We start from the raw sequence: 70,054 nt of genomic DNA, 5'->3' as shown, positions 1-70,054 counted from the left end.
TGCTGCATGTCACGTTCGCTTAAGGAGGAGGACCAAGGCGCAGCGTTGCGAGTGAACATATTCTATTTATTTAAATGATCACACGAACCAAAACAAATAAACAACGAATGCGTGACGTCTATGGTACAACACGAACACACACACGAACCAAAAGGAACAAGAAACCACAACACAAAGTGAAAAGACCGATAGTTAAATATGGCTCCCAATCAGAGACAACCAGCTGACACTCGTTGCCTCTGATTGGGAGTCACTCAGGCCAACATAGATATACAAAACATAGACTTACACACCCTGGCTCAACATAACATAGTCCCCAGAGCCAGGGCGTACAGTACCCCCAAGGCGCGGACTCCGGCCGCGCATAAACAACCACAACAGGGGAGGGACCGGGTGGGCACTCCCGCTCGGCGGCGGATCCGGCTCGGACATGACCAGGCACGGTTGTGCTGGACTGACGACGCACACCCCTGGCTTGATGCGTGGAGGAGGAACGGGCCGGACCGGGCTGACGGAAGCGCACCCTGACTGGTGCGGGGAGCAGGAATGAGCCGGACCGGGCTGACGACGCGCACCACTGACCTGGTGCGGGGAGCTTGGATGGGCCGGACTGGGCTGGCGACGCGCACCACAGACTTGGTGCGGAGAGCAGGAACGGGCCGGACAGGGCTGACGAAACGCACCATAGACTTGGTGCGGAGAGCAGGCACGGGCCGTGCCGACTGGCGACGCACACCACTGGCTTGGTGCGGGAAGCTTGGATGGGCCGGACTGGGCTGGCGACGCGCACCACAGACTTGGTGCGGAGAGCAGGAACGGGCCGTGCCGGACAGACTTGGTGCGGAGAGCAGGAACGGGCCGTGCCGGACTGACGACGCACACCACTGGCTTGGTGCGGGAAGCTTGGATGGGCCGGACTGTGCTGGCGACGCGCACCACAGACTTGGTGCAGAGAGCAGGAATGGGCCGGACAGGGCTGACGACGCGCACCACAGGCTCGGTGCGAGAGGCAGGAACAGGCCGAACCGTACTGGGGACACACGCCACTGGCCCTATGCAGGGATCAGGAACGGGCCGGACCGGACTGGTAATACACCCCAGTACCTCTGCCGTGCCTCCACACTTTCCCTCTCCTCTGTGACCAGTGGCCCCCTTTAACCTGGCGGCCTCCCTCTGCACACCCGCTGGACCGCCTCCACCGCGGCCTCCGGCTGCCCCGTCGTCCACGTCGTGAGTCCCCCCTAAAAATTTTCTGGGGTTCTCTCCTCCCCGTGGACCAGGCCTCCCTAGTTCTCGCCAGACTCTCACTCCACTGCTTCAAAGTCCAACCTTTCTGCTCTTCGCTTGGCTGGGCCCAGTTGAGACTCCTACTCCACTGATCCCAGGTCCATCCACTCTCCTCTTCACGCTGCTTGGTCCTGTCTTGGTGGTTTCTTCTGTCACGATCGTCTAATGGAGGAGGACCAAGGCGCAGCGTTGCGAGTGAACATATTCTATTTATTTAAATGATCACACGAACCAAAACAAATAAACAACGAATGCGTGACGTCTATGGTACAACACGAACACACACGAACCAAAAGGAACAAGAAACCACAACACAAAGTGAAAAGACCGATAGTTAAATATGGCTCCCAATCAGAGACAACCAGCTGACACTCGTTGCCTCTGATTGGGAGTCACTCAGGCCAACATAGATATACAAAACATAGACTTACACACCCTGGCTCAACATAACATAGTCCCCAGAGCCAGGGCGTGACACTGCAATACAGCCTGTTCAAAACTTTTGTGAAGGTTTAAACCAGTTGGCACGTGTATTGTTACGTTCCGTTGAGCCATTTTCTTTGGCCATATTAAGTTCCAACTGTAGGCCACAGGAGGATGCTGAGGAGAGAACGGCTCATAATAATGGCCAGAAGGGAACTAATGGAATCACAAAAACACACGGAAATCATGTGTTTGATGTATTTGATACCATTCCTCTAATTCTGCTCCAGCCATTACCCGCGAGGCCCGTCCTCCCCAATTAAGGTGTCACCAACCTCCTGTGCTGCAGGCCTAATGCTGTGTTTACCACAATATGATAGCCTGCTCATATTTTCCCTGTAAACAATGGCTTGACTTACTTTGATATTTCCCTAATAAAAGTTTATACATTTTTTGTGAAGGTTTGGTGTGGCAATTATTAACCTTTAGCTACTGCAGGCCTATGGTATGAAGGCAGTGATCCCCGGCGCTCCAACTGACTCCAACTGTTGAACTTGAGGTTTCAAGCCTACCATAGTTACTCCTATAATCTAACAATACGATGCTTATCTTTCTACAAAATATTCTGATTGACAATTTATGAATTTGCCTCCTTCTGTCCGTCTATATCTGTAAAGCAGACACAGTAGCCATCTGACATAAAGAAATGAATATTCATATCATAGCATCTCTATTTTTATATTTTTTTATAGTAATATCATACAGTATCATACATGCAATGCCCTGATATATTTAGTGGTCAAATCTCCGACAGCTGACAATTATTGTAAAAAACAAAAACAAAAATAGGCTATAAGTTTTGCTACACATCAAAACTCAAGGAATAGTGTTGTTGTGATTTGTTATAGGCTGTTTTTAAGGACACGTAAATGTCACGGTTTCGAGCCGAGGCTGCTCCTCCTCCTTGTTCGGGCAGGCTTCGGCGGTCGTCGTCCCCGAGTACTAGCTGCCACCGTTCGATGTTTCATGTTTGTTTGGTTTTGTCTGTTTGTACACCTGTCCCTTGTTAGTGTTTGATTTTGTTTCCTATTTAGTTATCGTGTGTTGGGGCAGGTGTTATGTGTGATTGTTATGTCAGCTGTTGCTGTTGATGGGTTTTCTCTCTCGTGTTGTTTGTGTCGAGAGTCCGCACTGCGTGCGCCTTTTTCTTGTTTTACGCACTGTTGTGTGTGTGTGCGTAATTTTGTTCATGCCTCCCGGTTGGGTTGGCTATCCACCTGTTTGGAGTTCTATTTTTTGATTACTAAAGTCTGTTGGACGAACACCCTTGTTCCTGCGCTTGATTCCCTGCACCACATCCACACTCAGCGTTCTGACAGTAAATGTGGCTCATTTGGCCAATATGCTTCCTTTATTCAATAGCGCTGGCTGTGCCAGGTCGGATCTGAATGCATATGGATGTCCGGTAAATTTCTCAAATGTCTGGTAAATGAAAATCTTCATGGTCTAGTTGTCCAGCACCAAATTTTACTGAAGGAAACTCTGAAATGCACATATTGTTTTTTATGCAGATTTTAGAATATTTGCATGAAAATCTGTTGCCAATTGAATTGAAACCTAGCAATGGGGATGAGGTCAGGGCTCTGTGCAGGCCAGTCAAGTGGACCTCGCTTTGTGCACGGGGGCATTGTCATGCTGAAACAAGAAAGGGCCTTTCCCAAACTGTTACCACAAAGTTGGCAGCACAGAATCGTCTAGAAATATTATTGTATGCTGTAGCTTTAAGATTTCCCTTCACTGGAACTAAGGGGCCTAGGGCTGAACCATGAAAAACAGCCCCAGACCATTATTCCATATCCACCAAACTTACAGTTGGCACTATGCATTTGGGCAGGTTCTTCTGTCAGACTGCCAGATGATGAAGCATTATTCATCACTCCAGAGAACACCTTTCCACTGCCCCAGAGTAAAATGGCGGCGCCGCTTTCGACCACTCCAGCCGACGCTTGGCATTGCGCATGGTGATCTTAGGCTTGTGTGCGGCTGCTCGGCCATGGAAACCCATTTCATGAAGCTCAGTTATTGTGCTGACTTTGTTTCCAGAGGCAGTTTGTAACTTGGTAGAGAGTGTTGCAACCAAGGACAGACGTTTTCTACGTGCTTCAGTACTCGGCGGTCCCGTTCTGTGAGCTTGTGTGGCCTACCACTTCGCGGCTGAGTCGTTGTTGCTCCTAGACGTTTCCACTTCACAATAACAGCACTTACAGTTGTCAGGGCAGCTCTAGCAGGGCAGAAATGTAATAAACTGACTTGATGGAAAGGTGTCATCCTATGACGGTGCCACGTTGAAAGTCACTGAGCTCTTCAGTAAGGCCATTCTACAGTCAATGGAGATTGCATGGCTGTGATTTTATACACCTGTCAGCAATGGGTGTGGCTAAAATAGCTGAATCCACTCATTTGAAGGGGTGTCCACATACTTTTGTATATATAGTGTAGGTAAGGAGAAAAGTGACTATGCAACAGGATAGATAATAAACAGCAACAGCAGCGTATGTGATGAGTCAAAAATATTTAGTAAAAAAATGATCAATGTAGATAGTCTGGGTAGCTATTGGTTAACTATTTATCAGTCTTATGGCTTGGGGGTAGAAGCTTTTCAGGGTCCTGTTGGTTCCAGACTTGGTGCATCGGTACCGTTTGCCAGACTGTAGCAGAGTGAACCGTCTAATGCTTGGGTGGCTTTGACAATTTTTAGGGCCTTCCTATGTCACCGCCTGGTATAGAGGTCCTAGATGGCAGGGAGATCAGCCTCAGTGAAGTACTGGGCCGTACGCACTACCCTCTGTAGCGCCTTGCGGTCGGATGCCAAGCAGTTGCCATACCAAGCGGTGATGCAGCCAGTCAAAATGCTCTCAATGGTGCAGCTGTAGGACTTTTGGAGAATCTGAAGCAAAGAAACACCTCCCAATATCCGTCTGTAGCTGAGAGTAAACATCATTGATCATGATTAAGAACAAAAGAAGACCAATCACGCTCCCCTGCGGTGTACCGTTATCCACCAAGTAGCTTCCTGATAAAGACTTCTCCACCCTCACCTGGATAGACCTTCCAAACAGGAAGTCCTTTATCCAGTTGTACGTTCTTCCTCCAACCCCCATAAGACCAAGCTTGATTAGCAACCCCTCATTCCACATCATATTGTACGCTTTCTCCACATAGACACAGACAGCCACAACCGTCTGCTAGTTCACCTGGGCCTTCCTGACCTCTGATTCTAAGCACAGTCTTGTGACACGCAGGAGACCTGGTTCGAACCCAGTCAGTCACAAGATGAAATAGATTAGAAAGGCAATCCTTAGAAGGGCTATGACAGGGATAATTGTGACACTCCCTTCTAACGCAGCCTGTGATCACCATAGAGGGGATCAGAAGGCACATCCATATTCCAGAGAGTCTTAGCTTTCAGGAATTGGGTTATCATAGCTTATAGCCAAAACGGTTCAAATGCTAGAGCCAAATTCATAGAAAGAAAATAAATTCAACATGCCACATTGGCTTCAGAAACTGCCAGAAGCTTCTGTCGACCACAGTGAGCATTTAATTCTACCTGCTCTCCTTTACCTTTCCTGGCTGGCAAAGTACCAGGGTGTTGTCTCTGGTTTTGAATGTAATTTAGAGAACTGAATTTGAAAACTGAAATCTGAATGCATCTGAGAAGTTGAATATATGAAACTTTGATAAACTTGAAATTATAGTTTGCAAACTTGATACACAGACAATGAATGCAATATCTACCATATTGAAAAAGAATATACAAATATTTAATTTGAATATTCAATTAAATTGAAATTGAATTTGAAAACGGAATGCAATATTCACTCAATTCAGTTTCAAATCATGAAATACAAGTTAAGGTTATGAATTCAATTTGTGTGTTACAAATTCAAAAATATTACATTCAAATTCAATATCCTAATATACATTCATAATTGGCCTCCTGAGTGGCGCAGCGGTCTAAGGCACTGCATCACAGTGCTATAGGCGTCACTACAGACCCAGGTTTGATCCCAGGCTGTGTCGCAGCTGGCCGCGACTGGGAGACCCATGAGGTGGCGCACAATTGGCCCAGCGTCGTCTAGGTTAGGGGAGGGTTTGGCTGGCCGGGATGTGCACACAGAATTTTCTAGTTTATTTAAAACTTTGCTAAATTATGGAATTCTAATACAATTTCTGTTGGCACTGAAACTGCTCCATACGCCTACCTTAATCACCCTTGATCCTGTATCTCCCTGGTCCTGGACCATTCTAACTGTCTTCTCTACCTTGATCCTGTATCTCCCTGGTCCTGGACCATTCTAACTGTCTTCTCTACCTTGATCCTGTATCTCCCTGGTCCTGGACCATTCTAACTGTCTTCTCTACCTAGATCCTGTATCTCCCTGGTCCTGGACCATTCTAACTGTCTTCTCTACCTTGATCCTGTATCTCCCTGGTCCTGGACCATTCTAACTGTCTTCTCTACCTTGATCCTGTATCTCCCTGGTCCTGGACCATTCTAACTGTCTTCTCTACCTAGATCCTGTATCTCCCTGGTCCTGGACCACCCTCACTGCCTCAGCATGACACCCTTCTCTCTACTGCCTGTTTCATTGCCTCATACCCACCATAGCCCCACTGTGAGCACCCACACACCTCCACCACACCTTATACTACCCTGCTTGGTCAGGCACGCCTCTCAACACCTTATACCTCCCTATTTTCTTGGCTTTATCCCTCTGCTCCATGTCCTTACAGAACACCAACAAGCTCCCATTTCTCTGCTCCATGTCCTTACAGAACACCTACAAGCTCCCGTTTCTCTGCTCCATGTCCTTACAGAACACCAACAAGCTCCCATCTCTCTGCTCCATGTCCTTACAGAACACCAACAAGCTCCCATCTCTCTGCTCCATGTCCTTACAGAACACCAACAAGCTCCCATCTCTCTGCTCCATGTCCTTACAGAACACCAACAAGCTTCCATCTCTCTGCTCCATGTCCTTACAGAACACCAACAAGCTCCCATCTCTCTGCTCCATGTACTTACAGAACACCAACAAGCTCCCATCTCTCTGCTCCATGTACTTACAGAACACCAACACGCTCCCATCTCTCTACTCCATGTCCTTACAGAACACCAACAAGCTCCCATCTCTCTGCTCCATGTCCTTACAGAACACCAACAAGCTCCCATCTCTCTGCTCCATGTCCTTACAGAACACCAACAAGCTCCCATCTCTCTGCTCCATGTCCTTACAGAACACCAACAAGCTCCCCATCTCTCTGCTCCATGTCCTTACAGAACACCAACAAGCTCCCATCTCTGCTCCATGTCCTTACAGAACACCAACACGCTCCCATCTCTCTGCTCCATGTCCTTACAGAACACCAACAAGCTCGCATCTCTCTGCTCCATGTCCTTACAGAACACCAACAAGCTCCCATCTCTCTGCTCCATGTACTTACAGAACACCAACAAGCTCCCATCTCTCTGCTCCATGTACTTACAGAACACCAACACACTCCCATCTCTCTGCTCCATGTCCTTACAGAACACCAACAAGCTCCCATCTCTCTGCTCCATGTCCTTACAGAACACCAACAAGCTCCCATCTCTCTGCTCCATGTACTTACAGAACACCAACAAGCTCCCATCTCTCTGCTCCATGTCCTTACAGAACACCAACAAGCTCCCATCTCTCTGCTCCATGTCCTTACAGAACACCAACAAGCTCCCATCTCTCTGCTCCATGTCCTTACAGAACACCAACAAGCTCCCATCTCTCTGCTCCATGTCCTTACAGAACACCAACAAGCTCCCATCTCTCTGCTCCATGTCCTTACAGAACACCAACAAGCTCCCATCTGTTAACACTTTAGCATCAACAACTTCCCAATCATATTTTTTATCAGACGTCAACCTAATTGGATTCATAGTTCCAACTCCCCTACCTCCACAAACTTCAGAGTCAGTCAATCGAAACAGGACCATCAGCTCAGCTCTCCGCTCTTAAATCAAATGTTCAACTGGCTGTAAACTTTCTCTCCGGCTAAAAATGCAATCTAAATGTCAATAAAGAAACAAATATTTAGGTGATTATTAGCTACATTTTGAAATGACAGACACATTCATTGAGATAGAATTGGCTAAACAAAAGGTAGATTGATGTTATTACTGTCAGTGAGTGGATCTCTGGAAATGACAGGTAGGTCGCCAGTTTGTTACATTCAATAACATCCGTATAGAAACACCTCATGGTAAGTCGCCAGTGAGTGACTGCATAAATATTGTGTACCCTAATTTTGTTTCTAATAATATACTGCCCACTGGGCACACATTGGTTAAATCAACGTAGTTTCCACGTCATTTCAATGAAATGACCCTGAACTAATGTTGAATACAGTGAGGAAAAAAGTATTTGATCCCCTGCTGATTTTGTACGTTTGCCCACTGACAAAGAAATGATCAGTCTATAATTTTAATGGTAGGTTTATTTGAGCAGTGCGAGACAGCAACAAAAAAATCCAGAAAGACGCATGTCAAAAATGTTATAAATTGATTTGCATTTTAATGAGGGAAATAAGTATTTGACCCCCTCTCAATCAGAAAGATTTCTGGCTCCCAGGTGTCTTTTATACAGGTAACGAGCTGAGATTAGGAGCACACTCTTAAAGGGAGTGCTCCTAATATCAGTTTGTTACCTGTATAAAAGACACCTGTCCACAGAATCAATCAATCAATCAGATTCCAAACTCTCCACCATGGCCAAGACCAAAGAGCTCTCCAAGGATGTCAGGGACAAGATTGTAGACCTACATAAGGCTGGAATGGGCTACAAGACCATCGCCAAGCAGCTTGGTGAGAAGGTGACAACAGTTGGTGCGATTATTCGCAAATGGAAGAAACACAAAAAGAACTGTCAATCTCCCCCTCGGCCTGGGGCTCCATGCAAGATCTCACCTCGTGGAGTTGCAATGATCATGAGAACGGTGAGGAATCAGCCCAGAACTACACGGGAGGATCTTGTCAATGATCTCAAGGCAGCTGGGACCATAATCACCAAGAAAACAATTGGTAACACACTACGCCGTGAAGGACTGAAATCCTGCAGCACCCGCAAGGTCCCCCTGCTCAAGAAAGCACATATACAGGCCCGTCTGAAGTTTGCCAATGAACATCTGAATGATTCAGAGGAGAATTGGGTGAAAGTGTTGTGGTCAGATGAGACCAAAATCGAGCTCTTTGGCATCAACTCAACTCGCCGTGTTTGGAGGAGGAGGAATGCTGCCTATGACCCCAAGAACACCATACCCATCGTCAAACATGGAGGTGGCAACATTATGCTTTGGGGGTGTTTTTCTGCTAAGGGGACAGGACAACTTCCCTGCATCAAAGGGACGATGGACGGGGCCATGTACCGTCAAATCTTGGGTGAGAACCTACTTCTAGGGCATTGAAAATGGGTCGTGGATGGGTATTCCAGCATGACAATGACCCAAAACACACGGCCAAGGCAACAAAGGAGTGGCTCAAGAAGAAGCACATTAAGGTCCTGGAGTGGCCTAGCCAGTCTCCAGACCTTAATCCCATAGAAAATCTGTGGAGGGAGCTGAAGGTTCGAGTTGCCAAACGTCAGCCTAGAAACCTTAATGACTTGGAGAAGATCTGCAAAGAGGAGTGGGACAACATCCCTCCTGAGATGTGTGCAAACCTGGTGGCCAACTACAAGAAATGTCTGACCTCTGTGATTGCCAACAAGGGTTTTGCCACCAATTACTAAGTCATGTTTTGCAGAGGGGTCAAATACTTATTTCCCTCATTAAAATGCAAATCAATTTATAACATTTTTGACATGCGTTTCTCTGTATTTTTTTTTGTTATTCTGTCTCTCACTGTTCAAATAAACCTACCATTAAAATTATAGACTGATCATGTCTTTGTCAGTGGGCAAACGTACAAAATCATCAGGGGATCAAATACTTTTTTCCCTCACTGTAGATGTTGAATAGATGTTGAACCAATGTTGAATTGACGTCTGTGCCCAGTGGGTATGGTTCTTGTGACATTTTGACATCAATGTATTGGAATAGGTAATCAATGTTGCAGATTTCAGTGACTCATCTGTGATTGCTACATACATTTTTGGTCTTTTAAATTGATAAAACCCATTGATTCTTGAAAAATATAACTTATAAATGCCCAATGAGCTTAGTTCAACAGTAGCAGCCCATTAGAACCCCAAATATAACATTGCTTTATTCCTTTGTTCGTAAACAACATCATTGTTAACTAACACTATATATCCTCAAAACATGGTTAAAACTATAATGTTGATATCATGGATGGTCAGTCCTTGCATCCATGGCTCTGTCTATGAATTTGAGACTGGTTACATTCCTCCAGCCCCATCCTTCATCTTTTTGCCAAAACAGTGGCGGGGCGCCTACTTTGTTATTGTTTGAGCCGCAGATTGCCCCGTTAATAGTAGCAATTATATAATGAATGTGTTCTTTATTAAATCATATCTGTACTTTTTACCTAGTCGCACATTGATGCACTAAACAATATGAAATAAAATGAGAAAGATAATGACTGCATGCTTCTTAATCAGTTTAATACATTTGAGAAAAAGTTAGACAACATGAATCATTTATATGATAGTGTAGAGAGAAAGGACATACAGTTCATGAAAGTAGCCTATATGATAATGAGTCAGACCCTATTGGTTCCCTATAGATAAAGGTATTTAATATTCCATGCAGTTCATGTAAATAGGAAAATTGATACGGCCATTTTAAAAGACTTCTAGGCCTAATCTTTGTGGTTCTTCTTGTCACACTCAGTTTCATGGCAGCCGCACTTATCAATGTAAATGTAGGAATGCATGAACTTCTTCCCGTTAGAGCAGACCATCTCCACCTCCCTCTCCCTGGTAGACATCTCTTGACAGCAGGAGCAGGAGTGCATCAAGGTGTTTTTCTCTGCAGAGTACCTAGCAAACAGGACATACAAACAACACTGTTAGAAACAGTCCCAATTCATTCTGCAATAGGTCGACTCCCATTGAATTCTCACCCTTCAATCCAATTCCACCCGTACACATTTCTGCAAGACCCAAATGCATGTTGCGTTTGTTTCTGTGTGTGTGTGTGTGCTTATTTTGAGTTTCTACTCACATAGAAGACGTTCCACAGGATCCCCCGCAGGCTGCGATCTCCACGGGCACAGTAGATCTGCAGTTTTTCACCTCTAGGTAGGTGGTGGTGTTCTTCACATCACAGTGACTGATTGGAGTGCCTGGGCAGGAGACAGAGTTAGGGGAGGACATTTTAAAGAGGTGAGTTTCCCCCCTTACTATGTAAAGTGCTTGGACTTTGAGCTACTTGAAAAAGTTGCCTGGTTTTAGCTATAACTGAACTCCTTGCCACGCCTTGTCATGCGTATTTGGCAATGAAACTGAGCACAAGGACTGGAATGTCCTCACAAAACAGGGTCTGGTTTTCTGGCTATGGAAATGGAACTACATCCAGTAGATTATTATATATTCCAGAACCGTCAGACTCTCATCATATCTGCATTCAGTTTCATCTACAGTAACTCAACATTGATTTATTGTGTCATAAGAGGTTATGTTCACAAGAGGTTATGAACATAAAAGGTTATGTTCACAAGAGGTTATGTTCACAAGAGGTTATGTTCACAAGATGTTATGTTCACAAGAGGTTATGAACATAAGAGGTTATGTTCACAAGAGGTTATGTTCACAAGAGGTTATGTTCACAAGAGGTTATGTTCACAAGAGGTTATGTTCACAAGAGGTTATGTTTACAAGAGGTTATGTTTACAAGAGGTTATGTTCACAAGAGGTTATGTTCACAAGAGGTTATGTTCACAAGAGGTTATGTTCACAAGAGGTTATGTTTACAAGAGGTTATGTTCACAAGAGGTTATGTTTACAAGAGGTTATGTTTACAAGAGGTTATGTTCACAAGAGGTTATGTTTCCAAGAGGTTATGTTTACAAGAGGTTATGTTCACAAGAGGTTATGTTCACAAGAGGTTATGTTCACAAGAGGTTATGTTCACAAGAGGTCATGTTCACAAGAGGTTATGTTTACAAGAGGTTATGTTTACAAGAGGTTATGTTCACAAGAGGTTATGTTCACAAGAGGTTATGTTCACAAGAGGTTATGTTCACAAGAGGTTATGTTTACAAGAGGTTATGTTCACAAGAGGTTATGTTTACAAGAGGTTATGTTTACAAGAGGTTATGTTCACAAGAGGTTATGTTTACAAGAGGTTATGTTTACAAGAGGTTATGTTCACAAGAGGTTATGTTTACAAGAGGTTATGTTTACAAGAGGTTATGTTCACAAGAGGTTATGTTCACAAGAGGTTATGTTCACAAGAGGTTATGTTCACAAGAGGTTATGTTCACAAGAGGTTATGTTCATAAGAGGTTATGTTCACAAGAGGTTATGTTCACAAGAGGTTATAAGAGGTTATGTTCATAAGAGGTTATGTTCACAAGAGGTTATGAACATGAATATTTATAAATAAATCCGTTGTTTTGTTACTTACAGGATGTGCAACAGCCATTTGCATCAGTTTTCTCAGTTCCCTGTGATGTCAAAAAGAATAGTGTACAGTTAAATTTGGATATGACTAGTTACGGTCTATTGAGTTGGAGAACACAGTATAGATGTTATAATGGAAAACTATGATCAGATATGAAATGTTACTAGGGTGTAAATTCAATATAACCTACAAGTTACTATCCTATGAAGCAAACAGCATATTTAGATATAGTTACTTTACTTTAAAGAAACAAATTCAACCAGTTTTCTCATCTACTTACAGGGACACAGTCTTCTGGTCTGAACACTGGGCATTCCAATTTGGTTTTCACAACGATGAACTGGTCGTTTCTCTTTGTGCAGTCATACTTCACACAGCGGTCACTAGGGGCGACCAAAACTTCCCAAGCTGTCAGGTAGCAGGAAAGAAATGTTGGTAAGTTAATGCTGCACGTTATAAAAACTTAAATAAATAAGCGTTGCTAAATAATTTATAAGCTTTTCAGAAATAAGTACTTCATGGTTTGAAAATGTAAACAAGCATTACAATTCTTAAGCATTTAGACCTATAACATTTATGATGCATTTATAAACATTTGTAAGCACTTATAATAAGTTCTCATTAGTGACGTCATTCGTCCATTTGTGATATCACAAAGATACCTGATATTAATAATAATCTAATTTGGGTGAATTATCTCATCAGTGTCACCTGAATGATGTGAGATGTGGCGTTTGGTAGAGCTACAACACAGTCCTTCTGGACACATGTTCCACAGCATTCCCCAGGTACGACTCCATACTCATAACCCTGGACGGGAATCAACAAGGTGGCATCATTAGCGGATGTCCTTCATATCAAACTGTATAGCCTACCATGTAAAATGTTAAACCGAGTTGGCCATTATCCCGAGGACAGTACCGTTTGGCAGGTGGTGGAACAGTTGATTTGGACACACTCAACAACATATAGCTTGGAGACTGGATCCTTTTTAGGGCCACACTTGCACTCCTCACAGATGCCGCTGGGAACAATTTCACCAAGCTGGAGAGTGCAAGCAAGAGTTAGTATCATGTGCTGTAGCAAAACATTAAGCTTGGGTCCTCAGTGGCTCTCAAGACGACTTAAAGGGGCAATCTGTGATTGGTACATCAATATTTAGGTTTATTTTATAAAAAATGTACAAATGATTTATTGTAATACTGCTCTGATATCAAAATAAGTGTTACTGCTCACCGTGAATTCAGTATTATTGTGGACACAGACAGGTTTGGGCACTGAAAGAACACACAATAAAAGGGTCAGACAGTTGTTGATACCTGCACCATGTTACCACTATACACAGATTTTACATTACAGCGCGTGACATGGTCCAATGACGTGGTCCAATGATATAGTTCAATGACATGGTCCAATGAGATGGTCCAATGAGATGGTCCAATGAGATGGTTCAATGAGATGGTCCAATGAGATGGTCCAATGATATGGTCCAATGAGATGGTCCAATGAGATGGTCCAATGAGATGGTCCAATGACATGGTTCAATGAGATGGTTCAATGAGATGGTCCAATGATATGGTTCAATGACGTGGTCCAATGACATGGTCCAATGAGATGGTCCAAAGATATGGTCCAATGACATGGTTCAATGAGATGGTCCAATGACATGGTTCAATGAGATGGTCCAATGACATGGTTCAATGAGATGGTCCAATGACATGGTCCAATGACATGGTCCAATGACATGGTCCAATGAGATGGTCCAATGACATGGTCCAATGAGATGGTCCAATGAGATGGTCCAATGACATGGTCCAATGAGATGGTCCAATGAGATGGTCCAATGTGCCAGTAAATCAGCACAATCTACTTTTTGGGTTTTTTAAATTGCCGCCATCTTGGAGCTAGAATTGTGATCATGTGTACTGTGCTAATGCTGATACAAAAACAGAGTAACGGAGAGCACTGTACAATACGACGAACTTAGCAAACAAGGCATTTGTGGTAAGTACATGGAGGCAGCGTTTTTATGCACGTCAGCTATTAACCTTTCGGTCCCTCTTCAAATGACGTGCAGCTTACAGTATAAAGGCTTTATAAACACTACATCAATGTGTTACAAATCATCTATAACCGTATGTCATGCTTTATAAAGGGTTCATAAACGTGGCATAACTGTATGACATAACCACCAATGTCAAATGTGACAAAGATGTGCTTTATATAGGGTGGCATTAGCACTGCTTAATAGAGGCTTTAGAAATAATTAAATTGAGGCTTCACTAAGTATTTATTACCCTGTCATCCATCTTAGTAGAGTATTGCAACACCAGGATAATGGGTTCGATTCCCGGGACCACCCATACGTAAAAATGTACTCATGCTTTGGATAAAAGCATATGCAAAATGATATATATTATATTTCACTAAAACATTTCTAGGATAGCCCAACCTCTTTCCCTCTTGGGGTGCACAGTCAATGTTGGACCTGACCTCAACTTCTCCCAGAATGCTGTGCTGCAGGATGAGACACTCTAAAGTGTGGTCATGACAGCAGAACACATTGGTGAGGCCTTTCAAAATCTACTGTATTGTAATTGTAATATTGTAATGTTTACATTTTTTGCTTATTTCTGGGGGGTTTTCTCAAAATTTCAGTTTTCTTGGTTTTCTTTTCCAATTTTTTGGGATTTCCCCCAGTTTTCTCTGGTTTACCCCAGTTTTTTTCACACTTTTAATGCTTAAACCACAACAGAGGATGACTTTTGAGGTGTGGTGTAGTTGGCCTTTAATTCAGTGACCCTGCCCTGCCCTGTCTGGTTAGAGGGGTTTCTGTGGTGTAGTTGGCCTTTAATTCAGTGACCCTGCCCTGCCCTGTCTGGTTAGAGGGGTTTCTGTGGTGTAGTTGGCCTTTAATTCAGTGACCCTGCCCTGCCCTGTCTGGTTAGAGGGGTTTCTGTGGTGTATTTGGCCTTTAATTCAGTGACCCTGCCCTGCCCTGTCTGGTTAGAGGGGTTTCTGTGGTGTAGTTGGCCTTTAATTCAGTGACCCTGCCCTGCCCTGTTTGGTTAGAGGGGTTTCTGTGGTGTATTTGGCCTTTAATTCAGTGACCCTGCCCTGCACTGTCTGGTTAGAGGGGTTTCTGTGGTGTAGTTGGCCTTTAATTCAGTGACCCTGCCCTGCCCTGTCTGGTTAGAGGGGTTTCTGTGGTGTAGTTGGCCTTTAATTCAGTGACCCTGCCCTGCCCTGTCTGGTTAGAGGGGTTTCTGTGGTGTAGTAAGCCACATGTGATGTGATTCAGCCGCCAATGGAATGGGGTGGAGTAAAAGGCCACCATATGTCATATGCCAAACATTTAGCACCAACAGACCTGTACCCAGGTTACCTGGTAGTACGTTAAGGTGGCTCTACCTAGTCTAAACTGAAATACTGTCTCTACTCACCACATGTATTTATTTGACAGCAGTCCACTGTCTTGTTGACCAACACCTCACCGTACTTCTTACAGGTAGCAACTTCTTGGTGCGGACATTTCACTGGTTCACACCGGACACTCAGTGTGTCAGCATTACACTCGCACTTCTGGCAGTTACTGTTCCAAGTCTCACCAAACTGTGTTGGGACAAAACAAAACATTGTTAGAAGAGACTTCAAAGTTATTAAGACGAGGACTGGCCACCCCTCAGAGCCTGGCTCCTCTCTTGGTTTTTTCCCCAGGTTCCTGCCTTCTAGGGAGTTTTGCCTCGTCACTGTGCTCCTGTCTCTGCATTGCTTACTGCTTGGGTATCTGTAAAGCCACTGTGCTCCTGTCTCTGCATTGCTTACTGCTTGGGTATCTGTAAAGCCACTGTGCTCCTGTCTCTGCATTGCTTACTGCTTGGGTATCTGTAAAGCCACTGTGCTCCTGTCTCTGCATTGCTTACTGCTTGGGTATCTGTAAAGCCACTGTGCTCCTGTCTCTGCATTGCTTACTGCTTGGGTATCTGTAAAGCCACTGTGCTCCTGTCTCTGCATTGCTTACTGCTTGGGTATCTGTAAAGCCACTGTGCTCCTGTCTCTGCATTGCTTACTGCTTGGGTATCTGTAAAGCCACTGTGCTCCTGTCTCTGCATTGCTTACTGCTTGGGTATCTGTAAAGCCACTGTGCTCCTGTCTCTGCATTGCTTACTGCTTGGGTATCTGTAAAGCACTCTGTGACTACTGCTGATGATAAAAATGCTTTATCAAATACATTTGATTGATTGATAATAACAATAGGGCTTCCAGCCCCTTCAGGGCTTGGACCACTAACAAGCCCCAATGAAACTAGTAAACTGAAGAAAATAAGAAATGGGGTTCTATACAGAACCTTTTTGAGGGCCGTAATGTGAAGCGAGCCGTTGAACCATTTTCGGTTGTATATACTGTCGCACCATTTCTTCTGATGTACACCACAATGAATCGATCTACATTCTTACCTGTTTGGGATTCCCATCAGGTCCAGTGCATCCTTGAAGGGAAAAGAAGATTTCAAGTCATACATGGTGGTACTTTGAGACACAATTAAACAATGTATTCCTCAAACGGTGACACATCCTTACCACAGTCACGAACACAGGTGTCAGATAACGTGTTGAACAAGATGGTACCCTCGGGGCAGAAGCAGCCCTCCATGAATTTGTCACATACAATGTCACGGCTGTTTTGTTCTCCCTCACATGAATGCACATATTTGTCATTGTATCTATAATAAGGAAAACAATGCGTTACAGACTAGGAGAGAAAAACGGAATGGAAACCTTTAAGAATGCATGTACATTAGGTAGTGGTGTAAAATAATGAGATGGGAATGAGATGGATACCTTGAATTGCATGTTGGCTGGATAGTATGGCCACATGCCTTATACACTTTGGTTTTAGGGCAGATCAGTTCTGTAATATGGTCAAGATGGAATGAAAGACAAAACAGTACGTAAACAGTTTGTAAATGCAGGTTGTCAAAATACAATTCGTTATGATAAATCATACAATTATTATAATTATTTAAAATCTTATTAACATCTTGTCTGCATCCCAAATGGGATCCTATTCCCTACATAGATCGCTACTTTTGGCAAGAGCCTGGTCTAAAGTAGTGCACTATGTAGGGAATACAATGCCATTTGGGACGCAGTCCTTATTTTATATGAAATTCCCTCCCTACCACATTTTCCATTAGTTGAGTTCCTCCAGTTGATACAGACTCCAGCTCCTGCACACATCACAGCGTAGGTTTCCAGGCTGGAGCAGCCGATTGTGATATTTGGCATGTGGCAGACATCGAACTTACAGGCCTTGAAGAAGTGTTGTGGTGGGATAACATCATGGCATTGTTCAAAGACCCTTCCAGAATAAAGAACCCATTTAAGTTATTATATAGGCCTAACCCAAATGGGGCATATAACATGTCACGACAGATCACTTGGAAATATTGATTACTGTATGCCTTACAGGCTAAATTATTAGTGAAGCATCTATGTAGTGTTTATGAAGACTTCATGAATGCTCTATAAAACTTTGATATGGCATAAAAAGTCTGTAAGGTAAGTTTCATTATGAGTTTGGTTATACTTTATGGAACAACAACCCATTACTGGAAAGTGTACAGACTTTTATGTATAGTGTCAAAACTAGCAACCTCAATCAGATTCACGTGTCTTTGTAATATCGCTGGCTCAGTGTGTTATTAGAAGGTCACATGTCTTACGGGCTAAGTATGATGTCACAGATTGCTGTCTTTCCTGACGGGCAGGTTGGAGGCGTAGGGGTGGGTGTGCTAGGTGGGATCGGTCTGGTAGGTAAGGTTTTGGTAGGTAAGGTATGTTTGGTTGATTGGGTAGTTGGGGTAGTTGGGGTAGGGGATTTCGGTTTACAGTAGGTTTTGTTATCATCAGGAATCTGCCATTGATGAGCCATCCCAGGACATGATGGATCAATCTGTCCATTCGGTAATCTGCAATCGTTCTTCCTGATATTGTCACAGGTGCCTTTAAAAAGGTCAAATAAATATGGGAATGAGAAAGAAACAAAGGTTCTTTGATGTTAGAAACAGCCGCTCATAACTTTAAGCATACCTACTGTGACACTCTGGCTCCACGGACCTTGATATTTGAGCCAGGGTTGTTTAGTTTCATTGTTTGGGTGTATTTCTATGTTGGGGATTTCGGGTTGTGCATTTTCTATGTTTGGTTAATTGTTCTTGATTAGTCGTATGACTCCCAATCGGAGGTAACGAGTGTCAGCTGTCGGCTCGTTATCTCTGATTGGGAGCCATATTTATACTGTGTGAGTTCACTTTGTGTTGTGGGTTATTGTTTCCTTGTTGCTGTTAGTGTATATCAGTATTTGGACTTCACTTTCGTCCTATTTGGTTTGTTGTTTTTGATCGTGGTTTCTTTAATTAAATAAAGTCTACGATGTTCGCTCAACACGCTGCGCTTTGGTCTCCTCCTTTCGACGATCGTGACAGAATAACCCACCAAAAAAGGACCAAGCAGCGCGTCCAGGAGCAAGGGGTCTGGACACAGGAGTTATGGATGCCTCCTAAGGACTTTTGGACATGGGAGGAGATTCGGGCTGGAAAGGGTCCTTGGGCACAACCGGAGGAACATCATCGCCCTCGTGAAGAGCTGGAGGCAGCTGCAGCCGAGAGGAGGTGGTCTGAGGAGGAATATCACCGCCCTCGTGAAGAGCTGGAGGCAGCTGCAGCCGAGAGGAGGTGGTATGAAGAGGAAGCGCGGAGTCGAGGCTGGAAGCCCGTGGTTACTCCCCAAAACATTTTGGGGGGCACATGGCAGGCGCCTGGGCAGCAGGAGGCTGCCACAGGGAGAAAAGGAGAGAAGGCTATCGGATTACGGGAGCCATTGGCGAGTAGAGGGAGGGAAGTTGTTGTGGCACGGCATGAGAGACTGAAGTGTGTTCCCAGTCTGGTCCGGTCCGTTCTTGATCCCCAGTTAAGGCCAGTGGTGGGTGTTCCCGGTACGGTCCGGCCTGTTCCTACTCCACGCACCAGGTCCACGATGTGCGTCGCCAGCCGGCCTGAACTGGCCGTCTGCCCAACGCCGTCTGAACTGCCCGTCTGCCCAACGCCGTCTGAACTGGCCGTCTGCCCAACGCCGTCTGAACTGGCCGTCTGCCCAACGCCGTCTGAACTGCCCGTCTGCCCAACGCCGTCTGAACTGCCCGTCTGCCCAACGCCGTCTGAACTGTCCGTCTGCCCAACGCCGTCTGAACTGCCCGTCTGTACTGAGCCTGCAAAGCCGCCCGTCTGCCATGAGCCTTCAGAGCCGTCCGCCAGACCGGAGCCGCTAGAGCTCTCCGCCAGACAGGATCAGTCAGAGCCTTCCGCCAGACAGGATCAGCCAGAGCCTTCCGCCAGACAGGAGCAGCCAGAGCCTTCCGTCAGACCGGATCAGCCAGAGCCTTCCGCCAGACAGGATCAGCCAGAGCCTTCCGCCAGACAGGATCAGCCAGAGCCTTCCGCCAGACAGGATCAGCCAGAGCCTTCCCGCCAGACAGGAGCAGCCAGAGCCTTCCGTCAGACCGGATCAGCCAGAGCCTTCCGCCAGCCATGAGCAGCCAGATCCATCAGCCAGCCATGAGCAGCCAGATCCGTCAGCCAGCCATGAGCAGCCAGATCCGTCAGCCAGCCGCGAGCAGCCAGATCCGGTCAGCCAGCCATGAGCAGCCAGATCCGTCCAGCCAGCCATGAGCAGCCAGATCCGTCAGCCAGCCATGAGCAGCCAGATCCGTCAGCCAGCGGGCCATGAGCAGCCAGATCCGTCAGCCCGCCAGGATCCGCCATCTAGTCAGGTACTGCCCCTGAGTCCGGTGCTGCCCCTTAGCCCGGTACTGCCCCTTAGTCCTGTACTGCCCTTTAGTCCGGTACTGCCCCGTAGGCCGGTGCTGCCCCTTAAACCAGTGGGGGTCATTTGGAGGAACCTACGTAAGCGGGTAGTGACGATGGTGGGGTGGTGGTCTAGGCCGGAGCCAGAACCGCCACCGAGGACAGACGCCCACCCAGACCCTCCCCGAGACTGTATGCTGGTGCGCCCGGAGGTCGCACCTTTAGGGGGGGGTAATGTGACACTCTGGCTCCACGGACCTTGATATTTGAGCCAGGGTTGTTTAGTTTCATTGTTTGGGTGTATTTCTATGTTGGGGATTTCGGGTTGTGCATTTTCTATGTTTGGTTAATTGTTCTTGATTAGTCGTATGACTCCCAATCGGAGGTAACGAGTGTCAGCTGTCGGCTCGTTATCTCTGATTGGGAGCCATATTTATACTGTGTGAGTTCACTTTGTGTTGTGGGTTATTGTTTCCTTGTTGCTGTTAGTGTATATCAGTATTTGGACTTCACTTTCGTCCTATTTGGTTTGTTGTTTTTGATCGTGGTTTCTTTAATTAAATAAAGTCTACGATGTTCGCTCAACACGCTGCGCTTTGGTCTCCTCCTTTCGACGATCGTGACACCTACAGTATCTTCTAATTGGTTACGCTATCATTGCAACTGTACAGTGAACTTTTTTAATGCCATGGAAATACAATAACATGCAACAAAATAACATCAAATCATATAATATAATAATATAATATGCCATTTAGCAGACGCTTTTATCCAAAGCGACTTACAGTCGTGCGTGCATACATTTTTTGTGTACAAATCATCGCCAATAAGGTTCCGTTTACTCACAGAGTACTACAAGCTGTTCTTCTGATTTATACTTAAAGTGTATATTGTCTACATCATGTCTGCATCCCAAATGGGACCCTATCCCCTGGTTGAAAGGAGTGCATTGGGGAACAGTGGGCCATTTGGGATACAGACAAAGCCTACATACTTACCACACTGTCCCTCTGTGTTGTTGAAGAATAGGGAGTTTGGCAGGGTTACACTGAACATAAGGGACTTAAACATCACTTGTGCTTTAATGGCAGGGATAGTCAACAGTAACTCTATCCCAGTGCTGGTGATCATGAGGTCTTCATTAGAAAAGGTCGGGAAGATCTGATTTCCATTGATGTACACCTTGTGAATGAGAAGGAAAAACATAACATAATTAATGACAATAGAGAACAGAATAACGTTACAACACAGTAGATAAGATATGAACGGTTTCCAGAACTAAATGAACTCACAATAAGAGGTGGTATTCTGTCAATTCATTTCATCTTTTGTCAATAAAATGAAATTCTTTGAAATGTCCTGGGAATGTTTCAGTTGCCTTGATGATGGTTTTATAGTTAACGTGATGGCATCATCAAAGTGCTTAACCATTATGTAATGTTACTAAATAACTATTACCAACTACTCTAGTGTAGTACTGCAAATTATATTTGTGGTAGTCGGCAGGATCAGATATGCCTATTAATCAATACCTCCACGTTACAAAAAGTAAATAATACATTTCAAAATATGAAGCTAGATTATTTTCATTCTTAAAGTGGTATGAGAATATCTATCTCAAAGAATATCTATATCATAGAATATCTGTATCAACGAATGTCTATATCAAAGTGCACTTTTAAAAAGTGTACAAGTGTTTTATAATTACCACATTTTTTGTCGTAGTTGATCTCTTCGGAGTAAGAACGATTGTATAGGACTTGTAATGGACAATCAGAGACTGAGGGCAGGTCACGTGTCTAGACGGATCGCAGTTGTAGTTGTCGATGTTGACACTGAAGTTATATCGAGGAACTATTTCTTTAATCAAAACGTAGGTGCAGTTTTCCTGGAAACTGTAATATTGCCCATCAAATGTGACGTAATGAGGGTCTCCCCATCCATAGCATATACCTGAGAGATGAAACAGAGAAACGGTACCAAATAGATAGATCACTCATCAATACAAGAGTTAAAAATCCTACTCCAGTCTCCTTTTCACCTCATTTAACACCTGATTTACTGAACACAGCAGGTGGTCTAGGTATCCTCATGACATGGCACAAGCAAGAGGGGAGGCTGAAAACATCACAATGTCACCATCAGATCAGACCAGAGGTGCAACTTTCACTGGGGACGGGGGGGACATGTCCCCCCCACATTCTGAAATTGCATTTTTGTCCCCCTTCATTGGAATGTGATACAAAACGAGGCAACAGTGTGTTTTAGGACCATGCGGACGCCTCCGAGCGGTCGGGCAGGATGTTTGGAGAGTTTATCCGACTAAATAAAAAAATTATTAACGTCACTATTATCACTATTATTATTATTATTATTATTATTATTATCATTATTTATGTATTATTATTATTATTATTATTATTATCATTATTTATTATTATTATTATTATTATTATTATTATCATTATTATTATTATTATTATTATTATTTTTATTATTATTTTTATTATTTTTATTATTATTATTATTATTTTTATTATTATTTTTATTATTATTATTATTATTATTATTATTATTTTTATTATTATTTTTATTATTATTATTATTATTATTATTATTATTATTATTATTATTATTATTATTATTATTATGTCCCCCCCCACTTAAAAAACCAACGTTGCGTCCCTGGATCAGACCAACTCCTTGAAGTTTGCAGTTGTGTCTAAAAAACACTATTTTGTTGAAAACACATTGTTGACCCTTTAGTGTGGGTACTTTACTGTATTAATACTTGGGATATCGCTTTTCAACAGGAAAGTTCAAAAATCACTGCCGGACGTCTTTAAAACAAGTAAACTTGGAGTATGAAGTGTTTGTAGAAGGTGATAAGATAATAAAAATCATTATGTTTTGAACTTACATTGACATTCGTAGCGATAGCAGCAACCTGATTCATCATAGACTTTCACTGGTGGAAATCCATTTTCACACACAGGCTGTTGTACAGACTCACAGACCACAAACGTTGTGGTAATTACACCCATGTTGCACGTTTGAGTTGTGCAGTTGCCTGTATTCCAAGTTTCACCATCCTAAAGTCGAAAAGGTATGTTTTAGTCCTGAAAGGAAACACACTACGTACTACACAACACTATGAACTGAGAAACACACTACGTACTACACAACACTATGAACTGAGAAACACACTACGTATTACACAACACTATGAACTGAGAAACACACTACGTATTACACAACACTATGAACTGAGAAACACACTACGTACTACACAACACTATGAACTGAGAAACACACTACGTACTACACAACACTATGAACTGAGAAACACACTACGTACTACACAACACTATGAACTGAGAAACACACTACGTACTACACAACACTATGAACTGAGAAACACACTACGTATTACACAACACTATGAACTGAGAAACACACTACGTACTACACAACACTATGAACTGAGAAACACACTACGTACTACACAACACTATGAACTGAGAAACACACTACGTACTACACAACACTATGAACTGAAAAACACACTACGTACTACACAACACTATGAACTGAGAAACACAATTATTCTGTCGAAACTTTATTTCATTACCTTTCTTGGTGGATTGACATATTCACAGCCTCTGGAAGGTGTAGTCGGGGACAATCTAGATGTTGTAGAACGTGTAGCTTCTGTTGTAGTTGAGACAGTGCTGACTGTAGTTGAGACAGTGCTGACTGTAGTTGAGACAGTGCTGACTGTATTTGGGGTCGGAGATGGACATGGTCTGGCTTGTTTCTCAACAATACAACTTGAGTTACAGTAAGAGGTGAAACACCAGCCTGCCCCGTCCGTCTCATTGTATATCAAGGAACCTAAACAAAAACATATTATTAGTAACAAATAGATATTAAATGAAGTGTATGAATGCATTATGTAGTCAGATTTGATCATTTTAATGAAGGAAGCTATCACTTACCAGCAGGGAAATATTGTTTTTTATATGTGCAAAAACATAATGTGGTAGGAGTTGGGGTTGGGGTAGTGGTAGGAGTTGGGGTTGGGGTAGTGGTAGGAGTTGTGGTTTGGATAGTGGTAGGAGTTGTGGTTTGGATAGTGGTAGGAGTTGGGGTTGGGGTAGTGGTAGGAGTTGTTGTTGGGGTAGGAGTTGTTGTTGGGGTAGTGGTAGGAGTTGTTGTTGGGGTAGGAGTTGTTGTTGGGGTAGTGGTAGGGGTTGTTGTTGGGGTAGTGGTAGGGGTTGTTGTTGGGGTAGTGGTAGGGGTTGTTGTTGGGGTTGTTGTGGTAGGAGTTGTTGTTGGGGTTGATGTAGTAGTTCCTTCTGTCTGTGTTGAGTTTTGATTTTGAGGTGCGGTTGCGAATGATGTGAATGTTTGTGCTGATTTTGTGATGACAGTGAATCCTGTTGTTGTGGTAGGGGCTTTGGTGGTGGCTGTTGTCGTTTCCTCAGAGGTAGTCGTAGATGGGGTTGTTGTTGTGGTAGTTGTTGGGGTAGTGGGTGTTGTTGTTGTTGGTTGTGTAGTGGTAGGGGTTGTTGTTGGGGAAGTGGGTGTTGTTGTTGTTGGTGGTGTAATGGTTGTTGTGGGTGTAGGGGTTGTTATTGTGGTTGTTGTTGGGGTCGTTGTTGTGGTTTCCTCAGAGGTAGTCGTAGATGGGGTTGTTGTTGTGATAGTAGTTGGGGTAGTGGTAGGGGTTGTTGTGGGTGTTGTTGATTCTGGACCAGTTGTAATTTCTTCTGTTGTTTCACTTGTTGTGGAATACGCTGTTGTCTTAGTAGTTGTTGTGGTTGTAGTAGTAGTAGTTGTTGTTGTTGGTGTAGTGGTTGTTGTGGGTGTTGTTGGTGTAGTGGTTGTTGTGGGTGTTGTTGGTGTAGTGGGTGTTGTGGGTGTTGTTGGTGTAATGGTTGTTGTTGTTGTGGGTGTTGTTGATTCTGGACCAGTTGTAAATTCCTCTGTTACTGTTGTTGTTGTGGATGGGGTTGTTGTCTTGAGTTGTGGTTGTTGGACTTTCTGTGGTGCTTGTTGTTGGGGTAGTTGTTGTTGTTGTTGGGGGTAGTTGTTGTTGTGGTTGGGGTAGTGGGTGTTGTTGTTGGTGGTGGTGTAATGGTTGTTGTGGGGGTAGGGGTTGTTATTGTGGTTGTTGTTGGGGTAGTTGTTGGCCTAGTGGTTGTTATTTCAGTGGTAGTAGGTGTTGTGGTCCATTCTGAGGTGGTAGTTGTCTCATTCCCACAAACAACACAACATTTGACTCTGATTTCATAGTTGTAGCATATTGGTGGGATGCCTTGATCCTTGTTGTGGCATATCAGTCCAACCGAGGATTGCATTCAACCTTTTGACCTAGGTCGCCAAAGGAACATCAATGAATTCTTTGGCTCTGCATTGTACTTCCTTGGGTTCACTGCAAATATCTATGGTTTCAAATCTCCTCCTTCTGGTCCATTTGAACGGTAATGTTTGTCAATCCAGTCTGACCATTCACAGATCAGGCAGTGTGGAGTAGAAGTGGGTGGAGTGGTTGGTGTTGAAATAGGGGTTGTTGTGGGGGTAGGGGTTGTTATTGTGGTTGTTGTTGGGGTAGTTGTTGGCCTAGTGGTTGTTATTTCAGTGGTAGTAGGTGTTGTGGGCCTTTCTGAGGTGGTAGTTGTCTCATTCCCACAAACAACACAACATTTGACTCTGATTTCATAGTTGTAGCATATTGGTGGGATGCCTTGATCCTTGTTGTGGCATATCAGTCCAACCGAGGGATTGCATTCAACCTTTTGACCTAGGTCGGCCAAAGGAACATCAATTAATTCTTTGGCTCTGCATTGTACTTCCTTGGGTTTACTGCAAATATCTATGGTTTCAAAATCTCCTCCTTCTGGTCCAATTGAAGGATAATGATTGTCAATCCAGTCTGACCATTCACAGATCAGGCAGTGTGGAGTAGTAGTGGGTGGAGTGGTTGTTGTTGTGGGTGTTGTTGATTCTGGACCAGTTGTAATTTCTTGTGTTGTTTCACTTGTTGTGGAATACGCTGTTGTCTTAGTAGTTGTTGGACTTTCTGTGGTGGTTGTTGTTGTTGTGTTGCAGTAGTAGTAGTTGTTGTTGTTGGTGTAGTGGTTGTTGTGGGTGTTGTTGATTCTGGACCAGTTGTAAATTCCTCTGTTACTGTTGTTGTTGTGGATGGGGTTGTTGTCTTAGTTGTGGTTGTTGGACTTTCTGTGGTGCTTGTTGTTGGGGTAGTTGTTGTTGTTGTTGTTGGGGTAGTGGGTGTTGTTGTTGTTGGTTGTGTAGTGGTAGGGGTTGTTGTTGGGGAAGTGGGTGTTGTTGTTGTTGGTGGTGTAATGGTTGTTGTGGGTGTAGGGGTTGTTATTGTGGTTGTTGTTGGGGTCGTTGTTGTCGTTTCCTCAGAGGTAGTCGTAGATGGGGTTGTTGTTGTGGTTGTTGTTGGGGTAGTGGTAGGGTTTGTTGTGGTTGTTGTTGATTCTGGACCAGTTGTAATTTCTTCTGTTGTTTCACTTGTTGTGGAATACGCTGTTGTCTTAGTAGTTGTTGTGGTTGTAGTAGTAGTAGTTGTTGTTGTTGGTGTAGTGGTTGTTGTGGGTGTTGTTGGTGTAGTGGTTGTTGTGGGTGTTGTTGGTGTAGTGGGTGTTGTGGTGTTGTTGGTGTAATGGTTGTTGTTGTTGTGGGTGTTGTTGATTCTGGACCAGTTGTAAATTCCTCTGTTACTGTTGTTGTTGTGGATGGGGTTGTTGTCTTAGTTGTGGTTGTTGGACTTTCTGTGGTGCTTGTTGTTGGGGTAGTTGTTGTTGTTGTTGGGGTAGTTGTTGTTGTGGTTGGGGTAGTGGGTGTTGTTGTTGGTGGTGGTGTAATGGTTGTTGTGGGGGTAGGGGTTGTTATTGTGGTTGTTGTTGGGGTAGTTGTTGGCCTAGTGGTTGTTATTTCAGTGGTAGTAGGTGTTGTGGGCCTTTCTGAGGTGGTAGTTGTCTCATTCCCACAAACAACACAACATTTGACTCTGATTTCATAGTTGTAGCATATTGGTGGGATGCCTTGATCCTTGTTGTGGCATATCAGTCCAACCGAGGGATTGCATTCAACCTTTTGACCTAGGTCGCCAAAGGAACATCAATTAATTCTTTGGCTCTGCATTGTACTTCCTTGGGTTTACTGCAAATATCTATGGTTTCAAAATCTCCTCCTTCTGGTCCAATTGAAGGATAATGATTGTCAATCCAGTCTGACCATTCACAGATCAGGCAGTGTGGAGTAGTAGTGGGTGGAGTGGTTGTTGTTGTGGGTGTTGTTGATTCTGGACCAGTTGTAATTTCTTGTGTTGTTTCACTTGTTGTGGAATACGCTGTTGTCTTAGTAGTTGTTGGACTTTCTGTGGTGGTTGTTGTTGTTGTGGTTGCAGTAGTAGTAGTTGTTGTTGTTGGTGTAGTGGTTGTTGTGGGTGTTGTTGATTGTGGACCAGTTGTAAATTCCTCTGTTACTGTTGTTGTTGTGGATGGGGTTGTTGTCTTAGTTGTGGTTGTTGGACTTTCTGTGGTGCTTGTTGTTGGGGTAGTTGTTGTTGTTGTTGTTGGGGTAGTGGGTGTTGTTGTTGTTGGTTGTGTAGTGGTAGGGGTTGTTGTTGGGGAAGTGGGTGTTGTTGTTGTTGGTGGTGTAATGGTTGTTGTGGGTGTAGGGGGTTGTTATTGTGGTTGTTGTTGGGGTCGTTGTTGTCGTTTCCTCAGAGGTAGTCGTAGATGGGGTTGTTGTTGTGGTTGTTGTTGGGGTAGTGGTAGGGTTTGTTGTGGTTGTTGTTGATTCTGGACCAGTTGTAATTTCTTCTGTTGTTTCACTTGTTGTGGAATACGCTGTTGTCTTAGTAGTTGTTGTGGTTGTAGTAGTAGTAGTTGTTGTTGTTGGTGTATTGTTGTTGTGGGTGTTGTTGGTGTAGTGGTTGTTGTGGTGTTGTTGGTGTAGTGGGTGTTGTGGGTGTTGTTGGTGTAATGGTTGTTGTTGTTGTGGGTGTTGTTGATTCTGGACCAGTTGTAAATTCCTCTGTTACTGTTGTTGTTGTGGATGGGGTTGTTGTCTTAGTTGTGGTTGTTGGACTTTCTGTGGTGCTTGTTGTTGGGGTAGTTGTTGTTGTTGTTGGGGTAGTTGTTGTTGTGGTTGGGGTAGTGGGTGTTGTTGTTGGTGGTGGTGTAATGGTTGTTTGTGGGGGTAGGGTTGTTATTGTGGGTTGTTGTTGGGGTAGTTGTTGGCCTAGTGGTTGTTATTTCAGTGGTAGTAGGTGTTGTGGGCCTTTCTGAGGTGGTAGTTGTCTCATTCCCACAAACAACACAACATTTGACTCTGATTTCATAGTTGTAGCATATTGGTGGGATGCCTTGATCCTTGTTGTGGCATATCAGTCCAACCGAGGGATTGCATTCAACCTTTTGACCTAGGTCGGCCAAAGGAACATCAATGAATTCTTTGGCTCTGCATTGTACTTCCTTGGGTTCACTGCAAATATCTATGGTTTCGAAATCTCCTCCTTCTGGTCCATTTGAACGGTAATGTTTGTCAATCCAGTCTGACCATTCACAGATCAGGCAGTGTGGAGTAGAAGTGGGTGGAGTGGTTGGTGTTGAAATAGGGGTTGTTGTGGGGGTAGGGGTTGTTATTGTGGTTGTTGTTGGGGTAGTTGTTGGCCTAGTGGTTGTTATTTCAGTGGTAGTAGGTGTTGTGGGCCTTTCTGAGGTGGTAGTTGTCTCATTCCCACAAACAACACAACATTTGACTCCTGATTTCATAGTTGTAGCATATTGGTGGGATGCCTTGATCCTTGTTGTGGCATATCAGTCCAACCGAGGGATTGCATTCAACCTTTTGACCTAGGTCACCAAAGGAACATCAATTAATTCTTTGGCTCTGCATTGTACTTCCTTGGGTTTACTGCAAATATCTATGGTTTCAAAATCTCCTCCTTCTGGTCCAATTGAAGGATAATGATTGTCAATCCAGTCTGACCATTCACAGATCAGGCAGTGTGGAGTAGTAGTGGGTGGAGTGGTTGTTGTTGTGGGTGTTGTTGATTCTGGACCAGTTGTAATTTCTTGTGTTGTTTCACTTGTTGTGGAATACGCTGTTGTCTTAGTTGTTGTTGGACTTTCTGTGGTGGTTGTTGTTGTTGGGGTTGTAGTAATAGTAGTTGTTGTTGTTGGTGTAGTGGTTGTTGTGGGTGTTGTTGGATTCTGGACCAGTTGTAAATTCCTCTGTTACTGTTGTTGTTGTGGATGGGGTTGTTGTCTTAGTTGTGGTTGTTGGACTTTCTGTGGTGCTTGTTGTTGGGGTAGTTGTTGTTGTTGTTGTTGGGGTAGTGGGTGTTGTTGTTGTTGGTTGTGTAGTGGTAGGGGTTGTTGTTGGGGAAGTGGGTGTTGTTGTTGTTGGTGGTGTAATGGTTGTTGTGGGTGTAGGGGTTGTTATTGTGGTTGTTGTTGGGGTCGTTGTTGTCGTTTCCTCAGAGGTAGTCGTAGATGGGGTTGTTGTTGTGGTTGTTGTTGGGGTAGTGGTAGGGTTTGTTGTGGTTGTTGTTGATTCTGGACCAGTTGTAATTTCTTCTGTTGTTTCACTTGTTGTGGAATACGCTGTTGTCTTAGTAGTTGTTGGGGTTGTAGTAATAGTAGTTGTTGTTGTTGGTGTAGTGGTTGTTGTGGGTGTTGTTGGTGTAGTGGGTGTTGTGGGTGTTGTTGGTGTAGTGGGTGTTGTGGGTGTTGTTGGTGTAGTGGGTGTTGTTGTTGTGGGGTGTTGTTGATTCTGGACCAGTTGTAAATTCCTCTGTTACTGTTGTTGTTGTGGATGGGGTTGTTGTCTTAGTTGTGGTTGTTGGACTTTCTGTGGTGCTTGTTGTTGGGGTAGTTGTTGTTGTTGTTGGGGTAGTTGTTGTTGTGGTTGGGGTAGTGGGTGTTGTTGTTGGTGGTGTAATGGTTGTTGTGGGGGTAGGGCGTTGTTATTGTGGTTGTTGTTGGGGTAGTTGTTGGCCTAGTGGTTGTTATTTCAGTGGTAGTAGGTGTTGTGGGCCTTTCTGAGGTGGTAGTTGTCTCATTCCCACAAACAACACAACATTTGACTCTGATTTCATAGTTGTAGCATATTGGTGGGATGCCTTGATCCTTGTTGTGGCATATCAGTCCAACCGAGGGATTGCATTCAACCTTTTGACCTAGGTCGGCCAAAGGAACATCAATTAATTCTTTGGCTCTGCATTGTACTTCCTTGGGTTTACTGCAAATATCTATGGTTTCAAAATCTCCTCCTTCTGGTCCAATTGAAGGATAATGATTGTCAATCCAGTCTGACCATTCACAGATCAGGCAGTGTGGAGTAGTAGTGGGTGGAGTGGTTGTTGTTGTGGGTGTTGTTGATTCTGGACCAGTTGTAATTTCTTGTGTTGTTTCACTTGTTGTGGAATACGCTGTTGTCTTAGTAGTTGTTGGACTTTCTGTGGTGGTTGTTGTTGTTGTGGTTGCAGTAGTAGTAGTTGTTGTTGTTGGTGTAGTGGTTGTTGTGGGTGTTGTTGATTCTGGACCAGTTGTAAATTCCTCTGTTACTGTTGTTGTTGTGGATGGGGTTGTTGTCTTAGTTGTGGTTGTTGGACTTTCTGTGGTGCTTGTTGTTGGGGTAGTTGTTGTTGTTGTTGTTGGGGTAGTGGGTGTTGTTGTTGTTGGTTGTGTAGTGGTAGGGGTTGTTGTTGGGGAAGTGGGTGTTGTTGTTGTTGGTGGTGTAATGGTTGTTGTGGGTGTAGGGGTTGTTATTGTGGTTGTTGTTGGGGTCGTTGTTGTCGTTTCCTCAGAGGTAGTCGTAGATGGGGTTGTTGTTGTGGTTGTTGTTGGGGTAGTGGTAGGGTTTGTTGTGGTTGTTGTTGATTCTGGACCAGTTGTAATTTCTTCTGTTGTTTCACTTGTTGTGGAATACGCTGTTGTCTTAGTAGTTGTTGTGGTTGTAGTAGTAGTAGTTGTTGTTGTTGGTGTAGTGGTTGTTGTGGGTGTTGTTGGTGTAGTGGTTGTTGTGGGTGTTGTTGGTGTAGTGGGTGTTGTGGGTGTTGTTGGTGTAATGGTTGTTGTTGTTGTGGGTGTTGTTGATTCTGGACCAGTTGTAAATTCCTCTGTTACTGTTGTTGTTGTGGATGGGGTTGTTGTCTTAGTTGTGGTTGTTGGACTTTCTGTGGTGCTTGTTGTTGGGGTAGTTGTTGTTGTTGTTGGGGTAGTTGTTGTTGTGGTTGGGGTAGTGGGTGTTGTTGTTGGTGGTGCTGTAATGGTTGTTGTGGGGGTAGGGGTTGTTATTGTGGTTGTTGTTGGGGTAGTTGTTGGCCTAGTGGTTGTTATTTCAGTGGTAGTAGGTGTTGTGGGCCTTTCTGAGGTGGTAGTTGTCTCATTCCCACAAACAACACAACATTTGACTCTGATTTCATAGTTGTAGCATATTGGTGGGATGCCTTGATCCTTGTTGTGGCATATCAGTCCAACCGAGGGATTGCATTCAACCTTTTGACCTAGGTCGGCCAAAGGAACATCAATTAATTCTTTGGCTCTGCATTGTACTTCCTTGGGTTCACTGCAAATATCTATGGTTTCGAAATCTCCTCCTTCTGGTCCATTTGAACGGTAATGTTTGTCAATCCAGTCTGACCATTCACAGATCAGGCAGTGTGGAGTAGAAGTGGGTGGAGTGGTTGGTGTTGAAATAGGGGTTGTTGTGGGGGGTAGGGGTTGTTATTGTGGTTGTTGTTGGGGTAGTTGTTGGCCTAGTGGTTGTTATTTCAGTGGTAGTAGGTGTTGTGGGCCTTTCTGAGGTGGTAGTTGTCTCATTCCCACAAACAACACAACATTTGACTCTGATTTCATAGTTGTAGCATATTGGTGGGATGCCTTGATCCTTGTTGTGGCATATCAGTCCAACCGAGGGATTGCATTCAACCTTTTGACCTAGGTCGGCCAAAGGAACATCAATTAATTCTTTGGCTCTGCATTGTACTTCCTTGGGTTTACTGCAAATATCTATGGTTTCAAAATCTCCTCCTTCTGGTCCAATTGAAGGATAATGATTGTCAATCCAGTCTGACCATTCACAGATCAGGCAGTGTGGAGTAGTAGTGGGTGGAGTGGTTGTTGTTGTGGGGGTAGTGGTAGGAGTTGTTGTTGAGGTAGTCGTAGTAGTTGTTGGGTTAGTGGTAGGAGTTGTTGTTTGGGCAGTGGTAGGAGTTGAGAAAACAAATACTGTTGTGGTCGGTGCTTGGGTGGATATCTGTGTTGTTGTAACACTAGGTGGAGTTGTGGTGCCATTATTATCTGGTATATGGGGGCAGGGTTTCATATTCCGGACAATGGTTCCGTTGGTTTTGCAGATGGCAGTAATACAGGTCCCATCACCGTCAGTTGTGTTATATACGATAGCTTCATACTGGTATGTGCTGCCGTTGTATATACAATGGCAGGCTGCAATATGATTTTCACAGTGAACAAGTTATTATCATGTAATCTTCTTGTCATGTTACCTTCTTGGTAATGTAGGCTAATGTTTCAGTTTGTAACAGTTTTCCTTACCTTCGATATCATAGCTGCAATTGGCCTTAGTTGATGAGCAAAAACTTGAAAAAGAAAGCAGGGGGTTTTAGTACCTTTAAAAGTCGAATAAGATGTTATTTGTTATGATTTGAAAGCACTGTTATATGTTCACAATAAGGTATTAACAGGTCAGATCCCAATAAGGTATTAACAGGTCAGATCCCAATAAGGTATTAACAGGTCAAATCCCAATAAGGTATTAACAGGTCAAATCCCAATAAGGTATTAACAGGTCAAATCCCAATAAGGTATTAACAGGTCAAATCCCAATAAGGTATTAACAGGTCAGATCCCAATAAGGTATTAACAGGTCAAATCCCAATAAGGTATTAACAGGTCAGATCCCAATAAGGTATTAACAGGTCAGATCCCAATAAGGTATTAACAGGTCAAATCCAAATAAGGTATTAACATGTCAAATCCCAATAAGGTATTAACAGGTCAAATCCAAATAAGATATTAACAGGTCAAATCCCAATCTTTGAAAAGCTAAATCAGTTGAATGGTAGGAAAACGTCTTTGTAGGGGGACCATTGACATCGCCTTATCTCACCAGAAACATAGGTATATAGAAATATACCAACCATGTTAAATACTATGTAATGTAAATACAGTATCTATGTATATGTCAAAATGCTGATATAAAAACATACCATTTCTGACAGTTCTCCTTGGAAGGCATAACGTCATCCTCGTTGTAACGTGTTCCATTTCCATCGTAGCAACCACACTGCGTGATAGGGACACACTTCATGGTACTTTCTTCTAAATAAGGCTGGTCCGGAGGACATTTTGGATAGCAACCTTTAAGATAAACAGTCAATTTAATCCAGGACACCTGCACAGATTAGATCATGCTCATGGTATCTAGTTCTAACACCAAAGCTGGATACGATATTTAAATATTTTGTATTTAGTTTTTCAGTATAGATAGACAAGGGAGGGAGAGTCATTACATATTTTATACTGTACATTTGTTTTACAACTTGGCATGTAGATGGTGTAAATCAAAGGCCCAAGCTGTTATGAAGGGCTGTTAGTTACCTTCCAGTGCAGGGATCTGACTGGAGCATGTTCCTGAGGGATTCCTGCAGGTCTTCATACAGGGGTCTCCACACGGCTGATAATGCCACTCACACTCACCAATAGGGTTGTAGAAATCACAGAACAGAGCTGGAGAAATTAAAACATGTCACCAATAGGGTTGTAGAAATCACAGAACACAGCTGGGGAAATTAAAACATGTCACCAATAGGGTTGTAGAAATCACAGAACACAGCTGGGGAAATTAAAACATGTCACCAATAGGGTTGTAGAAATCACAGAACACAGCTGGGGAAATTAAAACATGTCACCAATAGGGTTGTAGAAATCACAGAACACAGCTGGGGAAATTAAAACATGTCACCAATAGGGTTGTAGAAATCACAGAACACAGCTGGGGGAAATTAAAACATGTTACATTTTAACCAGGGTCCCAAACGAGGAATGATTAAACAGTTACACATACAAATCAGTATTTCGCCCCAATAGCAAAAACAATCCCACCTATCCATCAATCAATTGTCCCACTCAAAGCAAATGACTCACGGCAGATATCTGGTGTTCTCCACCTGATACAAGCCCCTGCCTCGTTGCAGGCCTGGGCGTAGGCTGCTACAGCGGTACAGAAACATTCACAGTCTCCCCCAGTGTCACAGGCACACGAGTCCCTCACACAGGCATCGTGGAATGGGGTGGGGTCCACCTTTTAGGAAGATGCATTTAGCCATCATTTATTTATTCAATGCATTGCCTTGCTTGTTGAACAGACTATAGATGAACTCCTGATGATGATGATGATGCATTAACCATATTGACCCTGTGAAGTCTATGAACTCTTGTTGAAGCATTAACCATATTGACCCTGTGAAGTCTATGAACTCTTGTTGAAGCATTAACCATATTGACCCTGTGAAGTCTATGAACTCTTGTTGAAGCATTAACCATATTGACCCTGACCCTGTGAAGTCTATGAACTCTTGTTGAAGCATTAACCATATTGACCCTGAGCCTGTGAAGTCTATGAACTCTTGTTGAAGCATTAACCATATTATTGTACTTATGCACTGTCACTATGGCTGCGTTTACACAGGCAGTCTAATTCAGATATTTTACCAATGATTTGTATATCTGATACCTATCTGATCTTGTCCTTAATGTGTAAACAGCAACAACAACAAAAAAAAACATGGAATCTGATCTTTTGAGCTCTGATTTATACCACTTCCATATGTGGATCTCAACCCTGATTCAAACCCGATTCTCCATGCGACCTGCTCAGATCTGATGTTTTTTTCTCTAAAGTGGGGGTTTTGCACATGACCTGCCATTACCATGACAACCACCCCAAAATGTAAAAGACAGGAAATAAGCATTGCATCTTTGTGCTAAAGATATCTTCAGAGGCTACAACCTGATGTTTCTTATATCTCCTAAATATACGACAGACACTTCAAAACTTCATTCCTTATGATTAATTTTTTGACTGTATTTTTTTTGCCATTTATGAAAGTGTTATTCAATGTGTTTCTATGGGCTACAGTAGTAAAGGCCAAATTCAATATTTTATCAAATATTATTTATATATATATTTTTGAAACCTAAAGGGGTCCTACATTTCTAAATCAAATAGCTAAATGATCAATGGTTTGACCATCTTAAAACAATTCCATATGTAACCCCCCCAGAATGTATCTGCTGTACTCTCTATTGTATGTATAGGTTATGCAAATGAACGTCTCTATATCTGTGTCTTTTTGTCTTTGTTTATTTGAGCTGCACTACGTCAACTTCCTAACAACTTTGGTTGGTATGGCAATAAAGTGTTGAATCTATCTTGACTAGTATCTGCTGTTTACTGTACCTCTGAGTGGCAGGCTGCGAACACTTTACTGGTGATGATGCTGCAACGTTTCAGAGACCAGGACTCCCTGTATGATCTTAAAGCGCATGGGTTCTTTATGACATCAGCGTTGGGGCAATTAGTTGACACTTTCCAGCTGTTCCCAAACTCCAGAGCGTCAACAACCACTTCCTGGTTTCTGGACGTGAAGTCGTTCTTTCCATTACCGTCGTAGTTTCCACACAGACCACACACTTGGCCCTGGAAGGAGAGAACATGGTTAATAAAACATCACATGTTTAATGATGAGTACGCTCCCCTATTCCCTTTGATCAATTGCTAAACAAATACACAGTGCAGTCACTGGTTGAATATGTCCTATTCTAGTCACTCACCTGGAAAGTAGAGCTGAGTTTGATAAACAGGCTATTCTTCTTATCCCACATGAGGATCAGGCCATTTTCAGCCTCAACAACAACATACAGACCAATAGAGTGGACCTGGTATGGCACGTCTACCCCATTCTCTTGTTTGATCACTTTTACAGATTTATCTGCCAGTATGATCTCATTGTTCTGAAAGAAAGAAACAGAATGTGTTCATTTTATTGCTAATGTAAGACTAGTAGACAGGGTTACACTATCCAGGGTTACACTATCCAGGGTTACACTGTCCAGGGTTACACTGTCCAGGGTTACACTGTCCAGGGTTACACTATTCAGGGTTACACTGTCCAGGGTTACACTGTCCAGGGTTACACTGTCCAGGGTTACACTGTCCAGGGTTACACTATCCAGGGTTACACTGTCCAGGGTTACACTGTCCAGGGTTACACTATCCAGGGTTACACTATCCAGGGTTACACTGTCCAGGGTTACACTATCCAGGGTTACACTATCCAGGGTTACACTGTCCAGGGTTACACTGTCCAGGGTTACACTGTCCAGGGTTACACTATCCAGGGTTACACTGTCCAGGGTTACACTATCCAGGGTTACACTGTCCAGGGTTACACTATCCAGGATTACACTATCCAGGGTTACACTGTCCAGGGTTACACTATCCAGGGTTACACTATCCAGGGTTACACTGTCCAGGGTAACACTATCCATGGTTACACTATCCAGGGTTACACTATCCAGGGTTACACTATCCAGGGTTACACTATCCAGGGTTACACTGTCCAGGGTTACACTGTCCAGGGTTACACTGTGGTGGTGCTGGGTTTTACACTACCCAGTTTGTACACAGATACAACATGTCGATTTTAAATTCTAATGTAACAAATACATATGGGGGTTTTGTGCTGCTATCAATTCTGCTCGAAGACAATTCTAAGCAGGCACTCTGTCAGTCAATCTAGCCTGCTAGCAAAACGCATAGACTTCAGCATGCAATTACTCTCGCTGACACCACCGTCGACATTGTGCCAAATGTCCGGACTTGTCTATTGCACCTTCAATGGATTTATGAAGCCGTTTATGAACAGTGGTTCCTACCCCCAAGAAGAGCTTGATGGCCTTGGAACAGGTGGTGCCAGTGGTTCCACAGGGAATGTTCTCCGTGATCACTCTAAAGGTACCGTTTGGATTGTTGCTGCAGTAATCCTGCAGGATGTATTAAAACACAGAATCAGAAAACCTTTACCGCTTAGTTATTATCATTACTTTATATTGATCAATAATTAGAAAATATGTGGACCGTACATAAAGTAGGGTTTTTATTAAAATACAAAATAAAATCAAAGTATTGTTCCTTAATCATAAATGCAAATGAGTATTGCCCTACCTGAGTAAGAGTGTATTCACAATCTCCATTGAAAGTGAACCTTTCCTCATCAAAAGTGATGAAATGCCCATCCCCATATATGGCACACATCCCATCACACTGGTTATTGGTACAATGCCATTTCCTCCCTTTGCAAGTGCTACAGTGATGCAAACATGATCACATGTCAAGATTTTAGAGGGAAACATTTGACACTTGTATTTGAAAATATCCAAAAGAGGAAGAGGAGGGGCAGAAGCCGATGTTACCAGGTATTGCAGTCTACTTTGAGTGTCTGTCCAGGTTGGTAGTAGACTCCATTGTGAGAACAGGGACATAGGTCCTCCTCGATGCATCCTCCATTTCCATCAGACAGCAGACCAGCAGGACAAACACAGCCGGATACACAGTCTGCACTGATCTGGAACACACAATGAAATGACATGAAATAGGGAAGGACTGATATTTAAGTTGACAGTGTGCCTGTATGTCCCTGGGAATGACATGAAATAGGGAAGGACTGATATTTAAGTTGACAGTGTGCCTGTATGTCCCTGGGAATGACATGAAATAGGGAAGGACTGATATTTAAGTTGACAGTGTGCCTGTATGTCCCTGGGAATGACATGAAATAGGGAAGGACTGATATTTAAGTTGACAGTGTGCCTGTATGTCCCTGGGAATGACATGAAATAGGGAAGGACTGATATTTAAGTTGACAGTGTGCCTGTATGTCCCTGGGAATGACATGAAATAGGGAAGGACTGATATTTAAGTTGACAGTGTGCCTGTATGTCCCTGGGAATGACATGAAATAGGGAAGGACTGATATTTAAGTTGACAGTGTGCCTGTATGTCCCTGGGAATGACATGAAATAGGGAAGGACTGATATTTAAGTTGACAGTGTGCCTGTATGTCCCTGGGAATGACATGAAATAGGGAAGGACTGATATTTAAGTTGACAGTGTGCCTGTATGTCCCTGGGAATGACATGTGGGCATTATTTGTCAAATGGATCAATTGATCAAGTGTTTTTAAAGGACTTTTAAAGATGATCTCCTTGATGTTCATGGAGATCAGGTTCTCTGTAAATGTTACAGATGTCTGCTCAAACAGAAACCTTCTAAAAAGTCAATCTCAGTGCACCATCGGAGGATGTTGTTTGGATCCTGGGCCTAGCTATGTCTAAGGTTATAAATAATTTGATCAATCTGAGACTGTGGTAACATAACATTGTCCTTGTATGTTTTTATTAAAATGTGTTGTAAGGCATGTTTTTATTAAACGTGTTGTAAGGCGTGTTTTTATTAAAACGTGTTGTAAGGCATGTTTTTATTAAACGTGTTGTAAGGCATGTTTTTATTAAACGTGTTGTAAGGCATGTTTTTATTAAACGTGTTGTAAGGCGTGTTTTTATTAAACGTGTTGTAAGTCATGTTTTTATTAAACGTGTTGTAAGGCATGTTTTTATTAAACGTGTTGTAAGGCATGTTTTTATTAAACGTGTTGTAAGTCATGTTTTTATTAAACGTGTTGTAAGGCATGTTTTTATTAAACGTGTTGTAAGGCATGTTTTTATTAAACGTGTTGTAAGGCATGTTTTTATTAAACGTGTTGTAAGGCATGTTTTTATTAAACGTGATGTAAGGCATGTTTTTATTAAACGTGTTGTAAGGCATGTTTTTATTAAACGTGTTGTAAGGCATGTTTTTATTAAACGTGTTGTAAGGCATGTTTTTATTAAACGTGTTGTAAGGCATGTTTTTATTAAACGTGTTGTAAGGCATGTTTTTATTAAACGTGTTGTAAGGCATGTTTTTATTAAACGTGTTGTAAGGCATGTTTTTATTAAACGTGTTGTAAGGCATGTTTTTATTAACCATATTGTAAGGCATGTCCCATTGTAGACTTACACATTGACTGTCTAGTGTTTGACAGCTCTTCTGGCACTCTGAGCCCTTGGCTCCGGGCCCTGCACTGGAGCAGTTGAAGAAACCCATTGGTTCTTCACAGGCTGTAGGGAACAAAAGTAGGCTTTATACGTTAGTAGGGACTCAACTTCCTTGTTCATGACTCAATTATAGAGTCTTGGTTGTGAAGTGATTTGCTGTATTTGGCAAATAAAGATGTGTTTCCGAATTTCGTCGTACTCACATGAATGTTTTTGTTCTCCAACACAGCTTAATTTCCCATGTCTGCATGAGCTGGGTGGTTAAGAGGGGTACAAGAGGAGGGGGTTAAGCATGGTTTAGCATGCCTCTTGCAGTAAACCAAGACTTGAGAAGAAGACAGTCGATTTCTAAATATTTGAATAGAGCCACGACAAAGAAGACCATCTGATTTTCTGAGATTTTCTTTCACATGCCAAGCAAGTCCTCACCAAGTAGCCCCATAGATCCTGGTGACCTCTCCAGGGGGTACTACCGTGCCTCCATAGTAGCAGGAGCAGAGTGAGGCAGGGACACAGTCTCCCTGGTCATTCAGGTAGGTTCCCTCTGCACAGCCACAGCCATCCACAGGCACATGGTCTAACTGTTCAATTCAATTAAAACATTTATTTTATCCCTGAGGGGAAATTACTTTGGGCATGTCTGCAACAACAACAACAACATACACAACAACAACAAGACAACAACAGCAAAACCACAACAAAGACAACAACAACAACAACATACACAACAACAAGACAACAACAACATACACAACAACAACAACAACAACAACAACAACAAAAAGACAACAACAACAACAACAACAAGACCATACACAACAACAACAACAACAACAAGACAACAACAATCTTAGGCACCAAGACATTAATAAAATGAATAATAATAATAATATTAAATAAATAAAAGTCATAGAAATGAGATGTCCATGTGAATGTACCTGGCAGGTAAAGTCTGGCTGGCTCAGTGAACGACAGGTGCGGTCACAGCTGGTCATGGTGTAGTCATAGACCATTGTGTCGGGGCAGAGAGAGGTGTACTTCCCTGTGGAAACAGTATGGTGATTCAACATTTCATTATATGTTTTGGGGTATTTCTTTTATTTTGTTTTAAAATAAGAGGGTAAACCCTGAACACTGTGGGTAAATAGGAGGGGAAACCCTGAACACAGTGGGTTAATATAAAGGGGAAACCCTGAACACAGTGGGTTAATATAAAGGGAAACCCTGAACACAGTGGGTTAATATAAGGGGAAACCCTGAACACAGTGGGTTAATATAAGGGGAAACCCTGAACACAGTGGGTTAATATAAAGGGGAAACCCTGAACACAGTGGGTTAATATAAGGGGAAACCCTGAACACAGTGGGTTAATATAAAGGGAAACCCTGAACACAGTGGGTTAATATAAGGGGAAACCCTGAACACAGTGGGTTAATATAAGGGGAAACCCTGAACACAGTGGGTTAATATAAGGGGAAACCCTGAACACAGTGGGTTAATATAAAGGGGAAACCCTGAACACAGTGGGTTAATATAAGGGGAAACCCTGAACACAGTGGGTTAATAGGAGGGGAAACCCTGAACACAGTGGGTTAATATAAAGGGAAACCCTGAACACAGTGGGTTAATATAAAGGGGAAACCCTGAACACAGTGGGTTAATATAAGGGGAAACCCTGAACACAGTGGGTTAATAGGAGGGGAAACCCTGAACACAGTGGGTTAATATAAGGGGAAACCCTGAACACAGTGGGTTAATATAAGGGGAAACCCTGAACACAGTGGGTTAATATAAGGGGAAACCCTGAACACAGTGGGTTAATATAAAGGGGAAACCCTGAACACAGTGGGTTAATATAAAGGAGAAACCCTGAACACAGTGGGTTAATATGAGGGGAAACCCTGAACACAGTGGGTTAATATAAGGGGAAACCCTGAACACAGTGGGTTAATATAAGGGGAAACCCTTCATTAATTCATTTTTGGTGGGGGGGTATCTCTGATGTTTATCTTACCACAGGTGGTGTTTCTCCATCCACTGAGCAGGACACCTGCAGCAGCACATGCATGGACATAGGAGGAGACCGCAGCACACATACACTCCTCACTCCTCTCACAGTTACAGCTGTCATATAGGCAGATCTATAGGGAGAGAAGAAGAAGAAGAAGAAGAAGAAGAAGAAGAAGAAGAAGAAGAAGAAGAAGAAGAAGAAGAAGAAGAAGAAGAAGAAGAAGAAGAAGAAGAAGAAGAAGAAGAAGAAGAAGAAGAAGAAGAAGAAGAAGAAGAAGAAGAAGAAGGAGGAGAAGGAGAAGGAGAAGGAGAAGGAGAAGGAGAAGGAGAAGGAGAAGGAGAAGGAGAAGGAGAAGGAGAAGGAGAAGGAGAAGGAGAAGGAGAAGGAGAAATAGAAGATAGTTCAGTTATGTGATGTGTTAATGAAGAAAACTACTGTTTTCTGAAATCACACACAAGCACAGGACAATACTATTTGAAAACATCTTGAAAAATCTGATGACATGTTTTGAGATCTACATTAGGTTACATTTAGTAATACATTAAAATGATACATTTTAATATAGAACTTCTTGAATGATAGAGCTTTGGCATAACTCTGTAATGGAAGAGCATTTGACAAATTAAAATCATCATACTTACTTCCTTGTAGTACTTTGGGTTGATCTCAGTGTGGCATTGGGAAAATATTCCTGCAGGATCTGACAGCATCGAGCACCAGTGCTTGGCATATCTCTCTGTAAAACATATGAGATATGAGCAACATTTAACATTTAAGCACAAAGTACAAAGAGTTTTTATCTAGGCTTTACTGTGCATCTCAGTAGACATACGTAAGTGTCCTCCCCAAAAAGTGTCCCAAGGCCTTGATAAAGGCTCTCTACGCCGAAACATAAGCAAACAATAAAAATGTTTAGTTTGAAAATAAATCATTTTTCTACCACTGAGGTAGAGTGGCCTTTTTTGGACCCCAGATGGATGGATTATCTTGGCAAAGGAGAAATGCTCACTGACAGGGATTTAAACAAATTTGTGCACCAAATTTAAGAGAAATACGTTTTTGTGTTTATGGAACATTTCTGGGATCTTTTATTTCAGCTCATGAAACATGGGACCAACACTTGTCATGTTTTGCGTTTATATTTTGTTCAGTGTATATACTTTGGGGTATTTTGGAAATTCTCCCGCGACCCTTTTTTCATATCAGGCGACCCCACATGGGTTCACGACCCCTAGTTTGAGAACCGCTGCATTAGACATACGTTAGTGTTTTTAAAGAGGTCGAAGGAGTACCGTTCTCTACACTCAGACTGCATGGGATCTCAAAGTTCTGTGTCACATCAGGGCAGCTTGCTTTGGTCTTCCACGTGTTGGCGAACGTCACAGCGGTTCCTTCCACCAGTCCATTGATGGTCCTGAAGTCGTCAGCTTGGACGCTGTTAAAGTCTCCGCAAAGACCTGGATAAGAGGTGCAAAACAATATAACAGATTCATTAAAGTGGTTAAAACTAACATTGACTAAAGATGCAATGCATCAAGTATTGTTAGTTTATTAATAATTGTTTCAGATGAGGTTTGACTGAACTCCCCCAAGTGGTATATTACAATAACAATAGTTTGACAACCAATCAGCTTTTACAATAACAATGCATGGGATTTATATAGCGCTTTTCAAAGACCCAAAGACGCTTATCTTTCACGAAGACGTTGAATGAACTGAGAGAAACATACCCTGGGTTTGTTCCTTGTGGGAGCTGCTAGCTATGATGAAGACCTGCATTATAGGTGTTAGCTGGACCTCTAGACGCAGCCCATAAGAGGTATGCACAACGATGTAGAACGTAGAGGGCTGAAAGATTGTTACATTCGCTGTGGAAAATATACACAAGTTCTAGTCACAATCTGGTGGACCATTAACTTTTAGCTCCCCCGTTGTGTTGTGGGATGCTATTGGTGTTACATGATGCTAAGAAAAAAGAGACAACTCAATGGGTGACATGTCTGGTGGGTTTCAAACAGAAGTTTATACTGATTCATGACAAAAAGAAAATAGACAGATATCACATTTCTGTATCCCTTTTCTCAAGTTGCCATCAAGCAGTAACTCACCCATGAAAAGCGGCAACTGAGAAAACATCTTGTTGACAAAGACCCTTCCACTGGCCTCGATGACGATCGAGAGACTCCCCTGGTGATAAGGAGTGTGGAGTCAATTCCATTCAATACAGAAAGTAAACATTTACATTTACATTTTAGTCATTTAGCAGACACTCTTATCCAGAGCCTAATTCCAATACCAATTCCAAATGTTCCTCACTGAAAAACAATGAAGAGAATTGGAATTGGGATTTCAGTTTACTGCCTGAATTGACTGGAATTGAAATAGAATTGACCCTGAAGTGGTGATAAGAGTTACTGGCAGCAGGAGAAGTCTCAACATTGAGCTTTTTTTCTCTAAACATATACAACATGGTTTGATGTTGATATATTTTAATATGACACTATCAGGTGGGTGTGTCACTGCAGAGAGGCTAACTTACCTTGGACTCTTGAATCACCAGGGTCACAGCCTTTAGGCAGGTCTCAGTGTCCGTATTTCCACATTTCACTATGTCACCCAGGACTGTGAAAGCAGTGTTGTTGGTTTGCTGGGGACAATTAGCACAAGGTATGACAGTAAAGTTAAGGAAACTATTTTTTTTTTAACACACTACTTACTACTTGCATACTTTCAGTTCTAGGGAATTACAGTTCCTTCAGAATGTATTCAAACCCCTTGACTTATTCTGCATTTTGTTGTCTTACAACCTGAATAAAATAATAATAATAATAATAATAATAATAATAAAATAAAATAAAATAAAAAAGGGATATTCAATGTCTGCTTTTTAAATTTGTACCCATCTACCAATAGGTGCCCTTCTTTGCGAGGCATTGGATAACCTCCCTGGTCTTTGTGGTTGAACCTGTGTTTGAAATTGACTGCACGACTGAGGGACCTTACAGATAATTGTATGTGTGGGGTACAGAGATGAAGTAGTCATTCAAAAATAATGTTAAAAACTATTTTTGGACACAGAGTGAGTCCATGCAATATATTATGTGACTTGTTAAGCACATTTTTACTCCTGAACTTAAGGTTTGCCATAATAAAGGGGTTGAATAATTATTGACTCGACATTTCAGCTTTTTCTTTTAAATTAATTTTTGAAAAACATAATTCCACTTTGACATTATGGGATATTGTGTGTAGGCCAGTGACAAAAAAACAAACACTATTTAATCAATTTTTAATTCAGGCTGTTACACAACAAAATGTGGAAAAGGTCAAGGGGTGTGAATGGAGGCAGGGTATATTATGGTGCAACTTGATAGAAAAGTTAGATTTTATTTATGAGATGAATATGGATAGTGATAGCAATGGATGTACAAGCACCGCCAATGCAAGTGGATGCCACCTGTCGGCCGCAATCTATGCCGGATGTGGCCCGCTCGTGGGCCAGTGCATGTTCGCTAGCAAGTTAGGAGTTAAATCTACTAAACATACAGTATGCATTAGTATGGAGACATATCAGTGCCAACTGAAATAGAATCTGAATTGAATAATGTCTATTAAGAAATCAAATTTGTATTCAATATTTCTGTTGGCACTAATATCACTCCATACATTAGTTTAGATCCCTAGCTTGGACATACAGCGGGAGCAGTCTCCATACGTTAGTTTAGATCCATACCTTGGACATACAGCGGGAGCAGTCTCCATACGTTAGTTTAGATCCCTACCTTGGACAGGACATATGAGCAGTCTCCATGGAAGGTGTAGTCTTTCCCATCATAGGTGGTGATGTGGGAACCTCCCACTATGGAGCAGGTAGCTGGACAATCTAGATCTGTACAACTCCACTGGCCTTGGTTACAGGTACTAATGGAGAGAGACAGTCAGTTTAGCCTACAGCACACACACATAGACACACACGCACACATCCGGCTCAACACATCCAGCTCAACACATCCAGCTCAACACATCCAGCTCAACACATCCAGCTCAACACATCCAGCTCAACACATCCAGCTCAACACATCAGGCTCAACACATCCAGCTCGACACATCCAGCTCAACACATCCAGCTCAACACATCTGGCTCAACACATCCGGCTCAACACATCCAGCTCAACACATCCAGCTCAACACATCCGGCTCAACACATCCAGCTCGACACATCCAGCTCAACACATCCAGCTCAACACATCTGGCTCAACACATCCGTCTCAACACATCCGGCTCAACACATCCGGCTCAACACATCCGGCTCAACACATTCGGCTCAACACATTCGGCTCAACACATCCAGCTCAACACATCCGGCTCAACACATCCGGCTCGACACATCCGGCTCGACACATCCGGCTCGACACATCCGGCACACACACACACACACACACACACACACACACACACACACACACACACACACACACACACACACACACACACACACACACACACACACACACACACACACACACACACAAATTCAGTGTATATAAATACAGTGCAGCTCTTACCATGTATGGCATGTTCTTGAGAATGATTGTCCAGGCTGGTAAGACTGTCCGTTGTGGAGACAAGAGCACTGGTTCACAGCTACACAGCCAGTCTGTGTGAGGTCATCAAACACGGTTCCTATGAGAAAGGCATTCAATACATTTAGTCACCTGGTTCCATAAATTACATTCAATACATTTAGTCACCTGGTTCCATAAATTACATTCAATACATTTAGTCACCTGGATGCATAAATGACATTCAATACATTTAGTCACCTGGTTCCATAAATTACATTCAATACATTTAGTCACCTGGATGCATAAATTACATTGAATACATTTAGTCACCTGGTTCCATAAATGACATTACATACATTTAGTCACCTGGATGCATAAATGACATTCAATACATTTAGTCACCTGGTTCCATAAATTACAGTCAATACATTTAGTCACCTGGATGCATAAATTACATTCAATACATTTAGTCACCTGGTTCCATAAATGACATTACATACATTTAGTCACCTTGTTCCATAAATTACATTAAATACATTTAGTCACCTTGTTCCATAAATTAAATTAAATACATTTAGTCACCTTGTTCCATAAATTAAATTAAATAAATTTAGTCACCTTGTTCCATAAATGTTTGTAAAACATGTGGGACAAAATCACTGATGCATTGCAATTGCAATGAAATTGTCATTAAACACTTAACCTTTGACTTGAGACTTGCAAAATTGTGACTTGATCCCATCTCTGTTAAAATCAGTGAGTGTGCAGTACCGGCAGGGCAGAAGCATCCGTCGGTGAGATCGCATTTGTATATTTTTTATTGCTACTTTAAAATAGTTACATTGCTGACGTATGAAAATGTATGCACTCCCAATCTGTAAGTCGCTCATTTAAAATGTTAAATGTAAATGATGTTGTATTCAGCTACTTTAAAATGGTTACATTGCTGACGTAAGATGTTGTATTCAGTATATTAGTGCATGTACCGGCAGGGCAGAAGCATCCGTCGGTGCAGTGTTCCTCACAATGCTGGTTCCTCTCTGGGTTGGAGCAGGTATCAGTGCAGGGACTACCACACTCCTGGTACTCCATGTTGAAAGGACACGTCTCCACTGCTCAACACAGACAAATAACCCTAATCAGAAATCTGTTTCCAAGTCTTCATTACTTCAGATTTTCACTTAGTCTTTTATTGACATCAACTAAGTGGAAATTGGGATTTGCTCCTCAGTTTTCCGTCACGTAAATGTAAATACCAGCATCTGGAAGAAGAAGAAGACACTACAGATGACCTAAGGCAAAGCATTATTGCATGACCAACGTGTTTACTTTGAGTTCCAACAGAACTGTTCCAATACAAAGACAAAACCGATTTCCCTTACAGCAGAACTCCTCGGTCTTCCACTGTTGGGGTTTCCCCCCTGCGTGAGCACACTGGCGGGAGTACTCGGACATGGTGGGGCAAGCGCAGGTGGCACTGCTGCTACTGTTGCCACAGTGACACATGTCTGCTGCACAGGCCTTGATGAAAGAGTCTGTGGCAATCAGCTCCTTACAGCTACTGAAGGCAAGGCTGGTGAGAAGCTGCTCACAAAGTTCGGTCTGAAAAGGATGAAGAAGAAGAAGAAGAAGAAGAAGAAGAAGAAGAAGAAGAAGAAGAAGAAGAAGAAGAAGAAGAAGAAGAAGAAGAAGAAGAAGAAGAAGAAGAAGAAGAAGAAGAAGAAGAAGAAGATAGTTCAGTTATGTGATGTGTTAATGAAGAAAACTACTGTTTCCTGAAATCACACACAACCACAGGACAATAGTATTTGAAAACATCTTGATTACATTTAGTAAGGAGAAGAAGGAGAAGAAGAATAATTACTAGAGGCAACATAGAGGGATTTTGTACTGATCAAATGTCAGCCATGAGGATGTTGATATTGATATTTCAACTGACATTCCAAGATCTTACAATCATGTTTAAATGTAATGAATACGAAATCTTAAATGTTCAGCTCAGCTCTAGACGTGTAAATACCTGGTCTTCACACTGCTCCTTGGGACCAGGGATTTCTGTACAGGTCTCTGTTGGGCCATTCATCTTCCAAAGATCACCATAGTCGATTATGTTGAGATGAGCATCTGTGGGAAAAGAAACAGAGTTTTATCTATCTCTGTCATCATGTGTTTTGTGTTTTTTGTAACGCTTTCTTAATATGGTAAAATACTTTAGAACCTGTTCCTAAGCCATAGATTGAACCCACTCATTCGTAAGCAGAACAGGAGCATAATCCGCCCCCCCCCTAAGACATTTGGTGATTTTGTTTACCATTCTTAATGAACTCGTCATAAATCTGGACTCCGTTGAAGTCTCCACACAGCCCACACGTCTGATTCTGGAACTTTGAGTTCAGCTCCACCTATAAAACCAATGGAAGATGACTGAGGTTTAACGCATCGCAAATATGTACATTTCACAAACAGCTAGCTGTACATGCACCTACAGCAGTTCATATGTATTGACATTTCACACACTTCATCATGAGTTGAGGCTGTTCTAGCCTAGGTACCAGGCTGTTTATGCTAACATTCCACTCCTTGTACCTGTGCTACAAGCATTTCGCTACTCCCTCTCTAACTATCATGTTGTTAAAACCTTTTAAACTCTTATCATGTTGTTAAAACCTTTTAAACTCTCATCATGTTGTTAAAACCTTTTAAACTCTTATCATGTTGTTAAAACCTTTTAAACTCTCATCATGTTGTTAAAACCTTTTAAACTCTTATCATGTTGTTAAAACCTTTTAAACTCTTATCATGTTGTTAAAACCTTTTAAACTCTTATCATGTTAACGCGGTTAACGCCGTCTTCACACCATTCTCTGTTCCCACTCTTATCCCAACAGTTCCACTAACACTGATATGTTCCCACTCTTATCCCAACAGTTCCACTAACACTGATATGTTCCCACTCTTATCCCAACAGTTCCACTAACACTGATATGTTCCCACTCTTATCCCAACAGTTCCACTAACACTGATAAGTTCCCACTCTTATCCCAACAGTTCCACTAACACTGATAAGTTCCCATTCTTATCCCAACAGTTCCACTAACACTGATAAGTTCCCATTCTTATCCCAACAGTTCCACTACCAGTGATATGTTCCCACTCTTATCCAAACAGTTCCACTAACACTGATATGTTCCCACTCTTATCCCAACAGTTCCACAAACACTGATATGTTCCCACTCTTATCCCAACAGTTCCACTAACACTGATATGTTCCCACTCTTATCCCAACAGTTCCACTAACACTGATAAGTTCCCATTCTTATCCCAACAGTTCCACTAACACTGATAAGTTCCCATTCTTATCCCAACAGTTCCACTACCAGTGATATGTTCCCACTCTTATCCAAACAGTTCCACTAACACTGATATGTTCCCACTCTTATCCCAACAGTTCCACTAACACTGATATGTTCCCACTCTTATCCCAACAGTTCCACTAACACTGATATGTTCCCACTCTTATCCCAACAGTTCCACAAACACTGATATGTTCCCACTCTTATCCCAACAGTTCCACTAACACTGATATGTTCCCACTCTTATCCCAACACTTCCACTAACACTGATGTTCCCACTCTTATCCCAACAGTTCCACTAACACTGATATGTTCCCACTCTTATCCCAACAGTTCCACTAACACTGATATGTTCCCACTCTTATCCCAACAGTTCCACTAACACTGATATGTTCCCACTCTTATCCCAACAGTTCCACTAACACTGATATGTTCCCACTCTTATCCCAACAGTTCCACTAACACTGATAAGTTCCCACTCTTATCCCAACAGTTCCACTAACACTGATATGTTCCCACTCTTATCCCAACAGTTCCACTACCAGTGATATGTTCCCACTCTTATCCAAACAGTTCCACTAACACTGATATGTTCCCACTCTTATCCCAACAGTTCCACTAACACTGATATGTTCCACTCTTATCCCAACAGTTCCACTAACACTGATATGTTCCCACTCTTATCCCAACACTTCCACTAACACTGATGTTCCCACTCTTATCCCAACAGTTCCACTAACACTGATATGTTCCCACTCTTATCCCAACAGTTCCACTAACACTGATATGTTCCCACTCTTATCCCAACAGTTCCACTAACACTGATATGTTCCCACTCTTATCCCAACAGTTCCACTAACACTGATATGTTCCCACTCTTATCCCAACAGTTCCACTAACACTGATATGTTCCCACTCTTATCCCAACAGTTCCACTAACACTGATAAGTTCCCACTCTTATCCCAACAGTTCCACTAACACTGATATGTTCCCACTCTTATCCCAACAGTTCCACTAACACTGATATGTTCCCACTCTTATCCCAACAGTTCCACTAACACTGATATGTTCCCACTCTTATCCCAACAGTTCCACTAACACTGATATGTTCCCACTCTTATCCCAACAGTTCCACTAACACTGATATGTTCCCACTCTTATCCCAACAGTTCCACTAACACTGATATGTTCCCACTCTTATCCCAACAGTTCCACTAACACTGATATGTTCCCATTCTTATCCCAACAGTTCCACTAACACTGATGTTCCCACTCTTATCCCAACAGTTCCACTAACACTGATATGTTCCCACTCTTATCCCAACAGTTCCACTAACACTGATATGTTCCCACTCTTATCCCAACAGTTCCACTAACACTGATATGTTCCCACTCTTATCCCAACAGTTCCACTAACACTGATATGTTCCCACTCTTATCCCAACAGTTCCACTAACACTGATATGTTCCCACTCTTATCCCAACAGTTCCACTAACACTGATATGTTCCCACTCTTATCCAAACAGTTCCACTAACACTGATGTTGCTCTACATTCACTAGCTAACTATAGACCGTGTTCATCAGGACCAGTATATTGCAGCAAAGCATCACATACATTTGACATTTAGCAGACACTCTAATCCAGAGCAACTTACAATCAGTGCATTGAACCAAAGCAGGTAAAACAACCGCAAATCACTGTAGTGTGACAGAAAACATATTGAAATTAGTAAAGCAGACTGAACACATACCCAGAGGGAATCATGTCCATTCCACATGACGACTAACCCCAGCTTGGCTGTGATCTTCACATAGGAAACGGTCCTCTCTATGAAGACGTTAAACTGACCAAATGGTATGGTGACCCTAGGGGAACGAAACAACACAGTGTTCATCAGAGGGGAGAGTTGGTATTCCAACAAGGGTCAACATTGTTCAACTAAACTTCAGAATAAGAGTTTTACCTCTGAATGCTATACAAATAATGCTTTTAGATCACTGATCACTGATGAACCTGACTGTTGCCCGTTGAAACTGACATTATGTAGATGATGTTAAACAGCAAAAATATGATCTCAAGCTGAGCTGAATGATGATACAACACTGCATCCATGATATTAATACATTTTTTTTTTATGTATGAATTCTTTGTACAAAAGTAGCAACTGAATGCAATTGAAGCAAAAAATTTAAAAAAACTCTCCATTGGTTTTGTTTCCCTACAGTTGATAAGATTGATCTCTGAATAACATTAATTCCATTGGATGTAGTTAAGTGGTAACAAACTGCCTATAATTTGCTTCCTCTATTACAATTTATTTTACACTAAATCTAAGAGCCAATGGTTTGACACATCTAAGAGCCAATGGTTTTACACTAAATCTAAGAGCCAATGGTTTGACACATCTAAGAGCCAATGGTTTTAAACTAAATCTAAGAGCCAATGGTTTTACACTAAATCTAAGAGCCAATGGTTTGACACATCTAAGAGCCTTTGTTGATTGGACTGTGAACTCACTGTTTTCCGTTGACACTGACGTTACCATTGGCCAGTTCCACAAAGGTTCCATCCAGCTTCAAAGACACCTTAATAATAATAATAATAATAATAATAATAATACATTTTATTTGACAGATGCCTTTCAGGACATCTCAAGGTCACCTTACAATAAAATCATAGTGCTATTTAAAAACCAATCAAAGGACTGATCACAAAGGAATACCTTGGTTATGGTGGGCAGCCCGTCTACCTCTCCCCGCTGCAGCTGAACGTTGAAGGCCTCATAGCCGCTGCTGCTCTTACACAGCGACGTCAGCACGTAGTTACAGGTGTAGGGCAGCTGGAAGAAGTCTCCATCGTAGGTTTTGTAGTGGTAGTTACCCCATGTGCTGCAGACCTGCCCGTTATGAGTGGGACTCACTCCTGCTGCATGGGGGAAATGTACTGTATAGTTGCACCATTCATGTCTGAATACGAGATGTATAATATAACAGTATAATATAGATATTTGAGTATTAGGTAACATATATGTAAAAAAAAGAATACCTGACAAGATTTGCAGTTTGGAATCATATAGACTCCCAATGGAAGTCATATCTGGAATCATAACTGGAAAAAGACAGGGAACAAGTCTTATTTTGCTTCTAGACCAGCTCCTCTTTAGTTCCTAAACTATGCTACATGAATTATCCTAAGGTGATATTAAATGGCATTTTATCATATCTTGTCTTATCTTTTCTTACCAGTCTCAGAATATGCAGCAGACAGTCCGAAGAGGAGAGCAATCCACGGCTTTACCCATTGGAGTGCCATGATGGTTCTTCTAACGATGTACTCCTGGTCCACCTGAACAGGTAATCTACCTGGTCCTACTGATAATGTATGGCACCAGGCATCTGCTTTTAAACTACTACACTCAAGGAAGTACCTACACTCAGGGAAGTACCTCGATGATGCTGGGAAAGTTGACTCTGTATTTAAGGAGGGGACTGATCAAACTTTAGGCGTTACCATTGTTCTGTCTGTCTGTCAGAGATCTGATTGACTTCACTGTAAGTGACATTGGGTAATGTATTAAGCATAATAGTCCTTAGATCACTATCGATATTCCTGAGAAGTTGGATGCGTCCCAAAAGTGTACCCTATTCCCTATATAATGACTGTACATAACATTAAGAATCCAGGTGAAAGCTATGATCCCTTATTGATGTCACTTGTTAAATCCACATCAGTCAGTGTAGATGAAGGGGAGGAGACAGTTTAAAGAATACATTTTAAGCCTTGAGACAATTGAGACAGGGATTGTGTATGTGTGCCATTCAGAGGGTGAATGGGCAAGACAAAAAATGTAAGTGCCTTTGAACGGGGTATGGTAGTTGGTGCCCGGCGCACCGGTTTGTGTCAAGAACTTCAACGCTGCTGGGTTTTTCACGCTCAACAGTTTCCCGTCTCTATCAAGAATGGTCCACCACCCAAAGGACATCCAGCCAACTTGACACAACTGTGAGAAGCATTGGAGTCAACATGGGCCAGCATCCCTGTGGAACGCTTTCAACACCTTGTAGAGTCCATGACCCGACGACTTGAGGCTGTTCTGAGGGCAGTGTATAGTGCACTACTTGGTCCTGGTGTAGGGTATAGGGTATAGGGTATAGGGTATAGGGTATAGGGTATAGGGTATAGGGTGTAGGGTGTAGGGTATAGGGTATAGGGATTTCAAGGTTTTACTGTTAACCTATAAAGCGTTACATGGGCTTGCTCCTACCTATCTTTCCGAGTTGGTCCTGCCGTACATACCAATACGTACGCTACGGTCACAAGACGCAGGCCTCCTAATTGTCCCTAGAATTTCTAAGCAAACAGCGGGAGGCAGGGCTTTCTCCTATAGATCTCCATTTTTATGGAACAGTCTGCCTACCCATGTGAGAGACGCGAGACTCGGTCTCAACCTTTAAGTCTTTACTGAAGACTTATCTCTTCAGTAGGTCATATGATTGAGTGTAGTCTGGCCCAGGAGTGTGAAGGTGAACGGAAAGGCTCTGGAGCAACGAACCGCCCTTGCTGTCTCTGCCAGGCCGGTTCCCCTCTCTCCACTGGGATTCTCTGCCTCTAACCCTGTTACAGGGGCTGAGTCACTGGCTTGCTGGTGCTCTTTCATGCCGTCCCTGGGAGGGGTGCGCCACTTGAGTGGGTTGAGTTACTGACGTGATCTTCCTGTTCGTTGGCGCCCCCTTGGTTTGTGCTGTGGTGGAGACCTTTGTGGGCTATACTCGGCCTTGTCTCAGGATTGTAAGTTGGTGGTTGAGGATATCCCTCTAGTGGTGCGGGGGCTGTGCTTTGGCAGAGTGGGTGGGGTTATATCCTTCCTGTTTGGCCCTGTCCGGGGGTTTCTTCAGATGGGGCCACAGTGTCTCCGGACCGCTCCTGTCTCAGCCTCCAGTATTTATGCTGCAGTAGTTTATGTGTCGGGGGGCTGGGGTCAGTTGGTTATACCTAGAGTACTTCTCCTGTCTTATCCAGTGTCCTGTGTGAATTTAAGTATGCTCTCTCTAATTCTCTCGTTCTCTCTTTCTCTCTGAGAACCTGAGCCCTGGGACCATACGTCGGGACTATCGGGCATGCTGACACCTTGCTGTCCCCAGTCCGCCTGGCCTTGCTGCTGTTCCAGTTTCAACTGTTCTGCCTGCGGTTACGAAACCCCTACCTGTGACTCAGCCCCTGTAACAGGGTTAGAGGCAGAGAATCCCAGTGGAGAGAGGGGAACCGTATGTTCTGCATATGTACAAAGATGTTCAAATAAACCTTTAAAACCTGATGAACTTCTTTGAACTTCAGTGTTACTTCAGTGATAAGCTCCTTTCCTGAGGATGGCTCACCCCTCACAGTTCTGGGGGATTTCAACCTCCCTACGTCTACATTTGACTCATTTCTCTCTGCCTCCTTCTTTCCACTCCTCTCCTCTTTTGACCTCACCCTCTCACCGTCCCCCCCTACTCACAAGGCAGGCAACACGCTTGACCTCATCTTCACTAGATGCTGCTCCTCTACTAATCTCACTGCAACTCCCCTCCTTGTCTCCGACCACTACTTTGTTTCCTTTTTCTCTCTGCTCTCCTCCCACACTACTCACTCTGCCCCCTACACAGATGGTAATGCGCCGCCGCAACCTTCGCTCTCTCTCTCCCACTACTCTCTCCTCTTCCATCCTATCATCTCTTCCCTCTGCTCAATCCTTCTCCCTCCAATCTCCTGATTCTGCCTCCTCAACCCTCCTCTCCTCCCCTTTCTGCATCCTTTGACTCTCTGTGTCCCCTATCCTCCCGGCCGGCTGGTCCTCCCCCTCCAGCTCCGTGGCTTGATGACTCATTGCGAGCTCACAGAACAGAGCTCCGGGCAGCGGAGCGGAAATGGAAGAAAACTAAACTCCCCTGCCGACCTGGCATCTTTTCACTCCTCCTCTCTACATTTTCTTCATCTGTTTCTGCTGCTAAGGCCACCTTCTACCACTCTAAATTCCAAGCATCTGCCTCTAACCCTAGGAAGCTCTTTGCCACATTTTCCTCCCTCCTGAATCCCCCCCCCTCCTCTCTCTCTGTGGATGACCTCGTCAACCACTTTGAAAGAAGGTTGACGACATCCGATCCTCGTTTGTTAAGTCTAATAACACTGCTGGTCCTGCTCACACTGCCCTACCCTATGCTTTGACTTCTTTCTCCCCTCTCTCTCCAGATAAAATCCTGCGACTTGTGACTGCAGGCCGCCCAACAACCTGCCCGCTTGACCCCATCCCTCCTCTCTTCTCCAGACCATCTCCGGTGACCTTCTCCCACCTCACCTCGCTGATCAACTCATCCTTGACCGCTGGCCATGTCCCTTCCGTCTTCAAGAGAGCGAGAGTTGCTCCCCTTCTCAAAAAACCAACACTCGACCCCACTGATGTCAACAACTACAGACCAGTATCCCTTCTTTCTTCCTTTCCAAAACTATTGAGCGTGCCGCCTTTAGCCAACTCTCTTGCTATCTCTCTCAGAATGACCTTCTTGATCCAAACCAATCAGGTTTCAGGACTGGTCATTCAACTGAGACTGCTCTTCTCTGTGTCACGGAGGCTCTCCGCACTGCTAAAGCTAACTCTCTCTCTTCTGCTCTTGTCCTTCTAGACCTGTCTGCTGCCTTTGATACTGTGAACCATCAGATCCTCCTCTCCACCCTCTCCGAGCTGGGCATCTCCGGGCGGCTCACTCCTGGATTGCGTCCTACCTGACCGGTCGCTCCTACCAAGTGGCGTGGCGAGAAGCTGTCTCCGCACCACGTGCTCTCACCACTGGTGTCCCCAGGGCTCAGTTCTAGGCCCTCTCCTTTTCTCCCTATACACCAAGTCACTTGGCTCTGTCATATCCTCACACGGCCTCTCCTATCATTGCTACGCTGACGATACACAACTAATCTTCTCCTTTCCCCCTTCTGATAACCAGGTGGCGAATCGCATCTCTGCATGTCTGGCAGACATATCAGTATGGATGACGGATCACCACCTCAAGCTGAACCCCTGGCAAGACGGAGCTGCTCTTCCTCCCGGGGAAGGACTGCCCGTTCCATGATCTCGCCATCACGGTTGACAACTCCGTTGTGTCCTCCTCCCAGAGTGCGAAGAGCCTTGGCGTGACCCTGGACAACACCCTGTCGTTCTCCGCTAACATCAAGGCGGTGACCCGCTCCTGCAGGTTCATGCTCTACAACATTCGGAGAGTACGACCCTGCCTTACACAGGAAGCGGCACAGGTCCTAATCCAGGCACTTGTCATCTCCCGTCTGGATTACTGCAACTCGCTGTTGGCTGGCCTCCCTGCATGTGCCATTAAACCCCTACAACTCATCCAGAATGCCGCAGCCCGTCTGGTGTTCAACCTTCCCAAGTTCTAAAACTAAACTTTTCAAGACTAGGTACATGCACTTCTCCAATAAAACAAACAAGAGGCAGAGGGATTTGAACGTTGCATTTTAATAAGATAAGCGAGCATATGTTTCTACATTTCCACATTTTAAATATAATTCTCTCCCCGGACGTCGATCAAGGCAGCCCCCTGCACCTCTCTGATTCCGCAAAACATGCAGAAGACACATTTTGGTTGAATCCATTCAGTTTTGACTAGTTATCCCCTTTCCCTTCCATTTTGTCCTTCTCTACACCTGCAAATTGGAGGGAGACACAACATTATACATGATCCGGCTCAAAAGACCAGGAAAAATACCTTCTACTTGTCACGATCGTCGGAAGGAGCGGACCAATACGCAGCGCGTGGAGTGAACATGATGACTTTATTTATAAAGCAACCACGAAAAAACAACAAATGACGATAATGAAGTCCTCAGTGACACAACTGAACTTGGAACAATAACCCACAAAACAAAGGTGAAAACTGACAGTTTAAATATGGCTCCCAATCAGAGATAACGAGCCGACAGCTGACACTCGTTACCTCCGATTGGGAGTCATTGACCACAACATACAACACCTAGAAAAACAACCCACAGACCTGCAAACATAGAAATACACCGACAGAACTACCAACATAGAAAACCACCCAAATCCCCAACAAAACAACATACACTCTAGCTCACATACAAAAGTCCCAGAGCCAGAGTGTCACAGTACCCTCTAAAGGTGCGCACTCCGGGCGCACTCAGCATACGCTCTAGGGGAGGGTCTGGGTGGGCGTCTGTCCACGGTGGTGGCTCTGGCCCCGGTCGTGATCCCCACCCCACCACAGTCACAAACTGCTTAGTAGGCAGTACCGGACTAAGGGACAGCACCTGACTAAGGAGCAGCACCGGACTAAGTGGCAGCACCGGACTAAGGGGCAGCACCGGACCAAGGGGCAGCACCGGGCTAAGGGGCAGCACCTGACTAAAGGGCAGCACCGGACTGAGGGGCAGATCCTGGCTGGCTGGCTCAGGCGGATCCTGGCTGGACGGCTCTGGCGGATCCTGGCTGGCGGAAGGCTCTGGCTGATCCTGTCTGGCAGAAGGCTCTGGCTGATCCTGTCTGGCAGAAGGCTCTGGCTGATCCTGTCTGCAGAAGGCTCTGGCTGATCCTGTCTGGCAGAAGGCTCTGGCTGATCCTGTCTGGCAGAAGGCTCTGGCTGATCCTGTCTGGCAGAAGGCTCTGGCTGATCCTGTCTGGCAGAAAGCTCTGGCTGATCCTGTCTGGCAGAAGGCTCTGGCTGATCCTGTCTGGCAGAAGGCTCTGGCTGATCCTGTCTGGCGGGAAGGCTCTGGCTGATCCTGTCTGGCAGAAGGCTCTGGCTGATCCTGTCTGGCAGAAGGCTCTGACGGCGTTGGGCAGACGGGCAGTTCAGACGGCGTTGGGCAGACGGACAGTTCAGGCCCCGTTGGGCAGACGGGCAGTTCAGACGGGCGTTGGGCAGATGGACAGTTCAGGCCCCGTTGGGCAGACGGCAGACTCTGGCCGTCTGAGGCGCATCGTAGGCCTGGTGCGTGGTGCCGGAACAGGAGGTACCGGGCTGAGGACACGCATCTCAGGGCTAGTGCGGAGAGAAGCAACAGGGCTTGCTGGACCCTGGGAACGCACATGACGCCTAGTGCGGGAGCCGGAACAGGCATGCTGGACCCTGGGGACTCCCATAACGCCTAGTGCGGGGAGCCGGAACAGGGCATGCTGGACCCTGGGGACTCCCATAACGCCTAGTGCGGGAGCCGAACAGGGCATGCTGGACCCTGGGGACTCCCATAACGCCTAGTGCGGAGAGCAGGAACAGGCCGGGCGGGCTGGCGACGCGCACCGTATCCCTGGTGCGAGTGGCCGGAACAGGCCGGGCCGGGCTGGCGAAGCGCACCGTATCCCTGGTGCGTGAGTAGGAACAGGCCGGGCTGGGCTGGCGACCGCACCGTATCCCCGGTGCGAGTGGCCGGAACAGGCCGGGCCGGGTGGCGCACCGTATCCCTGGTGCGAGGAGTAGGAACAGGCCGGGCTGGGCTGGCGACGCGCACCGTATCCTTAGTGCGAGGGACCGGAACAGGCCGCATCGCACGGGAACACACACTACTGGCTGCACCACGGGACTAGGAACGGGCCGGACCGAACTGGTTACACACCCCAGTACCTCACGCCGTGCCTCAACACTTTCCTTCCCTGCTTTACCCAGTTGCCCCCTTGACCTGGTAGCCCACTGAATCCGTCCCTTCTCTGCCTCCGTCAGCCCCCTTTAACCTGGCAGCCCTCTGACTCTGCCTGGTGGCAGCCTCCTGCTGCTCCGTCGCCCAAGCCATGTGCCCCCAAAACTTCTTGGGGTTGCCTCTGTCCTTCCGACGATGATGGCCCTGCTGATGCCGTTGCTCCTCTGCGTCGCCTCTCACCGTCTCGTTCCATGGTCGGCGATCCATACCATCTAGGATCTCCTCCCAAGTCCAGGACCCTTTACCTTCCACCAGTTCCTTCCATGTCCAGACCCTTTGTTCCTGGACGCGCTGCTTGGTTCCTTTATGGTGGGTTATTCTGTCACGATCGTCGGAAGGAGCGGACCAATACGCAGCGCGTGGAGTGAACATGATGACTTTATTTATAAAGCAACCACGAAAAAACAACAAATGACGATAATGAAGTCCTCAGTGACACAACTGAACTTGGAACAATAACCCACAAAACAAAGGTGAAAACTGACAGTTTAAATATGGTTCCCCAATCAGAGATAACGAGCCGACAGCTGACACTGCACCTCGATTGGGAGTCATTGACCACAACATACAACACCTAGAAAAACAACCCACAGACCTGCAAACATAGAAATACACCCGACAGAACTACCAACATAGAAAACCACCCAAATCCCCAACAAAACAACATACACTCTAGCTCACATACAAAAGTCCTAGAGCCAGAGTGTCACACTACTGGAGGGAGACACACCATTATACATGATCCGGATCTAAAGACCAGGAAAAATACCTGTTATTGGAGAATTCAGAACATGGGCCATTCTTACAGTATTTTCCCTGTACACCAAGTCAGAACCATAGGATATATAAAGGGGGCATATAAGCAGACAATGAAAGCTCTTACAATATTCCATGACTACATTTATCTAAAACAGGATATAGGCTACATGTGCGCCACCAAGTCAGAACAGTTGGCGAAATTATTAGGGTGAGGCACAAGGGCTACTAACAGCTTACATACACTTAGTATTACTTTCTTAGCTACAGTATACATATCTCCCTGGCATATTGCATCATTTATGCAGCAGCATACAATACATTTCTGGACTCACCTTGTTGTGCTGTGCTCACTTGAACAGGAAGGTGGTGTGGCGGTCCATCGTGGGCAAATTCTGTCATCAAACTTTGCAATCACTTTACCCTGCCTTCATGTACATATCTACCTCAAATACCTTATTATTATCTATCCTGATGCCTAGTCACTTTACCCTGCCTTAATATACATATATACCTCAAATACCTTATTATTATCTATCCTGATGCCTAGTCACTTTACCCTGTCTTCATGTACATATCTACCTCAAATACCTTATTATTATCTATCCTGATGCCTAGTCACTTTACCCTGCCTTAATGTACATATATACCTCAAATACCTTATTAGTATATATCCTGATGCCTAGTCACTTTACCCTGTCTTCATGTACATATCTACCTCAAATACCTTATTATTATCTATCCTGATGCCTAGTCACTTTACCCTGCCTTCATGTACATATCTACCTCAAATACCTTATTATTATCTATCCTGATGCCTAGTCACTTTACCCTGCCTTCATGTACATATCTACCTCAAATACCTTATTATTATCTATCCTGATGCCTAGTCACTTTACCCTGCCTTCATGTCCATATTTACCTCAAATACCTTGTACCTCTACACATTGATCTGGTACTGATACTCCCTGTATATAGCTGCACATTGATCTGGTACTGGTACTTCCTGTATATAGCTGCACATTGATCTGGTACTGGTACTTCCTGTATATAGCTCCACATTGATCTGGTACTGGTACTCCCTGTATATAGCTCCACATTGATCTGGTACTGGTAATCCCTGTATATAGCTCCACATTGATCTGGTACTGGTAATCCCTGTATATAGCTCCATTCTTGTGTATTTGATTTTATTCCTCGTGTTAGTTACTATTTTATATTAAACTCTGCATCGTTGGGAAAGTTTCCTAAGCAAGCATTTCACTGTAAAGTCTACCTACACCAGTTGTATTTGGCGCATGTGATAAATACAATTTGATTTGTGGGTTTTACAGTTGTTGGTTCAGTGGGGTTTTTCGGTTGTTGGTTCTGTGGGTTTTTTCGGTTGTTGGTTCTGTGGGTTTTTTGGTTGTCCGGGGTGTTGCTGTTGTGGGTTCTTCAGTTGTCTAAGGGGTTGTGGATTTTACAGTTGTTGGTTTTTCAGTCATCTTGGGTGTTGTGGGTTTTTGGGTTGTCTTGGGGGTTGGTATGGGTGGTTTTGTTGTTGAGATACATACAATGCAACAGAGGACTCAAATCGTATAGTTCTCGCACTTTAATGGTCTCTGAGTCTGTTTAGTTTTCTTCACATATTAAACCAAAGTCAACATCTCACTCTACAACGTGGCCTGCCCCAGCTACATAGTCCTCTAAGCTCATATCAGGATAGTCTGTAGCTACACATTCAATATCCTGTGGATCTTTACACACTTAGTTTCCACTCCGTTTCCCAGTCACTCATCATCTTCATCATACCATTCTGACCACTCACAAGTAGGAATGCAAGGAGTACATGCATGTCTCTGGTGGGTGGTGTGGTTCTGTTGTCTGGGGGTAGTTGTGGGTGGTGTGGTTCTGTTGTCTGGGGGTAGTTGTTGGTGGTGTGGTTCTGTTGTCTGGGGGTAGTTGTTGGTGGTGTGGTTCTGTTGTCTGGGGGGTAGTTGTTGGTGGTGTGGTTCTGTTGTCTGGGGTAGTTGTTGGTGGTGTGGTTCTGTTGTCTGGGGGTAGTTGTTGGTGGTGTGGTTCTGTTGTCTGGGGGTAGTTGTTGGTGGTGTGGTTCTGTTGTCTGGGGGTAGTTGTTGGTGGTGTGGTTCTGTTGTCTGGGGGTAGTTGTTGGTGGTGTGGTTCTGTTGTCTGGGGGTAGTTGTTGGTGGTGTGGTTCTGTTGTCTGGGGGTAGTTGTTGGTGGTGTGGTTCTGTTGTCTGGGGGTAGTTGTTGGTGGTGTGGTTCTGTTGTCTGGGGGTAGTTGTTGGTGGTGTGGTTCTGTTGTCTGGGGGTAGTTGTTGTAGTTAGTGGTTCTGTTGTCTGGGGGTAGTTGTTGTAGTTAGTGGTTCTGTTGTCTGGGGGTAGTTGTTGTAGTTAGTGGTTCTGTTGTCTGGGGGTAGTTGTTGGTGGTGTGGTTCTGTTGTCTGGGGGTAGTTGTTGGTGGTGTGGTTCTGTTGTCTGGGGGTAGTTGTTGGTGGTGTGGTTCTGTTGTCTGGGGGTAGTTGTTGGTGGTGTGGTTCTGTTGTCTGGGGGTAGTTGTTGGTGGTGTGGTTCTGTTGTCTGGGGGTAGTTGTTGGTGGTGTGGTTCTGTTGTCTGGGGGTAGTTGTTGGTGGTGTGGTTCTGTTGTCTGGGGGGTAGTTGTTGGTGGTGTGGTTCTGTTGTCTGGGGGTAGTTGTTGGTGGTGTGGTTCTGTTGTCTGGGGGTAGTTGTTGTAGTTAGTGGTTCTGTTGTCTGGGGGTAGTTGTTGTAGTTAGTGGTTCTGTTGTCTGGGGGTAGTTGTTGTAGTTAGTGGTTCTGTTGTCTGGGGGTAGTTGTTGGTGGTGTGGTTCTGTTGTCTGGGGGTAGTTGTTGGTGGTGTGGTTCTGTTGTCTGGGGGGTAGTTGTTGGTGGTGTGGTTCTGTTGTCTGGGGGTAGTTGTTGGTGGTGTCCGTCTCTCTCTTCAGCCTCATTGGGCCTGTGGACCCTCTGCCTGGCCATCTCTCTCTTCAATCCTCATTGGGCCTGTGGACCCTCTGCCTGTTGCCAAACTCAATGGGGCTCACATAACGACCTGCAGGGAGATACAATTATGTATATTAGTGAACTTACAACCTGTATGAAATTACAATGACTTAGAATATTTACAGTAACAGCCACTTAGAATATTTACAGTAACAGCCACTTAGAATATTTACAGTAACATCCACTTAGAATATATACAGTAACAGCCACTTAGAATATTTACAGTAACATCCACTTAGAATATATACAGTAACATCCACTTAGAATATTTACAGTAACAGCCACTTAGAATATTTACAGTAACAGACACTTAGAATATTTACAGTAACAGACACTTAGAATATATACAGTAACAGCCACTTAGAATATGTAACATAAATAATATGTTAATAATAACTAAATAAGTCATTGTAAATGCTTAGAAATGACTTATAAATGACTATACTGTGCATGTTGTAAATGTTCATGCATCGTCATGTTTATAATCCTTATAAATGCTCACCATTTTGAATGAACTCAATGTGGATGGAAAGACCATTGAAGTCTCCACAGAGACCACAGGTACGGTTGGCATACTCTGAATCCAGCTTCAACTAACACATAGAAATCCATCATATGATTCAACTTTCACATTGGATGATAACAGACATGTAGAACAATTGCATATTTGAATTCTTAAAACAGACCAATGAAACCTCTGTGAACACTCGTTCGTTTCCCACGGGGGGGCCAGTATGAAAAAAACAAAAGAAACATGTATGCACTCACTAACTGTAAGTGGCTCTGGATAAGAGCGTCTGCTAAATGACTAAAATGTAAATGTAACACATTAATAAGTGCTGCATGATACTTTCTTATAACAGCCATGACGGCATCTCCTCCGTTCCACATGACAGGTTTGGTGTAAACTGCGTTCCACTCCAGTTGAACTCCTCCATTGTAGTACGGCAGAGTTACACTGGGAATAAAGATCATGAACGTTGTTAATTACATAGATTAAATACAAATGTACCAATGTGTCAATCAACAACTGAAGTTGCTCAACATACAGTCAAATCACTTGAATTTGAATCATTTAATTCAAATCCCTTGACATATGCAGTGCCTCAGATGTGAATAGGCAACACCATAATATAAACCCATTATTGTTTGCAGAGAGGAATTGCTATAGATAGATAGATCAATACTTTATTGCACTCGGATTTCCTAAAACCATAATAGGAAAATGCCATTGTTCTTGAGTGATAGTTGAATCCATATAAACAAATACTTTACCTAACTCCATGTAGATACAGTAGCTATAGAAATAGATATTGTATCCATCTCTAAGTTTAACTCCTTGTCCATGTCTAACTCTTAGAAAAAAGGGTTCCAAAATAGTTATTCTGCTGTCCCCATAGGATAACCCTTTTTGGTTTCAGGTAGAACCCTTTTGGGTTCCATATAGAATCCTCTGTGGAAAGGGTTCTACATGGAACCCAAAAGGGTTCTACCTGGAACCAAAACTGGTTCTTCATTTACATTTACGTCATTTACGTCAAACTTTTTCAAACAGAAATTTGCATCCTGTAGCACTAACTCCAAAAAGTTTTGGGACACTGTAAAGTCCATGGAGAATAAGAGTACTTCCTCCCAGTTGCCCACTGCACTGAGGCTAGGAAACACTATCACCACCGATAAATCTACAATAATCGAGAATTTCAACAAGCATTTTGCTACAGCTGGCCATGCTTCCATCTGGCTACCACTACCCGGCCACCAACTCTGCACCCTCCGCTGAAACTTGCCCATGCCCCCCGCTTCTCCTTCACACAAATTCAGACAGCAAACGTTTTGAAAGAGCTGCAAAATCTGGACCCCTACAAATCAGCTGGGCTAGACAATCTGGACCCTTTCTTTCTAAAACTAGCCGCGGAAATTGTCGCAACCCCTATTACTAGTCTGTTCAACCTCTCTTAACGCCTGAGATCCCCAGAGATTGAAAGCTGCCGGTCATCCCCTCTTCAAAGGGGGTGACACTCTAGATCCAAACTGCTACAGACCCATATCCATCCTGCCCTGCCTTTCGAAAGTATTTGAAAGCCAACTTAACAAACAGATCACCGACCATTTCAATCCCACCACCTTCTCCGCTATGCAATCCGGTTTCCGAGCTGGTCATGGGTGCACTTCAGCCACACTCAAGGTCCTAAACGATATTATAACCGCGATTGATAATAGACAGTACTGTGCAGCCGTCATCGACCTGGCCAAGGCTTTCGACTCTGTCAACCACCGCATTCTTATTGGCAGACTAAATAGCCTTGGTTTCTCAAATGACTGCCTCGCCTGGTTCACCAACTACTTCTCAGATAGAGTTCAGTGTGTCAAATCGGAGGGCCTGTTGTCTGGACCTATGGCAGTCTCTGTGGGGGTGCCACAGGGTTCAATTCTTGGGCCAACACTTTTCTCCGTGTTTATCAATGATGTCGCTCTTGCTGCTGGTGACTCTCAGATCCACCTCTACGCAGACGACACCATTTTGTATACATCTGGCCCTTCATTGGACACTGTGTTAACAAACCTCCAAACGAGCTTCAATGCCATACAACACTCCTTCAGTAGCCTCCAAACTGCTCTTAAACACTAGTAAAACTAAATGCATGCTTTTCAATCGAACGCTGCTGGCACCCGCCCACCCAACTAGAATCACCACTCTTGACGGGTCTGACCTAGAGTATGTGGACAACTACAAATACCTAGGTGTCTGGTTAGACTGTAAACTCTCTCTTCCAGACTCACATAAAGAATCTCCAATCCAAAGTAAATCTAGAATCGGCTTCCTATTTCGCAACAAAGCCTCCTTCACTCATGCTGCCAAACATGCCCCGTAAAACTGACTATCCTACCGATCCTTGACTTCGCGACATGTCATTTACAAAATAGCCTCCAACACTCTACTCAGCAAATTGGATGTAGTCTATCACAGTGCCATCCGTTTTGTCTCCAAAGCCCCATACGCTACCCACCACTGTGACTTGTACGCTCTTGTTGGCTGGTTCTCACTACATGTTCGTCAGTCAAAACCCACTGGCTCCAGGCCATCTATAAATCACTGCTAGGCAAATCCCTCGCCTTATCTTAGCTCATTGGTCACCATAGTAGCACCCACCCGTAGTCTGCGCTCCAGCAGGTATATCTCACTGGAGTCATTCCCAAAGCCAACACCTTTTGTCGCTCATTCCTTCCAGTTCTCTGCTGCCAATGACTGGAAACGACTTGCAAAAATCTCTGAAGCTGGAGACTCTTATCTCCCTCACTAACTTTAAGCATCAGTTGTCAGAGCACCTTACCGATCACTGCACCTGTACACAGCCCATCTGAAATTAGCTCCACCCAACTACCTCATCCCTATATTGTTATTTGTTTTGCGCTCTTTTTGCACCTTAGTATCTCTGTTTGCACATAATCTCTGCACATCTAGCATTCCAGTGTTAATACTATTGTAATTATTTTGCACTATAGCCTATATATTGCCTTACCTCCATAACTTGCTACATTTGCACACACTGTATATATATTTTCTGTTGTATTTTTGACTTTGTGTTTTTGCCCATATGTAACTCTGTGTTGTTGTTTTTGTCGCACTGCTTTGCTTTGTCTTGGCCAGGTCGCAGTTGTAAATGAGAACTTGTTCTCAACTGGCTTACCTGGTTAAATAAAGGTTAAATAAAAAATACAATAAAAAATTTAGCAGACGCTCTTATCCAGAGCGACTTACAAATTGGTGCATTCACCTTATAGCCAGTGGGATAACCACTTTACAATATGTATTGTTATTATTATTATTATTACTTCTTTTTTTGGGGGGGGGGGTAAGGGGGGGTAGAAGGATTACTTTATCCTATCCCAGGTATTCATTAAAGAGGTGGGGTTTCAAGTGTCTCCAGAAGGTGGTGAGTGACTCCGCTGTCCTGGCGTCGTGAGGGAGCTTGTTTCACCATTGGGGTGCCAGAGCAGCGAACAGTTTTGACTGGGCTGAGCGGGAACTGTGCTTCCGCAGAGGTAGGGGGGCCAGCAGGCCAGAGGTGGATGAACGCAATGCCCTCGAGTGGGGGGAGGAGGATTCAGCAGGGAGGAGAAGATGGCAAAGAGCTTCCTAGGGTTAGAGGCAGATGCTTGGAATTTAGAGTGGTAGAAACTGGCCTTAGCAGCAGAAACAGATGAAGAAAATGTAGAGAGGAGGGAGTGAAAAGATGTCAGGTCCGCAGGGAGTCTAGTTTTCTCCATTTCCGCTCGGCTGCCCGGAGCTCCTGTTCTGTGAGCTCGCAATGAGTGATCAAGCCACGGAGCAGAAGGGGAGGACCGAGCGGCCGGGAGGATAGGGGACATAGACAGTCAAAGGATGCAGAAAGGGAGGAGAGAGGGTTGAGGAGGCAGAATCAGGAGATTGGAGGGAGAAGGATTGAGCAGAGGGAAGAGATGATAGGATGGAAGAGGAGAGAGAAGGAGAGAGAGAGAGCCAAGTTTGCGACGGCGCATTACCATCGAGTAGGGGCAGAGTGAGTAGTGTTGGAGGAGAGCGAGAGAGAAAAGGATACAAAGTAGTGGTCGGAGACATGGAGGGGAGTTGCAGTGAGATTAGTAGAAGAACAGCATCTAGTAAAGATGAGGTCAAGCGTATTGCCTGCCTTGTGAGTAGGGGGGACGGTGAGAGGGTGAGGTCAAAAAGAGGAGAGGAGGGAAAGAAGGAGGCAGAGAGAAATGAGTCAAAGGTAGACATAGGAGGTTGAAGTCACCCAGAACTGTGAGGGGTGAGCCATCCTCAGGAAAGGAACTTATCAAGGCGTCAAGCTCATTGATGAACTCTCCAAGGGAACCTGGAGGGTGATAAATGACAAGGATGTTAAGCTTGAATGAGCTGGTGACTGTGACAGCATGGAATTCAAATGAGGAGATAGACAGATGGGTCAGGGGAAAAAGAGAGAATGTCCACTTGGGAGAGATGAAGATTCCTGTGCTACCACCCCGCTGACCAGATGCTCTCAGGGTATGCGAGAACACATGGTCAGACGAGGAGAGAGCAGTAGGAGTAGCAGTGTTTTCAGTGGTAATCCATGTTTCCGTCAGCGCCAAGAAGTCGAGGGACTGGAGGGTAGCATAGGTTGAGATTAACTCTGCCTTGTAGGCAGCAGAACGGCAGTTCCAGAGGCTGCCTGAGACCTGGAACTCCACGTGGGTGGTGCGTGCAGGGACCACCAGGTTAGAGAGGCAGCAGCCACGCGGTGTGAGGCGTTTGTGTAGCCTGTGCGGAGAGGAGAGAACAGGGATAGACAGAGGCATAGTTGACAGGCTACAGAAAATGGCTACAATAATGCAAAGGAGATCGGAATGAAATGAACTAAACATCTGGGAAAGGAGAGAGCGGGGCCTCCCTAGCTTACGTTTCACTGAAACACCCAAATAAAACTCTCCCAACTTCCACCTCAGAAACTATAATTGTTGTAAACAACAGCGGTTCAATGTTTTCTAGGAATAGACTAACTTAGTTTATTCAGCTAGCCAACCTGTACAGTATTCTTCCGTGAAAATCGTCCAGGGCACCTAGGTCATATGACGCCACAGCCAACTACGCATGCGGACTCCAACAACACGGTTTAGCACTAATATTCGCCACAACAATCCACCAGTGTGTCAACATGCCAAGCAGATCATTCGTGTCCGTGTCTAACGTTGTGGGTTAGTCCCGACAGCTTGAGCGAGTCCGTCGTCAACTTATTCAGCTAGTTAGTTAGCTAGAATAGTTAGCATACAAGCTAGCCATTGCCTCCCACGGCACGAACACACAGAGAGAGCCAAGCTAACGTTAACTAGCTAACGTTAACTAGAACCCAAAGGGTTCTCATATGGTGACAGCCAAAGAACCCTATTAGGTTCTAGATAGCACCTTTTTTTACACTGGAGTTGTTTACCAAGACAACATTGACTGTTCCTGTGTGGCCTAGTTACAATTTTGACTTAAATCGGCTTGAAGATCTAAGCGCAAGACTTGAAAATTGTGGTCTAGCAATGATCAACAATCAATTACAGCGCCTGAACATTTCTTAAGAGACTTACTTAAAAGACTCATAGCTGTAATTGCCGTCAACAGTGCTTCTACAAAATGTTGACTCAGGGGGTGAATATTTGTGTAAATTAGATATTTCTGTATTTCATTTTCAAAACATTTGCAAAATGTTTTTGTCATATTGGGTATTTTCTGTAGATGGGTAAAAAAATATTGAATCCATTTTGAATTCAGGCTGTAACATAACAAAATATGGAATAAGTCAAGAGAAGGGCTGTGTGGTCATGACATTTTGTCAGCTGTCGATTAGTCAAGCAATTAAACTCGCAGGTCTCATGGTAATTGACCGTTAATTAACATAAACACATTTAGCATCTCCTGGCTTCCACACACAGCCTACAAGCCACTGATGCAGACCTTTGGAACATCTACATTTAAAAAAAAAAAAAAAATCCATGTAATATAGCCTACACCTTCACAATAAATCCATTACTTATTTTAGACAGGTCTAAAGAAACATGATATGAAGAAAATGTAGTCTATTTCAGAAGAACAGAATAGCATACTCTGAGTTGTCCTTATGTTTGGCCCTGATCTGATTTGAAAACAGTTGCATCTGCTTTGTTTTTTTGCGCAGGCTGTACACACTTCATCAGTCTCTCATTCACAATTTGACAAGCACTTGATAATGCCTCAAATGTCCCGGCTGCATCCCCTTTGTGTGGCGTAATGCCCGCAAAAAGTCCATGCCTTTGAGGCCAGCGGCTCGTTGTCCCTTGGACTGAATATAATAATTATAATTCCTTCTCTCGGCTGGATGCCGAAGCACCTCTCACTCACATGGCTCTCCGGCCACATGATCGGGTCTTCTCACAGGCTACAAGTGAAGACAGACACATCCGGGGATGCAACTGTCGCGGTCTATCCAATTCCGAGGCGCATATTGAAGATATTGGAAGAAATGTCCACATTTACTTTGCCAGCCAACACAATGAGTAAACTCGCAAACATCAAAAGCACTAGCCTATGTCAATCAACTATCCCTATAGAACCTGAGGTTGACCTATTCTATTCTGTGCGAGAAATAAATATTCCAAACATAGTCTCAGGACAGTTTGTGGGATGCGATAGATCCCAAATTAAAACAACCACTAGCATCAAAAACCTGTTTAAGCAAA

At 43.8% G+C, this 70,054-nt stretch overlaps 3 protein-coding genes, 1 long non-coding RNA gene and 1 pseudogene across 4 annotated transcripts; all 5 read right to left on the bottom strand.

The window, feature by feature from the left end:
- Positions 1-10,350: 10,350 nt before the first annotated feature.
- LOC123487957 (mucin-5B-like) lies at positions 10,351-12,697 on the bottom strand (the record flags this gene model as incomplete). The annotated part of the gene is made up of 4 exons (XM_045218956.1): positions 10,351-10,745; positions 10,930-11,050; positions 12,334-12,373; positions 12,611-12,697. Coding segments are annotated over 4 exons (429 nt in total), but the record flags the coding sequence as incomplete, so codon positions are not given.
- A 2-nt stretch (positions 12,698-12,699) lies between these two features.
- LOC123487954 (intestinal mucin-like protein) lies at positions 12,700-23,238 on the bottom strand. The gene is made up of 14 exons (XM_045218955.1): positions 23,115-23,238; positions 21,903-22,147; positions 21,193-21,376; positions 18,212-18,335; positions 18,056-18,142; positions 17,513-17,691; positions 17,172-17,241; positions 16,911-17,053; positions 16,788-16,819; positions 15,774-15,942; positions 13,567-13,607; positions 13,252-13,374; positions 13,042-13,140; positions 12,700-12,738 (listed from the first exon to the last, which is right to left on the bottom strand). The coding sequence occupies exons 1-14, from the start codon at positions 23,236-23,238 to the stop codon at positions 12,700-12,702; spliced, it is 1,659 nt and encodes a 552-aa protein (XP_045074890.1).
- Positions 23,239-23,266: 28 nt separating this feature from the next.
- On the bottom strand, positions 23,267-24,272 carry LOC123487955. Its single transcript, XR_006659917.1, has 3 exons — positions 24,193-24,272; positions 23,826-24,088; positions 23,267-23,286 (listed from the first exon to the last, which is right to left on the bottom strand). It is a non-coding gene; the product is annotated as an uncharacterized LOC123487955 (long non-coding RNA).
- Positions 24,273-26,147: 1,875 nt separating this feature from the next.
- On the bottom strand, positions 26,148-29,007 carry LOC123487956 (annotated as a pseudogene).
- A 613-nt stretch (positions 29,008-29,620) lies between these two features.
- On the bottom strand, positions 29,621-52,678 carry LOC123487953 (mucin-5AC-like; the record flags this gene model as incomplete). The annotated part of the gene is made up of 33 exons (XM_045218954.1): positions 52,596-52,678; positions 52,399-52,461; positions 52,076-52,278; positions 51,871-51,938; positions 51,104-51,218; positions 48,308-48,398; positions 48,017-48,120; positions 47,379-47,598; positions 46,983-47,108; positions 45,997-46,114; positions 45,214-45,352; positions 43,978-44,078; positions 43,540-43,613; positions 43,162-43,299; positions 42,724-42,888; positions 42,073-42,167; positions 41,435-41,561; positions 40,359-40,462; positions 39,850-40,001; positions 39,624-39,673; positions 39,383-39,483; positions 37,738-37,889; positions 37,490-37,628; positions 37,201-37,308; positions 36,097-36,276; positions 35,723-35,962; positions 34,408-34,564; positions 33,862-33,990; positions 33,471-33,621; positions 32,797-32,840; positions 32,323-32,688; positions 30,609-31,877; positions 29,621-29,664 (listed from the first exon to the last, which is right to left on the bottom strand). Coding segments are annotated over exons 1-33 (5,403 nt in total), but the record flags the coding sequence as incomplete, so codon positions are not given.
- Positions 52,679-70,054: the final 17,376 nt, after the last annotated feature.

Source organism: Coregonus clupeaformis, unplaced genomic scaffold, assembly GCF_020615455.1.
Source record: "Coregonus clupeaformis isolate EN_2021a unplaced genomic scaffold, ASM2061545v1 scaf1930, whole genome shotgun sequence".
Lineage (NCBI taxonomy): Eukaryota > Metazoa > Chordata > Actinopteri > Salmoniformes > Salmonidae > Coregonus > Coregonus clupeaformis.
The sequence above is the reverse complement of the archived record's forward strand: the minus strand, read 5'-3'. Positions and strand labels throughout refer to the sequence as shown.

Excerpts from the sequence above, each read along its gene's own strand:
- LOC123487954 (XM_045218955.1), bottom strand. The coding sequence starts at position 23,238 with ATGGGTGTAATTACCACAACGTTTGTGGTCTGTGAGTCTGTACAACAG. Across the intron at positions 16,820-16,910 it reads CACCTGTGTTCGTGACTGTG|GATGCACTGGACCTGATGGG; the intron begins GTAAGGATGTGT and ends TTTCCCTTCAAG. Across the intron at positions 13,608-15,773 it reads CTGTCAAATAAATACATGTG|TGCCCAAACCTGTCTGTGTC; the intron begins GTGAGTAGAGAC and ends GTGTTCTTTCAG.